Below are 72089 nucleotides of genomic sequence, written 5' to 3' on the forward strand. Positions count from 1 at the left end.
TGGTTTATTGAAATCAGTTTTTCCAACTATAAAAATAATTTTATTATATATTCTATTATAATATATTAAATATTATAATAATTCAATGTTTATAGAAATTAATTTCCTTTTTGAGCGTACGAAGACAGCCTAGAGAACATGAAATACTGGCTTATGATCAATTAGCCAAATAAGTTGGTTTTGATATCTTGGTTTATATTTTATTTCATCTGTTTGTGAGTTGAGTATCTACTTTATTATGATATTTATCTACTTTAATTTTATTTTATTATATTTCTATTCAATTTTCTAAATTATAAAAATGGTTACAACGACCGTCATAGTATTAACATCCCTGAAATGACACTCATTTCATCAATAACATTTTTTTTCATATACGTATTTAACTTTTGTTAAATATATTGAGGCTTAGTGAGTTACAGAGTAAGAGGTTTAAATGTCAAAAGCAAAAGACGACACGCGATTTCTTCTACGTTCATTTTATGATTGATCACTATAAGATGATTATCATCATAACTGTTATCATTTGTATGAACATTATCGCATTATTTTTATATTTATTCCACCATAATTTACGATCTGCGGGAAAAAACACTTTTACAGATTATAACAAAGTTTCAATTTAATCAAAATGAACTTTTTAACCAAATTTATTTTTCAAGTATTAATTTAATTATTTTCAACATACAAAACATGTTTCTACATTTCAAACAAATTTTTACTGCAATAGATACCAAAACGTTTCTACTTAATTTATGATTAATTTCATTCATTTGTTTAAAAATTATAATAAATAATATCAGTATAATATAATCAATAATCAATATAATAAAAATTATAATAAATAATAGCAATTCTTCTTAAAAAAATTTGAGTTGATCTATCACGCAACTATGTTTACGATGATCATCAAAGTAACATCTCACCAAACCCATCGTCGTCATCATCCTAACCATTATTTTTATCATCATCTTCATGATCGTACTCATCGACATCTTCATTCTGATTGATATCATCGTCATTATCTTCATCACTACCGTCATTCATCCAGTATCAGACTGTTCAGTTTTAAAACTCGCAAGGCAACTTATCATGTACAATATATTGGGATCGCTATTGCATTTGAACTTGCGCAATTCGATAATGGTAAAAGGGTAAAGGTCAGTTTCGCCCTTCTAAAACTAACAGGTACTAGCGACACACAAACAACGTATATGAATACGTCCTAAACGGATTGCGTTCAGATGATTTAGATCAGCTAAAAGCTCCTTTGGCTAAATTGAAAATAGGATCAAGAAATTTTGCTATTGTTGGATCGATGATTTGGAATAGTTTGCCACAACCCGGTTCACTCCCTGTTTCGTAAAGAATTGAAAGCTTATTTATTTTCTCTAGACATATTAAGATTTTTAGTTAATGGCGTTTTCGAGAAGATTTGAAAAAGCGCCAAACGAACACTCATAATAATAATAACAATAATAATGTGTACGAGAAATAAATTAATACATACATACATACAAACAAACAAACATCACCTTCACTTATTCATACATCTTTATTTAACATGCCAAATGTTACAATGCACGCGCCGGTACATGAATCACATACGATTGACGTGAACTAGCAAGCTGGAAATCAGTTTAAATAGCAAGGAGTTGAATGCGAGAAATTATACACTGGTGTCGGTATTGTCAGTGTTGGCATTGTCGGTATCAAGAATTTACTCAAAAACTATCAACAGACAGATTCGGTATCGTCATGCTATCCATGCTGTTTGTTCTGCTGTGTGTGGATGCTGCTTATTACAGTGCAGGTTTTTTTTTTATTATTATTATTATTCAACAAATTAATATTAAATTATTATAAATTCATTTTATTAGACATTTTTTTATCATTTAATTTCATATTTTGGCGAGTGAAAAAATATAATATGTTTCCATTATTATTATCATTATTATAATATTATTACTATTAAGATATAATCTATTATTTTATACTGTACACTGATGATGATAAGGTGATGATGATAATGATGATAATCTCGATAAAATGATAATGTTTCGACGACGATGATGACAAAGTCAACATCTTATGTCATCCCATCCATTTCCTCCTCAGATCTATGTCCACCTTGTCCAGCTATAAACGATATATGCCATATCATCAGTTCCTACAAAGATCCTAGCACTGAAAACTGTTTCTGTGGATATTGTGCGGGGGCTTGTCTTGATTCGGTGAGAGAAATTATTGCCACAGTGATTTTATCATTGTTAATATTATTGTCTATTTGTTTATCAACATCGTCGTCGTCATCATCATCATCATATGACGCGTCATTATTACGTCACGTTGTCATTATCATAATCGTCGTCGTCTTCACCATCTTCTTCATCGTCATCATTAGACTCCGTGTCCCAAAGGAAAGACATGCGAATATGTACACCTGCCTTGTCCATGGAATAAGACAGAGGATTGTCCGACAGCCACATGTGTTGAGTGTAAGTTATTTTGTTGTGGTTAGTTGAATTTAAATAAAAAATAATTAAAATTATACTGTAATGAATCAAAAATTTGTTGATCGAAAAGACAAAATTTAAAAAAAAACAATGAAAAAACAAATTATAGCAATGCTTAACATTTCATAATACAATAAATATTTCCTTGGAAGATTTATATTTAAAACAAGTTAATCAGGCAACTGAAAAAATGCCCCAAGAAGGTTTGATAAATTTGAAAAAATCTTCGCTCTCACATATCAAATCAGTTTAGCACCAGGCAGAGACGTAACAACGAGGTAACGGGCATTGGGTTTGAAACCTCTCCACAAATAATATTTAATTCAGATTTATGGTATAATTTAACAAAATTTCTTTATAATTTCTTTTTCAAAATATTGCATCCCCCAGCTTCAACGGAAACAGATTAAAAATTTGTATTAAAATTGTGAACTGGATATTTTATGTGAACTTAATTAGACCAAAGGGTTAATTACTTAATTAGACCAAATAAGAGCTGAGAATTAATCTAACGAGTTGAAATGAACGTTCTACCTTTCATCAGAAATCATTTAATCAATAAGTAAAAACAGATGTGTGTATAATTATTTTATTTATTTTCATTATTAGTTTGGAAAGAATGTTTGGAAAGTTTGGAAATATGTTTGATGATAATCATTCTAAATTTGCAACCAAGCTTTGAAAATGATTTTATAATTTTATAACAATTATTTCATTTTATTTAGTGAAATTTAAAAAAAAACATCCACATATTAAAATAACTTATTGTTAATAACTTTAAAAATTACGTTTAATAAATTAATGCGATATGATTATATCAATTCGGAAAAGTCCATTTTTTGTATCTTTAGGTTACTAAAACGATTGATTAAGCGCTAGGTTAGGTTTGTTATTCATTTTAAAATGGTTTGGTTACTGTGTTAAACTGTCACTGTTCTAAATAATACTTTTTGAAATTTAAATAAACTTCAAAAACCATTTTGATTATTTAGTTACAAAGTGCAAAGAGAGAACATGTGAGACAAATTGTCCCAAAACTGGGTACGCAAAGGATCCCAACGGATGTAGTACCTGTCTATGTGAAGATCCGTGCAAAGAAGTAAGAAAGGATCTTTGTCATATCGAACTAATTTAGAAATGTATTTTAATGTCTTTTTGTGAAATACCGATTAGGCTGGTTGGTTGTCTTTGTTTACTACGCTCGTTACATAACCATAACCACCACCATGATCATCATCAGAGTCGTCATCGTCATTGTCATTATCATCATCATAGCGATCCTAATTATTATCATCACAATCCACAGTTTTGCAGAAAGAACCAACAATGTGATTTATACTGGATTCCTGGCCATGAGCAAGGGTACCAGTGTTCCGATAAATGATTGTGCTTGCTAATGCTATCTCTGAATTCTGATTTTTTGTTGGAATAAACGTTTTGTTTATTCTAGACATTAAATGAATTGAACAATTAACATTTTTTGAAAATAAATATTGATAGAATTATCCGAGTTGTTGATAATAAATTAACATAACACAAAACAGCATAACACAACACAAATTATAATGCCTGAAAGACCAATTATCTGTTTAGAGACACTCCGGTTAAAATCCTGATTTTGCCAATTTGATTATACAAATTTTTGTTGATTCTGCTGACACTGCATCTTTATTTAAGCTGTTTCAGTGATTGACAACTTTGTTACTGAGGATGTTAAATTTCAATGGCTCAGTTCTTTCATTGAAAAGTTCCTGTTGTATATTTGTTATGAGGCAATTTAAAAAATCTTGTAGCCGATAATTCTTTTTTGTCCTTAAGAAGTTTGTAAGTTTGTATCAAACCTTTTCTTGTTCTTCCAAAACTATTTTCAGGTTTTACATTTATTAAGACTATTTTGGTATTGCAGGTGTCGTTGACTTGTAATCTACCTTGTAACTCTTTTTTTGGACTTCATGAAAATCGTTTTGCCCTTTTCAAGAACATCAAAACTGTAAGTAGTCCAATGGTGGTTTTCTGGTTTTTCTAAGTTTTTCTAACCTTGTTTTATCAACTTTTTTCTTGCTCGACACTATTTTTTATATGTCCCAAGCATTTAAAAGGCTTTTGTAGTACCTTCTTGACACTGTCTTGATGGCTCACAATTTTGAATAATGGAAACGCATTCATGTTCTGCAAAAAAACCCGCCAATAACATATAATGTGTGTGATGCGTGGTTTTGTGTGTATTTACAGTTAGTAGAAATACATAAATGTATTTCTACTAACTATCATTCAACAAATAATAGAAACAATTATAAACATTCACCAAAATAAATAAATAAATAAGCAACATTAAACAACCACATTATTTATCGAAACCGAAATGATATAAATATTGCATAAAAGTCACAAAAACATAACAAAACCAAAGAAAAAAAATAATTTTCTATAATGTGAAATGATAAGACTTCAGTAATCTTTTAAACGAAAGTAAACTGAAATCAAGATTTCTTAAATAAGATGGCCACACAGAAGGACCACAAACAGAAAAATTAGTCTGATAGTTGGTACCTTCAAAAGATTTGAGTTGTTTGATCATGCTAATTTTTGGTGAACATTTGCTGATCAGGTTTGAAGATACACAGTTCGTTAAACATTTAAACATGAGGACGAATATTTTGAACATTACTCTCTTTTCTATTGTCAACCAGTGTAACTCTTTGAGCAGAGGAGTAACATGATCAAACTTTGCAGCACCAAGAACTAATTTTGCTGCTTGATTCCGAATTGTCTGCAACATTTCTATTGATTTACTAGACAGACAATAAAAAATATTGTTGCAGTAATCTACCGGCGAATGAATGAAAACATATACCAAAGACTCCGAATGTTTTTTATCTAGTGATTTTTTGATGGTCTTCAATTTTTGCAACTGTCCAGTGCAAGCACTTGTCAGAGACTTTATATGACCATTCATAGTCATATTAGAATCAAACACGAACCCCAGATTTGCTGCTTTGGAACCATACTTTATATTCATGAAATCTATGATCTATCACAACTGATTTTACACTCATCTTAAAAAAATTTTGGTTAAAATTAAATTTTTCGTGACGTTTTGTTTAATTTGTTGATAATAAAGAAATACAAATAATCTGAAAATTGACTGAGAATTAAATAAAAATATGGCAATAAAATTTCTTGCCGGAGTTACATTCCCAACCTGTTTAATTTCATCAGTGGAATTAGTTTGTGGCCATCAAATAATTTCAATGAGTTGTAATATAATATAACCAATTAACCACTTATATTATCATGAATGAAATCAATCAAAACCGAATCCAAACACAAACTAACAATAAATTGAGAATTTTAAAAAAATCCATTATATTACAAATATAAACTTTTTCTACAAAAATCAATTTTATTAACTTGTTCAAGGATTCTTGTTGTTGATAATATTATAGACTAATAAACAACTTCTTTTGAAATAAGTTGTGTGTGTGTGCGTGTGTGTGTGTGTGTGTGTGTGTGTGTGAGTGAGTGAGTGAGTGAGTGAATGAGTGAATGCGAGCATGTCTTAACCTGTTTTATACTCATTTAGACAGGCATGTCAGACGTGATGCGTCGGTGAGCAAATAAATATTTTGATCGCTAGAGTGCTAGCATAATAAAAGTTTGTTCGTCAGAGTTTAATCTGTTAAAAAATTATTAACTTTAACCTAAACGCATGTTAATTTGAAAATATTATTATTTTAAAAAATAAAAATAATTAATACACATAGAAAATTAAAAAAATATCAGCAATTGAAACTGAAACTAAAACCTCAATCGAAACACCATTGGTTAACTTTCGACAGCTATTCTTAAATGCATTGAAACGTCTTGCAATCATACTAACCTGACACAGAAGATACCGTGATCAAGAAGGCGGTGCTTCCAGGACGAGGTCCAGCCATTGCACTGAGGCTGGATTGACTTCTGCGATTACCCCAAATGTGGGTAACTCGGGTGTACATTTTGTGGTAGCGAGGGACTGCGTTCGCGCTTTCCCTCTTCATAATTATATTAATATAATATTTTATAATTATAGTTATAATTTTCAAATAATTCTCCCTCTTTATAATTAATATAATATTTTATAATTATGGTTATAATTTTCAAATAATTCTCCCTCTTTATTATTTTATTAATGTAATATTTTATAATTATAGATATAATTTTCAAATAATTTTCCCTCTTTATTATTATATTAATATAATATTTTATAATTATAGTTATAATTTTCAAATAATTCTCCCTCTTTATAATTAATATAATATTTTATAATTATGGTTATAATTTTCAAATAATTCTCCCTCTTTATTATTTTATTAATGTAATATTTTATAATTATAGATATAATTTTCAAATAATTTTCCCTCTTTATTATTATATTAATATAATATTTTATAATTATAGTTATAATTTTCAAATAATTCTCCCTCTTTATAATTAATATAATATTTTATAATTATAGATATAATTTTCAAATAATTCTCCCTCTTTATAATTATATTAATGTAATATTTTATAATTATAGTTATAATTTTAAAATAATTCTAGGCTTGTATTTCGTCCGAAGTGTGGTTTTTTCGTTTGGTTGATTCGTATCGCTGGTACTTATTATGTGAGGGCTACGTGTGTTAAAGATGTTACTGGGTTGTTATAATTTAAAATTTCCGTCATGTTTTGGCTCCTCGCCCCGTCAGAGTTGTCTGAATCCGACTTTTGATGTGTTGTGTATGTTTATGTGTGTTTGTTTGTGTGTGTATGTGTGTGTGCGCGTGATTGTATTTGAAAAATTTCCTCGTCAAGTTTTGTCCTCCCCCGTCCGAGTTGTCGGAATCCGGCATTGGATTATCTATATCTGTATGTGTGTGTATGTGTGTTTGTGTTTGTGTGTGTGTGTATGTGTGTTTGTGTGAGTGTGTTTCTGCTATCTTTTAAATTTGGTTAAGACGGTTTTGTTTTTCAATTTGTTTGCATGGTGTCCAAGCAAACTGCAGAATAGATGAATTAAACATGAAACACACTCTTTCAACATTTTTATTACTTAATTACATTGATATCACAAACTACCTTGATTAACATTTAAATAACATATAAATAAAAAAACGAATAAAAAAAATTATTATCTTAGCTGATTTCTATCAATGTCATTGTTATTGTTATTATTATTATTTTTAAAATGATCTTTATCATCATCAGCAATATTGTATTGTTGCCTTTAAAAGACCTTCAATTTGAAGTTTTATAATTACAATCGTAATTCTTACTTTTCACGAAAATTATAGTAAATTATATTTCGAATTTGAATTGTCTAATTTTATTTTTCAAACTTATAGTCAGAGCCATCATTGTCTGTAAAATATGTCTATATTTTCATCTTCATCATTTTTTTTCCTCTGCCTTCTCTATCCTCTTCTTACTCATCTTCATAGTTCTCATCTTCGTCATCATTCTTACCTCCATCAGATTCCCTTTCCTTGTCAGCGCAGCCGTACCTAGGTTCAACTCCAGGTTGAACTGCCAAAATTTTACATGTCTCAGTCCCGCATTTCTGTTGGTTAAATTTTTTAATTTTGTTATTAAATAGTGATGACGGTGATGATGAAGACGATGGTGATGATGATGATGACGATGATGATGACGATGATGATGATGACGATGGTGATGAATAAGTGGTTTTAGGTTAATAATATGATAATGAAGAAGATGATGGTGATTGTGCTGATGATGATAACACGGCAAGGATTTGGTGATAATGACGATTATGAGGATGGCTACCGTGACGACGAAGTATGATTGACATAACAGTCATTCTATTTAGTTCGATGTTTGCAATTTGCATCAGACCGAAATCAGTCATTCAAATTAGTGTGATGTTGAAACTTTCAAATCAAAAGATGGTACCTCAAGGCAAGGGTTCGTGCAGAGGCACGTGTCGCAATTGTTGAGATCTTTGAGGAATCCACTTTTAGGACAGCTTGGTTTTGTTGCACACTCTTTAGTCACGCACTCTACGACTAAATAATGATATTAATAATAAAAATAATATTAATACTATTACAACTACTTCTACTACTAATGCTACTACTACTACTACTGCTGCTGCTACTACTACTGCTGTTGCTGCTGCTACTACAACAACAACAACTACTTCTACTACTACTACTGCTACTACTACTACAGCTACTACAACTACTACTACCTACTGGTAATAGTAGTAAATGTAGTAGTAGCAGTAGTAATAATAGTAATAGTATCACTAGCAGCAGTAGTAGGAGTAGAAGTAATAGTAGTAGTAGTAGTAGTAGTAGTAGTAGTAGTAGTAGTAGTAGTAGTAATAACATTGAAATAATATTAGCATAAATACCCCGGCTTTCTGTAGTAATCAAGCAAAAAACTTCAAGCGTATCGAGATTTGAATTTCAAGTTTTGAAAAACCTTTGGAATAAATTTATCATCGTAATGATTATTATTGTTATTATTATTATTACTACTACTACTACAAGTAGTAGTAGCCGCAGCAGCAAAAGTAGTGGTAGTGGTAGTAGTAGTAGCAGCAGCAGTAGTAGTAATAGTAGTAGTAGTTGTTGTTGATGTTTTATTCTTTTCATAATGATGATGATGATACCAATGTTGCTATTGATGATGATGATGTTGTTGTTGATGATGATGATGGATGATGATGATGGATGATGATGATGGATGATGATGATGATGATAGTAGTGTGGTTTTTGATGATGAACAAAGCATTCGTTCTGTCAATCCTTCAATCATTCATTCAATGATTTGATGTGCTCAGGTGAGTGTGAATGGATTGCAACATATAGATGGAATGATTGCAATAATGATGATAATGATGTTGAAAGTAATAGTGATGGTGGTGATGTATATGATGAAGATGATATTGATATCAACGATGATGTTGATGATGATGGTTCATATTCACTAATTATAAAATCTCAAAATCACAAGCCAACAAATAAAGATAATGCTAATTCTAGTAAAAAAACCTCACGTAACGCAACTTGTTAAGATTAAGGTGGAAGGTTAACATTATTAACGACGATGTAGTTGTTCAGAATGACATGATCTTTCATCGAAATAAAGTTAAAGGTCTGTCTAGGTCCAGAAAAATCAATAGCACACAAACTTCGCATAAGAATACTTGCCAAAAGACGCATCACACACGATGTATGTGATCCTTTTTTAATATTCGAACTAGGTCAGTGCGAAATGGCAACAGGCGACCTTAAGACCACCGCACCATCTAATAATTACACAAAAAACTTACAAAATCTAACTGGTATAATGCAAAAAATGATACCAAAAATGTAGGCAATCATAACCTTCAGCTCCAGCACCCAAAGCAGCAATCAGCAAGATCCACAACATTGTCCAAAACGACATTTTAACAGCAGGATAAGAATACATTTTTCTTGGAACGAGTTCAAAAGCAGAGCGTAGTCGGCATTGTTGGCGTTGTTGAATCAAAATTAAAGTTTATATAGGCTAATTTATATACAGCATTTATTGTCTTCTTTCTCTCTTTCTTTCTGTTCTTCCTCCTCGTTTTTTGATTCTTTTCTTTTTCTCTTTTTTATTTCTCTCTCTCTCCCCCTCTCTCTCTGCTTCGTTTTCTCTCTTTTTTTTATCATTCTTGTTCCCAATTTCTATTTTCCCTCTGTCTCTCTCTCTCTCTCCCTCTCTCTTTCTTTTGTTTCACATCTCATTCTATTTCTATTGCTGTTCCTCTTCTACTACTAAACTGAATGAATTTGCAAACAACTGCATGAACGAGCGAACGAACGAACGAAAAAACGAACGAACGAACAAACGAACGAAAGAAAAAGCAAATGAGTGAACGCACTGTTGAATATGAATGCAACATCGATTGTATGAATATTTGTGAAAGTTTAGTATTAAGTCAAGCGATTTGAAATTAGCATAGGTATAGGTATATATAAAATAACAATAATAATTATAATAATAATAATAATAACTATTATTATAACAACAACGGTTGCAACAACAACATCAACAATAATAATAATAACATAAATTGTATTAGTAGTAGTAAAAACGATGTTAATAATGCTAAACTTTAAAAAATTTTGATTTAAAATCCAAAAATTAAAAGCCAACCATTCTTCAAAAATAATTAATCTAAAATCAAAATTCTGATTATTTGGCGCTACATTCTGATATAAGAATTGTTTGGCACCATAATAAAAGATTGCCAAGAAGCAACGTCAAGGTATGGCCGATTTGTCATCAGCTCAGGAATCAAGTTTAAAATTTGACACCTCTCAAAATTTGCCAGTGCGTAAATCCGCCACTGCGTATCACCTTAAACCAGGGGTGGGCAAATTGTTTGCTGTGAGGGCCGCATTGAGAACTTATTTACCTTTGAAGGTTAAAGGTTAAAGGTTTCTCTCTCTCTTTTGCATTTGTTTCAGAGGTTTTAACGACAAACACACACAGCGTATATGAATACGCGTGCAAACCACGCATCATACACATTGCATATGATAGGCGGGGATCTCTTTGTATTCAAACACAGTCATAGCAATAGCAAGACCAGACGCCTTCAACCATTGAGCCATCACGCCGCATATGTACTTTATTAGCAAATTTTTCGACACGGGAGAGATTTTTTTTAAATCTGTGGCTCCTTTTTTGGTCATAATGTTTAGCTGACAATCTTTTTTGGCGAACAAGGCCTCACAGGCCGCATAAAATAGCTTCGCGGGCCGCATACGGTCCGCGGGCCGTAGTTTGCCCACCCCTGCCTTAAACCATCGTTTTATTTTTTCTTTAATAAATAGATAAAGTGGCACAGTTTTTTTTCAAAAAATTTTAATTAATTGAATTTTTTTACTAAACTTCGGAAGATTAATCTTCATAAAATTAATTTCATTAAACGTGCATCACACGAAGTGTCAGTAAAAATTTATTGTCGAAAGATCATCCTCCTAGGTTTGCAGATTCCAACGTACAGAGAATTCCCATTAGGTGTGTTGCTGCTGACCTTTGGCCTACAACGCGTTCCTTTTGGACACTTTACATTCTGTTGTCATTATAGAATATTATTGAATCACGTTAGCAGAAAAATCATTTTTGAAACACCGCTAATGGTCTTGGAATAATTTTCTGTGTTTTAAACGTCATAAATAATCAATTGTGAAATTTAAAAAAAATCAAATATGTAATTATTTATTTATTTAATCATCTGTGTTTGTTTATTTGATTGTTCGTTCGTTCAGTCGTTCATTCATTTATTCATTCGTTCGTTTGTTCGTTCAGTCGTTCATTCATTTATTCATTCGTTCGTTTGCTTGTTTTTTCGTTCGTTCGTTCGTCCATTCATTTCATTCATTGATACAACCTTGCAAGGATCGTAGCACTGACAGCAGCGAACTTCCCCGGCGGACAAGGCATGCACATTGGCTCAGAACAACCTTCATTTGAAATTTTAAAACTTTATTTTCCTGAAACATTTTTCAAAAGTATTTTAATCGTTTCCTCCATGCAAGTCATAACAGCCTCAATGTTACCTACATCTTATTTCATGTCTGGACGTTCGTTTTAAATAAAATTCTATTAATAATTTCTAATTGAAACAAAATAAGATGTGTTTTACGTTACATTTTATACTTCATTGGATGATTTGTGATAAACATTAAATAATTTGTTAGCATTCAATCGTCTCAAGTGTTTTTGATGCATGGTTAATAATATTTAATGATTCGTATACAATTAAGTAGAAATACCATTAATATTTTTTCCATTCAAACACCTCAACAATAAATATATTGAAATGAACACAAGAATCGAACCATAGCCTGCGGTCGGTTAGGTAGACAGAGATGAGAACTCCCAACATCAACACAAACTACAACACATCTGTCTTTCCTCATTGCTGAACAGTTGAATTCGAGATGATAATTTCAACCAATGTAGGTTAGGCTAAAATTTTTGTTTTAATATTAACCCATAGATAGAGGCTGTATTTATATAGGAAAAATCGGCTATGCAAATTAAGTAGGTTAATTGTTATTCTATCAATACACCTACGAACACCTACCGAGATGAAGATGTATTTATGATTATGAAGATGATAGCAATGAGTAAAAGGCGTTCGATCACAAGTATGCTTGTTAACGATCAAGTATTTATTAATATTTCTTAAAATTCAACGTTTTTGATAATAAATCAACTAGACGATATCTGGCATTGAATTTTATGATCGATTGTACATTTGTTTGGTATGTGGGTGTTTGATGGTATGTATGTGTGGTATGATTTGCGTGTATGTGTGTTTATTATTATATTTATGTGCTTTCAGATATCGGTGTGCGTATGTAAACTTTTTGTATATATGCTTTTAAATATTTGCTTCGATGTTTATTTATTTATTTACTTTAAAAATAAAAATAAAAATATTTAACTTGTGGACTAACTTGCATATCTCCCTGAAATAGTTTAATAGCGTTTTGGTACAATAACAACGCTTGAAAAACAATCATTGTCAGTTTGTCCTGTTTTTTTTGTAAAATAAATTAGTTTAATAAAATTTATATTTCTTGTACGTCAATAGGTGTCAATTGATTTCTCGCTCGTTTCTCCAAAGCATCTTCATACATCCGACCCAGCTGCAAAGTGCTAATAAGTATGCTAGCCATCAATCCTTTGAATTGATTTTGGATAAGATTGTGAAAAATATATGCGTGTAGGTGTGTATGTGTGTGTGTAGACAAAGAGAAAAGAGGGAAAAGTGAAAAAGCACAATGAAGTTTTAAATAATTTTTGCCCATTTTCACCAAATACGACACTAAAATTTAGTTTATTTTTTATTTGTAGGTTTAGTAACCAAATTTACATAAGATAACTGAAAACTAATAATTAAATTTATATTCAGTTTTTTAATAAGTTTATTCATTAATTTTTTAGTCAGTAATTTATTTTATTAAGTATGTAATGGTTGGATTCAATAGTAGTGGACAACATAGAATGCCCAGTTAGCATTTGAATTCAGAGATCTGCTGTATCCATTCGGATGTTTGTTGAGTTCGCACAGTTTTGAAGCTGCCTGGAAGTTGATAGAATCACATCCACCAAATTGACGACAGCAAAGGAAACATTCAATCACATCTCTCACTTTTAACGACTTTACTTTGAAGCCAGTTAAAAGGATATTAGCTTTTTTCTTCCAAACGAATGAATCTGTTAAAAGCGACAGCAAAGAATAATTTGGTTTGCGAAAAAAACTACAATATGTTCATAAAAACCTTATCTCAAATTTCTATTTTATTTCAGCAGCTATTTGAAAATTTAAAGTTATAATAAAACCTCTAGAAAGAGGCGAATACGCCTCGAGTTCGCAAATTGTGAACATTCCATCATGAGCGTCAACAGCCTGCTGAGCAATCAAAAAGCTGAACGAGGGCAGATTAGCATTGCACTTCATGAGCACCTTGGATCCAGTCGGAACCTCACCAGACCACTGGCCACAGAGAGGGTACTGATTTCTTACTGGTTGGTAGTTCAGTAAGTTGGAAAAACCGATGTAGAAATTGTCGTCTCTGTGACGTACTGGGTGTTAAATAGGTAGTCATGACTTAGTTTATATATTTGAGCAGATTTCAAAACACGCAATTCTAACTCGGAAAACTATTGCGAGAGGTAAATAAGATAAAATCCACGTAATGCATATCTTGCATGTTGACCATGAACCAGTTCGGCTCTCCCACTGTGCCAGAAACATGTCCGCAGTGGCAGTCATACATCTGATTGTCGTGAAATCCATCCACGATTAAACTTGCCTCGAACGAACCACATTGAGTTGATATACCTCTTTCAGTGAAAACGGAGCTTGATGTTGCTGGCTTGTGCTTCAAAATGTTTTTCTTTTGCACTATGCACGAAAATTTTCATTTTTAATGTAAATAAATTTAACAAACAGCTTAAACATTTTTTTACAATTCTCAGAGGGATCTATTGCAAACATGCAATGTACGTAATAATTGGATCAATGCAATGCATGGAGTGCATGCGACGGACAAGAACCTATTTGCGTTCAAACCCTGCCACTAAAACAGCAATGTCAAACGTCTTAACCAAACATTTACATTCAGAATCGACAACAAAATAATGATACCTCCAAAGGGAACTCCGTAGATTTCCAACTCACAGACAGATATGACTTCTCCATTTGGGCTGGAATATTGTTGCAGTATGACGTATCTAGCTGGAGGTGTTGAAGACGAACAATTCATTAGAACCACTTCTTTTGAAAAAACCTTATGTGCATATTGGCCACAGAGAGCGTACTGGCCCCTCACTGGCGGGTAAATATCCAGGGACCTGTTGCTTACTCCTACTATGAAATTGTTCAGGTTGTTCGGTTTGTCCAAACCAGCATTAGCTATTTGTGAAAAAATTTTTGTTTCGCATCATTTTCATTTAAATTTTTTTTAAATGTTCTTACTTAATCCTGCATAAAGGACAACGGATTTTACTAAAAACTTATTTCCCAAGTCCACTCCGATCCAATGAGGTTCGAACCCGGGCTCCGTCGTAGAGCAATGTGGGAAGTTATCGTCAACGCCGTTCTTACCATCGACGGCAAAAAATGACGTCAACATCATTGTAGAGTTGATGACATGTGCTGAGCTGTTGTACGTGTAGGCACCCAACGCAAGATTTTTTGGAAGTTTTAGACACTCTGTTTCATCGATATGAGTTTCGTTACTCTTATAAATTTTCAATAAGTTGTACGTCAAGCTAATCGTAAAATCGTATACTCAATATTTATAATCTTATATCTCTCTAGTTAAAAGCCTATGCACCCTTACCAATTCATTAATAACTGTGAACTTGTGAATTGTCCTAACAAAAGTTTTTGTGTGAAAACATTAAGATGGTGAACCATTATATTAGAATAAAAAATTTTGAGTGGATGATAACATTGTTATAACTCACCAATGTTCTCAGAGTAAATTGTAATCAAAATGATTAGAAACAAAGATTTTCGCACCATTGTTAAATTTTAAGCAACAATAAATTCTAAATCTTCGAATTATTTCAATATTGTAGAAAATTTTCAAACACAAAAGCAGTTAAATTCATTGCAAATGCGTTCCTAAAACATAAATTTTTATTTCCACAAAATATGCTGAGTAAATAATGAAAAATTCATTTTACTTCTTGAGACTCTCGTTTGTATAGCACACCTGAGTTGGTTTTGTTTAATTGCCGAGCAAATACTGGCCTATGTTGTTTATTCAGTGAAATTTTATTCTCAAATTTGAATTTCACATGTTGAGATAAATTTTTTCTTTAATTTTTTTCTCTGGAATAGAAGTCCAACTAAACTAGGAAATTATTTACTGTACTTGCGTGAGTTATATTAAGTGTGAAAGTGAGAGAGTGAGAAAGAGAGAAAAAAGAGAGAGAAAGAAAGAGGGAGTTAATGAGAGAAAAATAAGTAGAAATAAGGATCGTCTCATCATACAAGGAGAAGATTAATAAGAATATGGCCTAAAAAACGAATGTAATGTTGGTTTCATTGCTAATGAACTATTTAAAATTCCATAGGTTATTTTAAAAATGCAAGCTAAAATATGGAAACAATTTTTTTAATTTTAAATAACTCACATTGGTGGATGTGATTCCATCAACTCTGAAACTCAACAAATATCAAAATACTCTATTAACATAAATTAATTTCAAATTTTTTGTAAACTTGGTTTCGCATTCATTTTATTAACTTTGAAACTTAAACTTGTAAGAACTTTTGTTTTAAACAATAATATCAAACAGAAATGTCAAACAAAGTTATCAAATCAGGATGAAAGTTTTTGAAAATGTACTAACAAAATTAATTAAAAGAGTTAGAGCCTGTTCTAAAAACATTCATTACAAATCTACGATACAAATCGAGAAGTATCATTTTAATGCTTATAAAAAGATGGATGTAGGAAGAAATACAGAGTTCAGAGCAGATTTCAAAAACCGATCTTGTTGATTGTCTGGTTGGCAGGATATTAATTTTATTTCGTATAAAACTTGTGATAGATTAACAATAACGCAACAACGAAACTCTAATCTATCAGTCATCTTTTTAATGATTCATTTTAAGTTCGCCCTCTTAGCTCATAGCCTAAAAATTTCTATTGGTAGTATAACTTTTTTTAGGATGTAACTTTTGTTCCTTGAGCAGCATGAATAAATAAAAATGTGCATTTTCTTCTAATTTTCGGTTAATAATTCTCAGACGCAGCACTAAAAACGTAGGGTAGCATGGGGCAAAAAGCCACCTCTAACGTTTGGCGGTTGACCACACCCAACAACTCGAACATTTTTTAAAGTTTAATGTTGCCTTAGCTAGACTGGTATGTCCACTACCTAATTCTACAATTTAAATTATTCAAAAATACACTTTCTGTGTTTTATGAGGAAAACTATAGAGGTCTATCAAAAGAGCTTCTTGCCCCATACCTGGGGCAAAAGGCCCAAATTAAGAAATTAACAAAACAAGCTGTGATTACAATGGTTATAGCTTTAATAGAAACAAAATGCATGAAAAAAAATGCTTTATTATTTTTAATGAAATGACAAAATAAAATTTATTAAAATTTTAATGTTTTGTTTGTAATTTTAATCATCACACTCAATACAAATAAAAATGTCATTATAATCCTCTTCTAGTCCTTGGCAACCATTATGATGCCAAATGCCACATTTTTGGCATTTGATCCACTGACGCCCAGTTACATCTTTACAAAAAATTTGTGTGCAAGTCCCACATGGAGTTGTATCTTTGGTTCGTTTCACCGTTTTACTTTTTATATCTAATAAATCTTTAGAACGCTTTATCTTTCTACAATTTTGATCATCTTTTTCTTGTAGCAATTTTTTGTTTGGTGAGGACGTTTATTTAAGCCAACTAACCGTGATAAATTTATCGCTTCCGGCTTTCTAATAGATAGCGTTGGATGTCTTTTTAAAAAACCATACATCCAGTCTATCCCTGCCATTTTCATGTCAACCTTGAATGGATGGCTTAATTTCATTTTTTCGGCAAATTCAAAAGCCACTTTCCTGACGTCTGTTGTGGTCATTCCGAAGAGTGATTTTTCCATACTTTTAATAATTTCTACTAGTTCTAGTTCTTGGTCCTTTGTAAAAATTGAGTGAAAATGTCCCAGCCTAATTTTTCCAGGAAATTTGGTCATGGCCATCTGATGCCTTTTTAAAGTTCTTGCAGGGACCCCATATTTTTTGACAGCCGTTTTTAGTGGCATGCCATTCGTTACTGATTCAACAGCAATTTTCAATGATTCATCATTATAAGACGAACATCTGGTGGATTTTCTTATGTAATTTCTTACCATTTTCAATCTTCAAAAATTAAAATAATTTTAATTTAATTTTAAAAACTTATACAAAAACAAAAGTTTGAAAAAATTTTAAAAATATAATTTTAATTACAATTATTGGCTGCCTTAAGTGAAAATATCTAAAACTTGACAAATAGTTAAAACAATTAAAGTTAGCCTTCTTGCCCCAAAGTAAAAGAGGCGTTTTGCCCCAAAAGAGAGCGCGAAGAATAAATTAAATTTTAATTAACAAAAAATTGTTCTAACCAATTTGAAGTTGATTTTCTATATGTAAAAATGATTTCTCCTCACAACAAACTACTCCTAATCACAAAAAATTATGTTATTTTAACAAATTTTAAAAGAAATCGAAAAACAAAAATTATAACACGAGCGATATTTGACCTACAAATTCTTGAAACTTTTTTAATAAAATAACCAAAGCTCAATACCACGCGGTTTTTTATTATAAATAATGTGGGTGCGTTCTATTTTTCAAAAATTAATTTAAAAATTTTCGGACTTGAATTAATTCGGAGAAATTTGAAAAAGTGCTTTTTGCCCCACGTGGCGTTTTGCCCCACGCTACCCTACGTAATCGAGCAGGTTTGCAGAAAAATGTGCAAGCAAACATTATAATGTTAATATTTTAGTTATATGAGAAACATTGAAACGTCAAATTTGAACTTTGACGCGTATTTTCAACTTCTCATTGGTTATTTAATTATAATTAGAAAGTAAGTTTAACGACAACGAAAAAAAAATAAGTTTATGATTTCAATAGCAAACAATAATTATTGTTTGCTATTGAAATCATAAACTTATTTTTAAACAGTTATTCGTAGCATTTAAGAGAAAAGTCTAAAAAATTATTTGACCTTTGAACTCATTCGTTGAATCACAAAACACAAGTTCTTAACTGCAATAAGTGTTCAAATAGCAAACAAGAATTTTCTTAGCAAGTATGAAAAAAATCGAATAAACTTTGAACTGTTTTGGGGCCAAGGTTTAACGAATCGAAATAACAATACTAATGAAACCTATAAAAAAAAGACGTTTCTACTAATGAAATGATTTATAACACCCAAAACTGTATAAAAGAAAACTCTCTTAACATGAATCCAACACCTCAAATTAAGTATTCTCTTTTAAACTTATAACGTTAAACATTGATCAAGTTTATTATATAAACTATTTTAAATATTATTTTATTTAAATTGATCCTAGGACACCAAAAATGTTTATTGGAAGGAAATTATTTTTTCTGGCTTTTGTAGTCGTTTTAATCTCAGTGGTGCAAGTTAATAGTTACAGTATCTTCAACACAATGAACACGGTTGTTACATCAGTCGCGGAAACTGCAGATGCAGTGAAAAATGCAGCGACGGCTGTAAATAAAATGAAAATTTATGTCTGTCTTAGGGATTTATATTTACAGCACACGCAGACAAACCTCTATAAACCTAAACACATGTACACATACACAAACTTAAACTCACACTTACGCAAACATACAATCACAAAAACGCCACACGCACACTCACACACACACACATACACACACACACACATACACATACACACACACACGTGAAATAAATTATTAGAATTTATTCAAATGTCTCGACGTAATCATCACATAATATGAATTTTATACATCAACTAACTAATGAAAAGAATAATAATCACACCAATTCTGAACTTTAATTATAATTCAATCACGGTTGAATCATAATTTATTAAATAAATAAATTAATTAATTAATTAATTTCAAGACGGTTAACACAGTCGCCAACGCTGTCGGATATGCGTGAAATAGGTTTCTACTATCTCATTTTTTGGACTTACTATTTTTTGATTATTTTGCTATTATTATGAAAATAGTTGTAGTAGTAGTAATAGTAGTGAAAGAAGTAATAGTAACTGTGGTAGCATTAGTGGTTTTAACACTAGTAGTAGTGGTGGTATGGTAGTAGTCAGGGATCGTCCTCAAAAGCATGACATGAAAATCCATATGATTCTATTATACATTTAGTACCTCAGGTGTATAAATCAAAAATCGGATAGGGCCTAGAACTGAACCTTGTAGCACACCAGACAACATAACATTAACCTCAGACAATTTACCACCAAATGTAACATGTTGTAATCTACTTACCAGATACGACCCAAACCACTGTAGAACAGCACCAAAAATTCCAAAACTGCAATCTAGTCTTCTTAAAAGTACATTGTGATCTACGCAATCAAACGCTGACGACATATCGAAAAAAGACTAGCATTGCCACATTTTGTTCATCAATAGCTTTGTACACTTCTGAATGAACTTGCAAAAGGCTGCTCAGTAGAATGGTACTGTCTGAATCCAGACTGAAATTTCAGCATTACATTGTTGTTTTTCAAGTAACTGAGTGTTTGCCTGACAACCACAAATTTGATAATTTTGGATAGGAAAGACAGATTTGAAATTGGTCTGTAATTCCCAACATCATTTTCATCTAGATTATGTTTCTTTAGCAGAGGAATTATGAGAGCAAGCTTGCAGTCAGAAGAAAATTGGCCTTCATTCAAACAGGCTTGCCAAAAATGGTGCAAATAATTTTATAAACTTTTTTAACACGTAGGTAGGCATAACATCATGTTGACTCGACTCTGTATGTGAATTTTGTACTAACTGTACTACTTCCTCTTCAAAAACCATAGAAAACTTTGAAAACAAATTGTTGACGCCTGACTGAAATTTCAATAAGCTTGGTTGAGCACCATTGTTTACATTATTTTTCAGCTTTTCATTAAAATAGCACATAAATAGATCAGGTTATAGTTCACTCATATCCGAAAAAGTTTTATCGTTACGACCCTTAAAGAAAATGCTGCTCATAATCCTCCAGCTGTAGTAGTAGTAGAAGTAGTAGTAGTAGTAGTATTAGTAGTAGTAGTAGTAGTAGAGTAGTAGTAGTAGTAGTAGTAGTAGTAGTTGTTGTTGTTGCTGTTGTTGTTGTGTTTGCAGCAGCAGTAGCGGTAATAATTAGTAGTAACGGAAGTAGCAAGAGTAATAGTAGTATTTATATTAGTAGTCATAGTAGCAGTAGTAGCAGCATCTGTAGTAATAATATCAGTAGTAGTAAAAATCGCAGTATAGAAGTAATTGTGATATGAATAACTACCAAATTGAAATATTCATAAATTTTTCAGGGCTAAATAAAACAGTGCAGAAAATTCATCCGATACTATCTTAACAACTTTACCTCGAAAATTAGTTTTGTTTATATTTCATTAAAACCGTTTATTCGTTATTATATGTTATTTAAATAATTAAACAATAATTTTTAGATTGATATTAGTGTTTTATTTCCAAAATAAATTATTAAATAAAATTTTTTTTCAAATTTTAATTGTTAACTCGTGTTAAACACTATTTTGCTAAATCTGCTTTTGCTTTTTTTGGCCCTTTTCTATGAAACTCTCTACCTCTTTCTCTGACGACTTCTCCACCACTTACGAAGTTCAGAGCGGATCTCAAGACCCATCTGTTTCCGAAATTCATAGAGGAGCGCTGTTGAACATCGCGAAAAAAGCGCTTTATAAACTGATTGGTTTGATTGATTGATTGACTGACTGACTGATAAAAAACTATTTTCGTAGCATTGCATCCTGGTGATTATGTCTGATCGTTCTGATTTGCCTGGCGACGTCTTGACGATTCAACGTCGTAATAATTTAATTTTTAAAAATTACATTAAAAAATGATTTCGTTGGATTGTCAAAATTTAAAGAACAAAAAATAATAAATTAAAAAAAGAGTAGATTCTTGCATTTTTATGAAAATCTATTTGTCTGCGCATGTTTTTTTAATTTCACGTTTGGTTGGAAATAATATTGCATGTTCTTATTGGTTTTAAAATATTGTTCTACTGTTCACTCTTCACCTTCCACGATGGTTACTAAACGAACAACGGTTCCTGGGGAACTTCTCTCTGTTTCTGCAAACTCGCTCGCTAAACGTTAAATAACTTGATATTGTTTATGTAAATAAAATAATGAAAGATGACTTTAATTGGCGACTTACGTGTTTTGAGTTTTAGTTAGTGTTTAAAAGGTCATAAAGTTTATATTCAAAATCGAACTTCAAACGACTCACCTATTGTTGTTAATAATATTTTATTATTTTAATTGTAATTAAATGTATTTTTTTAACTAAGATAACTCTATCAACTTGACTCGTCTGTTCGCCTATTATATACCAGGAGACCTTACTCCCTAGAGCTTAACTAGTTGTCTAACTCCTACTAACCAGTCAATCAATATTGTATGTCAACTCATTCTTATTATACAAAGTATTATATGCTCTGATTAATTATACGTTATAATATCATATATTAAGCTGCTTTTTGTCTGTAAATTTGCTATAATCGGAGTTGGATAGAGGCTAAAATGTTTGCCGGAGTTGAAATATTTTGATGGGCAGTAGACTGATAATTTCCATCTTATTCTTGGTTATAAATAACAAGGAATAGCAATGGAAACATAACTAATAATAAAAAAGAAAGTTTATCAAATGCCAAACCTGCATCTTTCATGATAATTATTAACAAATAATTCCCATTAACTAAATGTTTTTTTGTCGGTGAGAATCTCAGTTTTAAATTTCTTAATCTCAGCGCTGTGGCAAATATAAAGAGGAAACCGAGATTATATCTTCCCGCCAGACCATCAAAGAAGAAAAAAATAAAGATTCTGTGTAAAAAAAGGTGAACCCCGAACAAAAAAGTTTAACCCTATACCCTAGCAAAATTATTTGAGTCTTTTTAAGTTAATGTGTACCCTTCCAGGCACTGACGCCGTGATTTTGTGTGCCGTGATTATTTGCACGATATGACTGACTGACCTTGACCGTGTAGTAATTTTTAATGATTAGTATTTGTTTATTTAAATTTTTCATATCTTTTAAGTATTGACAAAACTTTGTGGAAAGTATTAGTTAATAAAAACTTCACTTTGCAATAATTTATTGAAAATTTTAACTATGAAACATTAGATTCAAATATTTCAATTGTGAGTCTTTATTGAAAATTTTATTCTACAAATTTTTTACAAAAAAATTTGTCCCTATCCAGTAGGGGCAGAAGTCTCTGATGGTATTGTTGGTGCAGCTTTTGACACAACATTCGCACAGCATTGAATATCCATTTCTATACTTAAACATAGCGGATCTTACTTCTTTTCTTATGTCGACATCTGAAAAATAAATGAGGTGAAATTAAGCATAAGTTGAAATCTTGAAAATTTTGGAAAAATCGAGTATACCGTCTATACGCGATAGAATCTCTCTAGCCTCCTTCCTCCACTCGTTACACACACTTGCGATCCTCGGCATCAAATCTTCGCACAAAGGCCTATCAAATTCCAAAGTCAGCCAATTACATTCTTCGGCTCCGATTGATCCTGCAACCAACAAAATGAGCAGCAAACTTTTTGTTGAACAACTCATCATATGATCTAAATTACAACTGGCTTGTTGGTTGAGATACTTTCCCTTTCAAAACTGCTTTCATGGTAAAATGTTTTAATTCATTTGCATATAAAACCATAAAATTTAGCTGATGGATTTTATAATATGAAACCCATTTTATTTCCTATCGTTAGAAAACTTCAAGTGAAACCTCGACTGCGCACGGCAACAATGATTAGCGGACGAGCAATAAATTAGTCAGGGCCGGAACTAGGGTATTTTTCAGGGGGGGCAAAAATCAGTGTGCCGCTCCCCCCACGACGTTATTATGCTACTACCGTAAGGTGTATAAATTCATTTTTTAAAATTGCATATTACATGTTTCTTAATAAAATGTTTTATTTATGGACATATCAATATACATGTTAACACAGATACTTGACATAGAAAAAAACAACTATATTATAGTTATAAAACGTGAAAAATTGAAAAAACTTTGTATTACAAACAATGTCATTTGTCAACTGATCAAGTAATTGTTTTGTATATTATATTATATTATATTAGAAACAAATCTTTCTAGCTTTTTTAGCTGCAAATGTATTGATTATATCATCAAAATTGATAAGAGATGCTCGTTTGTGTTCAATTGAAATTATGCTTAAATTGGAAAGTCTCCCCTGTCCCATTGTACTTCTCATGTAGTTTTTGATGATTTTGAGTTTACTGAAACTTCGTTCTCCAGATGACACTGTGACAGGCAACGTGAGAAAGATTCTCAATGCAGTAGTGATGTTAGGGTAGCCTTCTTCTAATTTATTTTTATAAATGAGACTTAGCATTTCTTTTGATGTGGCTTTTTTTAAACTTTTGTCATCTGTCAAAGCGTGATGCTTAAAACTTTCTATTTCAAACATGAATTCATCAATGTTGAGATCAGCTGAGTATATATTTGCCAAATTTTTGGCTTTAATTTTTAGATCTGCTGTCTGCATTTCTTCAATTTTAACACCACTCAAAAACCCAAACATACTGTTTACATTATTCAAAGATTCAAATCTGTCACTAAGTTCTGTAATCACTCAATGATTTCTAACATAGTCACTTGGTACATATTTTCAACACTTGTCAGAGCTTCATCATTGCACAATTCATCAGCCATTTTTCTTTTCATTCTTGGTCTCTTTTCTGAAATGCAGATGTTAGATTATTCATTTTTGCTAACAATTTACCCTCAGCAATGGCCTCAGATGGTGCAGACTCTCTGCAAGACTTCATAAGTGTCAAAAGACCTTTGAGGTTTCGGGCAGCCAAATCAACTGTTAAATCTTTTTTTTGTAAAAATTCGTTTACATGGTTAATCTTTTCTAACAATGCATGCCAAAATCTAACCATCACGATAAATTCAAGTTTTTAAATATTTTTCAAAAGAGAGCTGGCCTCATTCACAGTTTGAGGAGTTGAGAAATCATAGTTTTTAAGATCTTCTAGAGTCTGCAGAACTTTACTATAATGTTTATATACAGCTTCGACTGCATCTAATCTTACAGACCATCTTGTTTTGCTTTCAGGTTTTAATGTTATCGGCACATTTTCTTTGAAAACTTCCCAACGTGAAGTTGAAAGTGCAAAAAAAGAATTCAAGCTGTTCAAAGTTCCAAAAAAATTCTGAGCCTGGACAGTAGCACTAGCTGCATTAGCACTAACCAAATTGAGAGAGTGTGCAGCACATGGAACAAAATATGCCAGATGGTTTTTCTGCAATAATCTGGACTGGACTCTTTTATATTTTCCAGCCATATTTGCTCCATTGTCATAGGATTGCCCCCTACAATTCTCCAAGTTAAGTCCATCTGCATCTAATTTTTTCAAAATTTCTTGACTGAGACCTTCACCTGTTTTGACACTAACTCTAAAAAAATCAATAAAACTTTCTTCTATTTCAGTTGTATCTTTTTTGACGTAACGAGCTACTTGTGTCATTTGTTCGCTGTGACTGATATCCGGAGTGCAGTCAAATAATAAGGAAAAATATTTTGCATCCAAAATGTCTTGTATTATTCCTTGCTTTATGTTATTAGCAATAATTTCTAAAAACTCATCTTGTATTTTATGGAAAAAATAGGATATTTGTCCTTTCTTATGCCGCTCAATGTGTTGTTGAAGAGGAACATTATAATGCAAAATAAGTTCAACTGTATTCAAGAACTTTCCATTAGATGGGTTGCTGAAATCACAATTTTCTTTAGTTCCTCAAAATGGACTTCCTTGTTTTGCCAAGAATAGAACAGCATCTACAATACAGCACAATACCGCTTTCCAATGCAACTCTTCTTGTTGGATCTGATCTTGGAGTTCTGCATCAACAAGATTCTAATGTTTTCCAAGAGCAAAAGCAAAGTTTGTGGTTAGATGAATTTTCATGTTCAGGCAACTTTTCATTAAGTTTTTTCCAATTGGTAAGTCCTTTTTCTTTAGCTAAAGAAGACATTTGATTTGAAGCTAAGTGTGGAAACAGTCTGCAGGGAATACAATAGAGAGCTTTATTACTTTCACTATAGACTAACCATGATCTTTTCATTTTTTCTCCATTTTTGAGAACTTTATAAAACCAGTCTTTGGTTAAATTGCGTCCTTCTCGGCTACTGTTACTCAAATTTGGTTCAGTTAAATTTTCAAATCTCATTTTTGTTATGAAACATCTTTCTGAATCAGAAAAACTTTGTGGCCATGAACCAGGATCACTGAAATCAAAAAGGAACTTAGATGTCTTTTGAAGACTAGTTGTGGGGTCTTGTTGAGGTAATAATTTTTCTACAGTTTCATTTGTTGGATTGAAGTTGAGCCAAAATACTTTCTCCTTGATCTCTTCTTTAGCTTCCATGTCATCTAAATACGAAATATTTAAAAAAATTATTTTATTCAAAAGGATGCATAATTAATACATATTGTGCATAATGTTCCATTATTCAATTAATAAAATTTGAAATAATAAAAATATTTACCTGATTTTTCTTTTGAGCCCTCTTTATCACTATTCACTATAATACTAACATTAACATTAGATTTGTTGAATAACGTTTCTAATTTTGGCGTTAGTGACAGCACATCGCTTTCTTTTTTTCGTTTTTCTTTAGCAATTCTTCTGTATTCAGCTCCACTAAGTTTTTTTCTGCCATCCATTTTTATTTTCTAACATGAAAACGACTAAACTAACCTACTATACAATACGATATTTTTCGCGGCGTGATTTTAAATCAAATAAGGGAAAGATTGCAAATAAGAAATAAGATAAAGATTCTGCTCATAATATTTGCGTTTATATTTTAATCTTTACATAGAAAAAAAAACAAACCAAAAAAAATTTAAAAAAAATTAAAAATGAGTAATATAAAAAAATCAAATTTACTTTGATCCATCATCCATATTATAACAAATGCGAATAAATTTTTCAAATTTTTAAAAAATGTCTAAAATTTGCCGCCCCTAAAATTTGCCGCCTGGGGCGCTTGCCTCCTTTGCCCCCTTTGCCCCCCTTGCCCCCCTAGTTCGGGGCCTGAAATTAGTCTCCGCCCTGAAATGGGAGAAGCAGCAAAAACATTAATTTCTTAACAATTCGAACACAACTGAAGAAAGTGAAACTGAATCAGCTTCTGTTCATTGTTTTTATTTGTAGGTAGAATAATATGGCAAAATTGCAGTTTCAAATTTGTTGACATTTAGATTTTCTAATCAACAAATTGCGTGAAAATCTGAAGGTATATTGATGTGCAGGCAAGTGGAGAGGTCCGGTGAAGAGCTCTATCCTAAGTGTTCAGCCCATTTGTTTATCAATTTTCAATACATCAATATCAGTTTTTAAAAGTTTAATAGAAAAAATAATATCCTCACTTGTAAAAAAATCGCAAGTATTAGAAACAAACGTCTTCTAGTGAACTCTTATTATTCATAAAAAATTGAGCAATTCATAAATTCATATATATACATATACACACACACACACACACACACACACACACACACACACACACACACACACACACACACACACACACATATATATATATATATATATATATATATATATATATATATATATACAAACTCTTTTTGGTTTAAAAAAAAATTACATGATCACCAACAAACTGTTTCTATTAATAAAACTAAAAAAATATTATGAATGATCAATTAAAACTTTTCTACTTCTAAAAATTTACTAATAAATTTAAAAGGATATAAATAGAAGTTGACTTATTTTTTATCTTATACAACTTTATTTGTCATGAATCAACTCATATATAAATGAAAATGTTGACAGCAAGTAAATGCAAACTATTATCCACAACTTTTGCCAAGAAAACCATCGACAAACACAAAACAAATAACATCAAAGAAATCACTGAAAACAGGGCTTGTAGCATTTTTGGATGCATGAAAGCTAAATCCAATGAAGTAATCTTAAAGAAAAAAAGTATTTGAAAGATGGACTAAATACATTAACGATCTTTTTGATGATATCCGTGGTGAAAAGCCTCCTATTAAAAAAGACGTAGAAGGACCAAAAATACTTTGATCTGAAGTTCGTGCCGCTCTTTCCAAAATGAAATCAAATGGAGCGCTAGGTCCAGATGAGACAGTTGTTGAAGAAATTTGTGGCGAAATTTCTGAAGATCTATCCAAGTCAATATTTATTGCATTGCTTAAAAAATCAAATGCAATGGAATGTGAACTACACCAAACAATCAGCTTGATGAGTCATCTCACAAAACTTCTCTTGAAAATTCTGATGATGAGAACACAAAGCAAAATCAGATCTAAAATTTCAAATGTCCAATTTGGTTTTGTCGAGGATTGTGGCACAAGAAACGCTATCTTCATGCTACGAATAATCAGTAAACGAGCGATTGAAATGAAGAAAGACTTGTTTATATGTTTCGTCGATTACACCAAAGCTTTTGATAGCGTGAAACACGTGGTGCTTATGGAAATATTGACAAATTTGGACATCGATCGAAAAGACACGAGAGTTATCAAAAACCTCTATTGGGACCAAAGAGCAGCGATGAAGATTGGTAAAAAGATAACTAGTATTGTCGAAATAAAAAAAATTGTTATGCAAGACTTTGTATTCTTTCCAAGCCTGTACAATCTCTATAGTAAGATCATTATGAGAAAGATAAAAGATCTACCTGGAATATCTATTGGAGGCGTGAATATAAACAATGTAAGATATGCTGATGATAGAGCTCTTATAGCAAATTCAATGGAAAAACTGCAAACAATTGTTTCCAAACTGGTTTTTTAAAGTAAAATGAAAGGCTTGCATATTAACATCAACAAACAGAGTGCATGGTTATCAATAAAATCAAAACCACCCCGATCTGCTCCATAACCATTAATGGTAAACAGGTAAAACAAGTTGACAGCTTCAATTTTATCTTGGAAGTCTGATTACTTCAAGCGTAAATGTGATATGGATATCAAAAGAAGGATAGCTATGGTGAAAGATGCATATTCTAAAAGGAAAAACATCCTCACCGACATTAAATTCAGAATATCAACAAAATTAAAACTGTTAGGGCGTTACATTTTTCGCTAAATTGGCTCTAAGTCCTGGACAATTTCTAATGAAATAGAAAAAAGATTAACGCTGCTGAAACGTGGTTTTTGAGAAAAATTATAAAAATTAGTTAGACTTCGAATGAGGATGTATTAAAACAGTTCGGTTATGAAGAGAGATAATTTGACGGGGGCAGTTAAAGTTTTTTGGTCACATCATGCAGAAGGAAAGAATGGAAAATCTAAAAACTACTGGTAAGATTGCAGAAAAAAGAGATCGCGGTCAACAACGAACAACATTTGTGAAGTCCTTGTATCACTTGTTAAATATCACCGCATTTCAACTACTACAAAGTGTTGAAGATCGGGTTTTGCGGAGGTCGATTGTCGCCAATGTTCTGAAAGGATAAAGCACGGGATAAAAGTGGTTGGTACCGCCTTGAGTGATTCAACAAAATATTATCTTCTTTTTAGCGCGCTTAAAAAGAAAGAATGATTTTAAAAAATTTATTAAAAGTTTATTTTAAAACGAAATTGTAGAAGTTTCTTACTCAATACAATTAGAATGATATTTAAAGAAATGTCATTCATGAATTCAGCGGAATAGTTTTCAACGTTGATTTGTTTTGAAGTGTTCAATTATTTTGTTTGCATATAATTAGTTTATTATATTTATCTAATTTGATTGTGGATAATTTGTTTTCAAAAATTTACTTATTTTGCTTGCAGTTAATTTGTTTCATTGTACTCAATTTTTGTTTACCGTAAAATTTTCCCAGAATAGTGACAAAATAAATAATAATTTAAATTGGTAGTTTCATTGGAAAAAAATGATGTAACTACAACAAGGTTGAGATCCTCGATAAACTAACATCCTGGTTACGTTCATGGTATGTGTAGAAATGTAAACCTAAAAGACCTTTTGATTTTTTAACGACTGTTTCGTTCTAATTCATTTTTAACAATATTCACCAACATGTCGAAAAATTGTAGTTGGATGAGCTGATAAATTATCTTGTCAGTATTTCTGCAGCCAGTGTATAAAATGGTCATCAATTGTATTTTTACATACTTCATGTTAATTAATGTACTTTTCTATTACAAATTCCTGAACCCTGTATATATACGTATAAGCATTGGACAATAAATGGACATTGATTTTGTGGAAACTATGATAGTTATGATCTTTTTGCTCATATTTAGTATCCAGTGAGTTTTTCCAAGTAAAATTAAAGTAATTTTAATTCGTTGACACTAAACGTTTTCTGATAATTTTATTTCAAATAGTTAAAATCTTGAAACTCTATTGTAATAAAAATATTGTAAAAAGAATAATTATTAAATTACTCAAAACTGATAATTATTAAAATATAATGAGTCCAAAAACTTGCAGTTATCTGCTATATGATTATATGAATGTATAATCGATCACTCATTCATTCATACATTCTTGCATGCGTTCAATCATTCATTCGTTTGTTTATTTATTCATTTATTTATTCATTCATTCATTCATTTACTTATTTTTCCTCGTATTTTGTGATTCATTTATCTATCCATCCGTTGTTTATTTTATCGTACAATAAGCAATCTATTATAAAAAGTAATTTGTTTTTAGTTAAAAATTTTTCGTAAATGTTCATTTGAATTCGGAGTAAAAACTAATCGATCCTCAAAGTTACTATATATATATATATATATATATATATATATATATATATATATATATATATATATATATATATATTGTTGTGTTGTTTAGGCTCAGTGAAGCTGAAACTAACTCTGCTGATGCTCGCAATGATGATAAAAAAATTGTTATGAATTTGCTTTCAGTCATTACAAATGATGAAATCAAGGAAAGTGATATTAAGAAAATGTACAGAATTGGCAAAAAAGGTGACAACCCACGTCCGATGTTGATCGAGGTTAAAGAAAAGTCTATGAAAAACATGATAATGGAAAATCGTGTGAGGGTGAAACAATTGAGTGATGAATTAAAAAATGTCAGCATAAGCCATGATTTCACTAAAGAACAGCGTGAGAAATATAAAAAACTGGTAGCTGAAGCAAAAGATAAACAGAAACAGGAGTCGGGGGAATTTTTGTACAGGGTGAGGGGAGATCCGTCAAATTTGAGAATAATAAAAACACAGAAATATCCAATAAAAAACTAAAGCATACTAGCTCTGATTATGCGTCTATGGTTTTCAACTCTTCTGGTAATGTCAATAAAATTAAGGTGGGTCTGTTAAACATTAGATCTTTGGGTCCAAATGTTGATGATGTTCATGGGCTGCTCAATGATGGCTTGGATGTTTTGATGCTTACAGAAACTTGGCATAAATCATCTGATAATATTTGTCTTAGTTTGGCAAAACCACGTGATTTTAGTTTTTTGGAACAAGTTAGGTTAAATGATCCTGGGCATGGTGGTTTGGTAACGTATTTCAGAAACCACTTTAAATGTGTAAAAATTCTATTGCCAGTGATAATTACATTTGAAGCGATATGTTTTAAATTGACGTTACGGAAAACTTCAGTAATTTTTTTGGTGATTTATAGGCCAGGTTCTGCTCCTCCTGCTAAATTATTTTTTGAAGAATTAATTTTAGTTTTAGAAAAAATCACTCTTTTATGTCGCAGTATTGTAGTTGCAGGTGACTTCAACATACACGTAGAAACTTCGTCAGATATATATGCAACAGCCCTTGCTAATATTTTCTCTAGTTTTGATCTTGTCAATAGAATTAATCAGTCTACCCATGTGCTTGGTGGTACCCTGGATTTGATTGTCACATCGGATGGTTTTTTGTTAGAAGATATATTGGTGTACCCATCTGGTATCTATTCAGATCATGGTTTAGTAACTGGTCAATTTTTAATCAATCCGACTTCAATCATTTTCAAGAAATCGTGGATCAGATCCAGGAAACGAGTGGATAAAAAACGTCTGACTGAGCTTTTGAGGTGCTCACCTATCTCGAAACATTATGGTCAGGATGATGATGTCGAATTGGGTTTTAAAATATTCAATGAAGAGCTTTTAAAAATTGCTGACGATGTTGCTCCACTTCATGAAGTTCGATGGAAACATGTCCCAACTGCCCCATGGTTTGACAGTGACTGCAAAAAGGCTAAGCAAATGTGTCGAAAAAAAAAAGAAGTTTCAGAAATACTGGTTGTTATAATGATAAAGTTGATTGGGTACTGGCAATGAAACAAAAGAATGTTTGTTACTCAGTGAAACGAAGGAGTTTTTGGTTCGCGAAAACATGTCAATTTAAAAATAATTCCAAATACTTATGGCAAACGATTAATAAATTATTAGGAAAAGAGACAAGTGTTGAAAATGAAGTTGGTTCAATGCACAGCGCCGATGATTTTAAAAAATTTTTTGCTGACAAGTTGAAAGTGACCGAAAAGTCAACTGAATGTTTTAATTTTCCAGTTATTTCTACTAATACTAATATTATGTTTCTACTCGAATCGTTTCCAGTGCTGACTGAAGAACAGATATCTAAAGTTGTTAATTCGTCACCTACGAAGTCAGGCTCACTTTTCCCAATACCGACGCATGTATTCAAAGAATATGCTGACTGTTTTATTGTTTACTTAACGGACTTAATCAACATGTGCTTAACGAAGGATGTAATGCCACAGGTTTGCAAGCATTCAATTGTCACGCCATTTCTAAAGAAGATAGGATTAGATAAATCAGATCTGATAAACTATAGGCCGGTGTCAAATTTGTCTTTCGTTTCTAAAATTATTGAACGTTCCGTTGAGTTAGTTTTAAATAATCATATAAATAAAAATGGTATTTGGCCTTCGCATCAATCTGGATACAGAAGGTTTCATTCGACAGAAACAGCTCTATCAGATATATTATCTCATGTTTATTCAGCAGTTAATATACAAAAAGTAACTTTGTTGACATTCCTGGACATGAGTTCGGCGTTCGATACTGCGAATCATAAAATCCTGCTGGACAGACTGAAATATTGTTATGGTTTAAATAAGATTGCGTTAGCGTGGTTCGAATCATTTCTTACTGGTCGGACTCAGCAGATTTTTTACTCAGGTGGTCTCTCGGAACCAATGAAACTTACGTCAGGGGTTAGGGTTAGGGTTTTAAAATTTAAAAACGGAAATTATTCATTTTAGTTATATACCTGCAAAAAAAATCGTTTCAAAAATAATCACACACGACAGCATTTGAATTTTCAAAAGCGGTGCAAAAAAATTTAGTGTGAATGATATAAACGTTACATTTTACATTTTACGTTTACATATATACGTTACATTTTTATGGTATATCATTCACTTTTATTTTATTATAAAATCTCAGATCAACTTAACAAAAATAAATGTTTTTTGTTAATTTTCTGGTATTTATTTCCCATTAAAAACAAACAATCAACAATATTTATTATCTGCAACTAAATGCTTATTTAACATTCCACTTTCAAACTCCATCAGCTGCAGCTTCGTTCATGGAAGGCATGATCAGAAGATTCTACTTTACAGCACTCTTTCTTGCGGTCACTCTCTTTTTCACTCAGAGCAATGTATGTAGCTTTGCAAGATTTTAAAGGTCACGCCAGACGGCTTTCAGGAATAAGACATCTCTCCGTTGAAAATGTTGATTTTTCCGTTAGCAGCCCACCTAGTGTGTTTCTAACATCTCCCTGATGTTCACTGCACACTCTTGCAGGCATATCCATCTTTCCTTCAACCAATCTCGCTATGAACGTTTGGTTAGATTTTTCCAACATAACTAAAAAGGGATTCAAAGTACATGTTGCTGAGAGGTATCAAATGAAGAAACATGGACAGTTTAAAAAATTTTGGGAATCTTTGTTGATCAGTTACTGGGTTCTTTAAATTAGAGATCTCACACCAGGTTTGATCAATTTTTTCTGTAAATAGGCACTTTTTGTCTGTCAAAAGCTGGAAGTCTGTGAATTCTTCTAAAAAACTGGTCATCGCCAGAAGGATAGATGATGTTAAAAAATCGTATTGTTTGGGTTTCAATATAGCAGCACTATTAAGTCAAAATTATTTGAGTAAACACTTTTCAAGTTAATGTGTACTATCCAAGCCGCTAACGCCAAGATTTTGTGTGCCGTGATTATTTGCACGATATGATTGACCGCGGCCATGTAGTAAATTTTAAATATTAGTATTTGTTCATTTAAAATTTTTCAAACTTTTAAGTATTGACGAAATCTTGTCGAAAGTATTAGTTAATAAAAACTTCACTTTGCAATAATTTATTGAAAATTTTAACTATGAAACATTAGATTCAAATATTTCAGTTGATTGTCTTTATTGCAAATTTTATTCTATAAATTTCTTACAACAAAGTTATTTTTCCCTATCCAGTAGGGGCAGAAGCCTCTGATGGTATTGTTGGTGCAGCTTTTGACACAACATTCGCACACCAGATTCATTGAATATCCATTTCTATAGACGTGCATAGCCGATGTTACTTCTTTTCTTATTTCATCGTCTGAAAAATAAATGAGGTGGAATTATGCTTAAGTTTAAAGTTTGAAAATTTCGGAAAAACCAAGTATACCGTCTATACGCGATAGAATCTCTCTAGCCTCCTTCCTCCACTCGTTACACACACTTGCGATCCTCGGCATCAAATCTTCGCACAAAGGCCTATCAAATTCCAAAGTCAGCCAATTGCATTCCTCGGCTCCGATTGATCCTGCAATCAACAAGATGAGCAGTAAACTTTTTCTTGAACTACTCATAATCGTGTCTTCAATTACAACTGGCTTGTTTGTTGAGATAAATTCTCTTACAAAACTGCTTTTATAGTAAAATTTTCCAATTCATTTGCAGATGAAACCATAAAATTTAACTGATGGATTTTATTGTATAAAAACAGATTTTATTTTCTATCGTTAAAAAATTTCAAGTGAAATCTCGACTGCGCAGTGCAATGCTGATTAGCGGATGAGCAATAAATTAGCCTCAGCCAGGAAATGAGAGAAGCAGCAAAAACATTAATTTCCTAACAATTCGAACACAACTGAAAGTGATGCTGAATCAGCTTCTGTTCATTGTTTTTAGTCGTAGCAGTTTCAAAATATTGATATTTAGATTTTCTAATCAACGAACTTAATGTTTGTGTGAAAATATAAAGGTATATGAATGTGCAGGCAAATGGAAAGGTCCTGTAAAGAGCTCTATTCTAAGTGTTCTTGAGCAGAAACAAGCGTGTTTTTCAAAACGATTAAATTATGAATTGACTGGTTAAGTGGCTGTTTGTTTGGTTGACTGGATTGATGGTTTGTCGGTCGGTTGGTTGGCTAGTTGGTCGGTTCAAGTTGGATGGATATTTTTGTTTAAACACAGCTAACCGGTCAATCATTTAAAAACCAGGATAAAGGACAGTCCATATTTCACAATTTTTTAGCGTTTTTGTGTCTGTTCCGCTCAATTCGGGACGATTGGCAATGATGAAATATCCATATTCTGTTTTACTTGATACAAGCTGAGATGGTGCAATCAATCATACACGCGTATTCTTATGCAATGTTTTATTTGTAATTTGATGAAAGCCATGTATGGCACATCGTACATCCCACATGGTCTAGTGGTTAGGATTCCAGCCTTTCACGTTGGCGGCCCGGGTTCAATTCCCGGTGTGGGAATGATTTTTTTCTATATAGTGTAATTGTATGTAGAAAAATAAAATAAATTTGTGATGAGTTTCACTTTAGATGTAGTTAATTGTAAATGTGAGATGGTGATCAAATTTTATACAATATTTTATAGAGTATCAATATATAAATCAATAGCATGGTCATATTGCTTAGCAATGCATAACACTCAAATGTAACAAAACAACATATCAGAAATAAACTGCAAACACAGACAACATTTGCATCATCGTTAACAACCAACAAGCTATATCTATCTTATTTAACAAACAATGCATATCATATTCAGACGTGATAGCTATAAAACAACGTTTCACATTTTCTCTTCTAATAGATTTTATCCAAGTTTGATTGTATGTAAGAATTATATTTTAATTCTATGGTTTGGGACAGTGTTAGTTGAAAAGTGAAATAATTTGGCAAAACTAAATTTCGATTTACAATGTTACCGGGTACTTTTATTTTGGAGAATGTATTGAGAAATGATTTAAGCTATATTTCTAGTTACAGTTATTAAATTATTATTATCAGAAAAATTATTATATAAATAAAGATAACAATTATTATTGTTATTATTATATCTATTATTGCAAAGAATTTCATGTTTCACGACGTGCATCTGTGTTTTGGCGTGCAATTCTCGCATGGTAAAATTTTGTTTGACTATTTAAGAAGTAACCAGTTGGATAAACACACAGAAGGATGCGTCAGAAGATCCTAAAAATATTTGAAATTTTTTAGACTCGCAGTGGAGATTATATATTAGAACATCGTTTTAATCTATTTTAATAAACATGAATATCCGGTTAAATGAATTTATTCGATTTTCATTTTAACTATTTAATTCTTCCATAAAACTTAATTCAAAGGTTGAATTTTAAGAAAAAATTTCTGATATGAAATCTCGAAGTGAAATATCAACTGCGCAGTGCAACACTGATTAGCGGACGAACAACAAATTAGTCTCTGCCCTGAAATGTGAGAAGCAGCAAAAACATTAATTTCCTAACAATTCGAACACAACTGAAGAAAGTGAAGCTGAATCAGCTTTTGTTCATTGTTTTTATTCGTAGGTAGAATAATATGACAAAATTCAGTTTCAAAATGTTGACATTTAGATTTTCGAATCAACAAATTTAATGTTTGCGCTAAAATCTGAAGGTATATGAATGTGCAGGCAAGCGTAGAGGTCCGGTTAAGAGCTCTATCCTTAGTGTTCTTTAGCAGAGACAAGCGTGTTTTTATTTTTTCAAAATGATTAAACGATGAATTGACTAGTTGATTGACTGTTTAGTTGACTGTATTACCGTACATTCCACATGGTCTAGTGGTTAGGATTCCAGCCTTTCACGTTGGCGGCCCCGGGTTCAATTTCCGGTGTGGGAAAATGAATTTTTTTTAATGTAACATAATTGTATGTAGAAAAATAAAATAAATTTGTGATGAGCACTAATTCTGCTTTTATACATAAAAATTTTGTAATAAATAATTTTTATTTTATATTCCTGGAATTATCTCTGATTGAAAAACTCAATCAGCTTCTACCTGCTCCCATAATTAAAAACATTAAAAATTTTGTAACAAATCTCACTATCGCAAATAAACTTTCTTTATGATTTTTTTATTCAAATCGAATTCTGAATGATCAACATAATCAACTAAATGCTCCAAGAAATAAGAAGTTAACAAGACTGTGCAAGTGAGTAAAATAGCCTGGCACGCCGGTGATCCTAACGCACCAGCAGATGAAAAAGATTACTGCATACAAAGCAACTTCTATGGATATGGTGGCTGGGATGATTATTATTGCAGCCAAAGTCTTTGTGTCTTATGTGAGTTTGATATGAACATTTGAAATGCAAAATGAAGAATTTATGCATTTGAAATTATGCTAATTGTACAGTGTGACATAGTTTTTTTAAAATGAAATCTCGTTTGAGATGAGCTGGCTATTACAGCTAATTAAAGCAAGCATGGTTGTTTTTCTGCTAACATTTTTATTTTAAAATATTCAAAATGATTTGTGAAATTGTTGAAGTGATTTAAAAACGTTAAAAGAAAAATATTTTGAAAACCCTTTTAGATTATAAAAACAGTAGTTTATTATTCATGTTTCTTCTTATTGTTGTATTTAATAAATTGATAATTTAAAAAAAAGTAATTAATGACGTCATGTTTATTACTACTACTATTATTGAGTTGAAGCACGTTGGTCGTGCCTGATGAAATTAAATGCAATACGAAAGCATCAATTGTGAGAATATTGTAAGTACAATATGTGTTCATTGCGTTAGAAAGTTTATTCTTTGTTGTTCATCACACCATTAAAACTTTATATCATTATTTTTGCAGTTTGAAATTTTGTATTACAAACAAACTAACAAGCATCAGTGAACATTCGGCGAAATAAATCGCATTGGATGAGTTGGGATTGCACTCACATTGTTATTATATACTATAGTAGCTGTACTTTACTAACGTATAAATCATTTGGCTGAAAAATTTCTTATTTATATGTAGAACTGAAGGACAAACTCTGGCGGACATCTCTCTAGTAATCTTTTTCGTAAAATGTCTGTTTTGTCCTGAGTTCCTTTGCACTAAAAGATTATAAAATAGTTGCACAGTTTATTAATTTTTCTTGTTTACCATGTTTCAAATAACTTAATTGTAATGTTTTTTATATCTACACTTTTTGTATAACAGTAATGACATATTTTTAACAATTTAAAATCATAAAAACAATTGTTTCTAATTCTTTGCTGGATTGTATTTACCTAAATAAATTTTATTTTTAGCTCATCGTTTTTATGCGATCATCACATCACAAAGCCAGATAGGTACAAGTTATCATCATTAACGTACTCGACTCATATTAACAAGAAAAAAATTTATCTACGAATTGCAAGAACATTTTACATTTTTAGAAGATCTTCAATAATTTTGAAAATTTCTAGACTCGCATTGGAGACTATATATTAGAACATCGTTTTAATCTATTTTAATAAACAAGAAAATTAAATTTAAGTTAATTTATTCGATTTTCATATAAAGAAATCAAACATATTGAAAGATTTCATTATTTTAATGAGCCTTAGTTTATTGTCACTCTCACTATTTCTCATTTGTAGCAAGTTAATTTATTTCGCGCTATTTGTTTCTAACGAGGTTAATGAATTGCATTGGACATTTCTACCGATTCTACCGTTTGAATTGTGACCAAGTTTCAAATACAAGTTTTTCTGGACGAAAGTAAATTATTTCAAAACGTTTGGACGCTGAAAGTACTTCAATTAGGTAAAATATTCAATTCAAGATAAATTAATGAATATCAATTCACTTTAGCAACTGCAGCTAGAGTGAATTGACATGTACGAAAAATTGTTTTAACCAGCCTTGAGTGATAAACATTTTAACATTTTAATTCTTTCTTTAAATTTTATTCAAAGGTTGAATAAACTCAAAAAATAAAATTCAAATATGTAAATTAACGTATTCTAATTTATAACTCAATTCCATGGTAACTTACGCATGTCCGGTTATGTTTATTGTGTTTAGTATTTTTGTTCGGAGCCCGACGTAGTTATTTTACAGTGCAAATATGTTAATTAACATTCAGACGAAAGTGAATGGCCGCTTGTTTATTTCATTGCTTGCATAAAGGATATTTACATTCAATTTTTACTATTTTTTAAAACGTTTTGTAAAGTTTTAATTACAATCTCGTTGATAGCAAGTATTATTGAAAAGTACTATTTAAGAATATTTATCAACTAAGCTTTTCTAAAGTTCTCAAACCGCTCTCCAAATTATGTAATTATTATTATTATATTATATAATATAATTATATTTATTATATATACAATAATTAATATTCATTTTTAAATTAAGGTTCGTAAGGATATTGTTGTTGTTTTCGCTTTTTTCAGTTAGTTATCCTAGTTACGAATAAGCCATCAATTTACGGTAGAAAGAAGGTGCATAATTACGAATCGTCATATGTCTGTATATAGGATGAACAAGAATAGATCTTCTTTGTAACAATCTTGTTGAAAATTACTTTCAAAGTTGCAGGATAAGTGTTTTAGCTTTTTGTAACAATATTTTGATGCTTATGATAAATTCTTCGACTTAATAACATTCCATTAGTGAATGTTTTTCAGTACAGAGCTATCCAAATATCCGCGACAATGATGAAATGTGATACCCACAGATGCGTCATTCTAATCGTAATGGGATCCGTTGTGAAGCAATTCGAAAACTGAAAGAAAAGGCTCGCATCATATTAAATGTTATAAAAAGGAGACTTGAAACCAAATCTAATTTATAAAATAATAAGCATCAATAATTAGAGTAATAATTTTGAAAGCATCATTGATATTAATAATATACATATCAATAATTTTATATTGATAAAATTTTTTAATTAGAAATTTTTAATTGTGCCCAATTCGATAATAAACCAACTCAAACCACGAAAGATGACCGAGAAGAATTCTTCGGTTGATGAAAAATCTTTCAACGGTAAAAAAATTTCAATTTTATTTACTGCTTGACATTACTTAATTTTTATAAATTCATGTGAATAAACAATAATTTAATGTCTAAGTCTAATTAGCCCTAGCCTATCTGCCACAAATTACAAAAATTGAGTGAATTTTAAAATAATTATCATGAATTTAAAACACAGCATAATCTGTCAACATTTATTACAAAAATACGATGCAACACTCTATGTTATTATTATTAACTCTTAATCGTTCACTTGTCAATCTTTTTTTATCATAAGTCCTCAATAGTTTTCTGACGAATGGAATATTTAAAGTTAAGAGTGGAACGCACAATCGCAGGCAACCGCGATTACTAGCAAACTCTAATAGACCACTTTTGTTTTTCATTTACATTAATGTGACATTTGCAGAAACTTTATTTGCATATGGTACCAAGTTCTTTTATGTCATTCAATGCATAAGAAGAATGTAAGTGGCTGTAGAAGACATGGCACATGTCTGCGATTGGTTCTCCGAATCTGTGGTTTTGACTGTAAAAATTACCAAACGTTTGGTTTTAAAAAATGGGCACTTTATGTCCTGAAAAAAAAACTAATTTAATTTTTTTAACAGATTGTTATGATGTCATTGACGATGATAATGGTTTTTTGGGCAAAGGTGGATTTGGTACGGTTAAGAGCTGTCTTTCAAAGAAAACATCCAAAGTATTTGCATGCAAACGAATTTTATCGGCAAAGGTTAACAGAGGAAAAATTCTAAAAGAAATTGAAATCCTCAAAATGTGCACTAACCAGGAAAATATTGTTGAAATGGTTGACTACTTTGAAGATAAAGACGGTTTCGACTTGGTATTTGAGAAAATGGGTGGGAGCAGTATGATGAAGAGACTTGAGAAATATGGAACAATAAATGGAGGCGAAGCAAAGGTCATTTTGAAATCTGTAGCTAATGCATTGAAATTTCTGCACAGTAAAAACATTGCTCATCGAGATGTTAAACCATCAAACATTCTTTGTTCGTCAGATGACATTATTTATCCTCTGAAGTTATGCGATTTCGGTTGCTCAGAAGTGGGCGAGAGATTTACAAATGTGGTTAGTTATGAAAATTCTCTCTGTATTTTGTTTAGTGAAGATTTAGCAGTTTTAAGCAGTTTTAATAAATGTACTTCTGAGTGGAACTATTTGGGAAATTATTTAAATAAACTAATATCGACCAACAACCAAATTTAACTGCTATTTAATTAAAACTGTTCGATTAATTGAAAACGGTAAAAAATTAAGTGAATAATTTAAAAACACGTTTTAACCAAAAACCTCAAATCAGGAGGGATCATTTTATTACTTCGCACCAGAGGTGGCAGCACTAATGCTTCGTGTAACTGACACCGGGTACTACACAACACAAAGCGACATGTGGAGTCTCGGTGCCACTATGTACAAATTGATGACCAATGAATTTCCCATCGACAAGGCATTTTGTGCAAATTGTAGCTCCACTAAAAATAGGAAATCCTGCTGTCTGGTAGTTGTTATTCAATTTTTGTTAAAATGTATTGTCGTTTCATGATTTAGTTGTCGTTTCTGTGATTCAGAGGTTTGTATTTTACAACACAGTTTTGTAGATTTTAAAATTCAATTCATAAGCATAGACTTTGTTTATTATTTTTTATCTATCTATAATAATAATTTTTCTTTTAACTTATCCAAACATACATTCAATTTATATACACAAAAACATTTCGATCTTACAAATGAAATTTTATTAAATAAATCAATTAATTAATAATTATAATTATTTAATGACAAAAATACTTACCTGTCCTTCAGGAGCCCATAATTCAAAGAATCTATCTTGGAAATTACATAATGAACGAAACGAAACTGCTCTCGATATCGGAAGAGGCCACGAACATCATTGAAAATTTAATGGTTGCCGATCCAAGAATTCGCTACACGGCAGATCAAGTTCTAAAAAATCCTTGGGTGTCCACAGCTTATTAACATAATAAACTAAACGCTTGAATTAAAAGTGTTCTTGCTGAAAGTATTTATTTTAACTCGTACAAACTTTTTACGTTCCATCTGTTATCATAACGTTAACATTTCAGTTTATTTTATCTGCATAGGCTCGTTTTTTAAATTTTAAATATTTGTGTTAATGTTTTTTTTAAAAACTTTTTCAATTTAAATTTTAATACTTTTGTGATATCTGTGTTATACTAATTTATGCTGTATCTTATCACCGCTGCATTTTATACATACGTACTTCATACAATCTTGATATAGCTTAGCTTTTTTTTATAATTTTATTGCACTTGTTATCGTAATTATTACAATATATTTGTGATATTACATTTTGATCTTCATAACAATCTAAATATCACAAATATAATTATTGATAACATTTTAATATCATCCAGTTTAAAATATTGTACTTGTTAAAACTATTCTAACTATTTTTATCGATGTTGATTTTTTGGCTAGCATTTAATTTTCTATTATTGTAACAGCAGTGAAACAGCAACTGAAGTAATTAACTTCAAGCATTTAAATATATTTGCTTTAATGATATGATTATAATAAGACGATATCTAGCATAATAATTCATCATGTTACTGGAATTATGTATGTTAACGTCATTTTTTTGTGACTCTACTAATGGGTTAGTGGAAAAATAAAGTTGTCTAAGATCAGTTTTTTTATTTTATTAAATAAATTTAACAAAAATAAATTTTTTGATATTCTATTGTAAAGAACGAAAGGCATTCAGTTATAACAAAACACATGTTATCTGAATATTTAAATTGTCATTTCCTAAAACAAATATAACAAGAGATAGAGCAACATTTAAAAAGTTAGTCTGATATTAGTATTTTTGCCTTCATAGAGTTGGAAATTATTATTGCTTTGTTAGACAAACTTTAAAAGCCCAAACTTTAAACTGCGCTGTAATTGTTGCGAATCAATTAGAAATGCATTCGGCAATGGTTTTCAATTCAACTGAACAAGTTACAGACTTGTCACACATAAATTTTAGCCACACGCCCACCAAACAATACAACAGCATCGAAAGAAACATGTAGTCTTGCGCTGTATTATCCAACCGCGCCTATATGCCACCTGCACGTGTTGGAAGTAGATAACGTGGCTGGAAGTAGATAACGTGGCTGGAAGTAGATAACTTGGCTGGAAGTAGATCACGTGGCTGGAAGTAGATAACTTGGCTGGAAGTAGATCACGTGATTGGAAGTAGATCACGTGGTTGGAAGTAAATCACGTGGTTGGAAGTAGATCACGTGATAGGAAGTAGATCACGTGATATGAAGTAGATCACGTGATTGGAAGTAAATCACGTGGTTGGAAGTAGATCACGTGATTGGAAGTAGATCACGTGATAGGAAGTAAATCACGTGGTTGGAAGTAGATCACGTGATAGGAAGTAGATCACGTGATATGAAGTAGATCACGTGATAGGAAGTAGATCACGTGATAGGAAGTAGATCACGTGATATGAAGTAGATCACGTGATTGGAAGTAAATCACGTGGTTGGAAGTAGATCACGTGATTGGAAGTAGATCACGTGATAGGAAGTAGATCACGTGATTGGAAGTAAATCACGTGGTTGGAAGTAGATCACGTGATTGGAAGTAGATCACGTGATAGGAAGTAGATCACGTGATTGGAAGTAGATCGCGTGATTGGAAGTAGATCACGTGATTGGAAGTAGATCACGTGGTTGGAAGTAGATCACGTGATCGGAAGTAGATCACGTGGTTGGAAGTAGATCGCGTGATTGGAAGTAGATCGCGTGATTGGAAGTAGATCACGTGATTGGAAGAGACGAACTTTGGATTAAACTTCAGTTAGCAACACGTGTTGGAAAAGCTTTCTAATTTTCTATTTGAATTTTCCAGTTTTTTTCAAAAAATTTTAATCAAATCAAATCATTATTATTTAATCAGATAAAAAGTATGAATGATTCGGAAAAATAAAAAAAAGAAAATTAATTCTTATGGGCTCGACCACAGTGTAACTTAAAATAGCTTTTCGATGTTCTGGTAATGTAAAAAGAAAAAATTAGATTTAAATAAAATTGTTAATGGAAGGAAAATGTATCAATGTTAATGAAACTAAATTATTATCCCTTAAAAGCAGAAATTTATGTAAATAAATATTTTTTCGGTTCATTTTTAAAAAGACACAAATAGTTACAATCTTTAATTTCTTGTGGAATTGTTTCCAATATTCTTGGGCCGGTGAGTTTCAAACTAATGCAGTGCAGAGCACATAACTAGAACAAATATAACGGCCTTCGCTCACTTTTAACGGTGGAACCAGGAGCTTTTTTCCGGAGGAGATTTGGAGGTTGATTTTTTATCGTTCGAGTCAAAAGTTACGATCGTATATTTACTAATTTCGGAATATGGCTTTTATTTAAAATTTAATTTTTTTAAATTGTTATTTAATGTGGTAATTAATTACTTTTATTTGGTATAAATTTAAAAAAATAAAATCGACATTACCGAAAATAATTAAAAGTTGAAAAAATTGAAGTTCTTTGCATATACCTGCTTCAACCAATAAGAAAGTGTTGTATATTGAGGCTTCTCCTTGGTGCAGAGTACTTTAATTCTGGCAGGTGGAGCATAGAAAAGTGACGTGTGGCGTTTAGTTCTTGCTTGAATGAAAGTTCCAAAAGTGAAAATTTCTTTAGAAAATGCCGGTAAATTTAGAAATAAATGTTGTTACATAGTAGATGTACAAGTTTTTAATGTTGAGTATTTTCATATCAAGATAATATTCACTTGTGTAACTGTGAGGATGAAAATTTTGTAAGATTCTTATTAAATCGGTTTTGGCATTTACTTTAAAAGTTTAAAATTAAGTTTTAGAAGATGAATGTCAGGACTGTTTCCACAAATTACGTGACAGTAGGTAGATGAGGTGAGGAAAAATTATAGAATAATACAGATTGATTATTATTATCGTAGGTTTATTTAATTTATTTTTAATTTTGCTTATAACACCTAAACTAAAGTTTAGCATATTCTTTTTTTTTAGAGAAAGTATCTATGTGAATATCCCATGAATGATTGTGCTTGATTGTTACTCCATGGAATTAAGTTCTGGCTGAGTGAGAAATAGAAATATTGTTCATTTTTATGTCTAGGTCAGGTATAATATTTGTTAATATTTTTTGACCAAATATTATGTAATTACATTTGGAATAATTTATTGTTAATTTAATTTTGGTTAACTAGATTGATATATTTTTCAATAGGTTTTTAGTTGGAAAAAAATGTTAGTGTCATCTGCATATAGAAGTTGATTTGCATAAGTAAGTTGCTTGTTGAAGGTCATTCATGAAAAATTGAAAATTATGAACAGAAGAAGACCCAAAATTGATACTTGGAGCATGCCTGAGCTAATGTTAAGTTTTGTTGCCACATACTGGTCTGTGTTCTCCAAATAACTTTTGAACCATGCACTCGCTTTTCCTCTTATTACAGGTGAATGTAATTTTTTAATCAGTTTATTATGGTTGATGACGTCAAAGGCCTTTGAGAGATCTATAAATACACCTACGGTTAGTGTTTTTTCAATAAGATTATTCATAACATTTTGTGCTATTCTTTGTTGTGTCATTGAAAATATTAGTTATTCCTCTGGGCTTTCAATGATCTTGTCATCAACTTTAACTTATTAATATTATTAGTATTTTGACTTCTATTGATTATATCATTAATTATATCACATTTTTGTTTAGAGCAACCTTTTGCCATTCAAATTTGTGTTGACAAATCTTTTTGGCCTTTCCCTTTAATGATGTAAAATAATTTCTAAATTTTCCAATGTTAACAGTATTTGGTGTGGCAACTGCTATTTTATACAGTTGATTCTGTTTATTTGATAATTTAATTATTCCATCAGATACCCATGCTTTTTCTATTTTTTTGTTTCTGCGACTGCAATAGTGCGTGTTAGTCAAGAGTTTTATTGAGTTTATTAAAGAATTATATTATTCTCGTTTTTTGAGGAATGCCAATTTTGAAATGAAAAGGTTTTTAAATAAAGAAAATGTATGTTTTATTGATTATCCTTCTTAAAATTAGGTCATCTTTGAGAGCAGTTTTAAAATTCTTTATAATTTCACAAACTGGAAAATGGTCAGAAGATGGTCTGAGACTATAAATCTACTTTCACAATGTTGGGAAAGATTCGTGAATATGTTGTCGATTAATGAAGTGGTAAATTAAAGGCGAAAAACAAAATGAGAATAATAAATTTTAGAAATCTTTAGTTATTTGAATCTTTATCCAATAAATTAACGTTAAAGTCACCCACTATAACAGTTTTTATTGGCGGGTTTGATGGCGTGTAAAATCAAGTTGATTTTATTTTTAAAAAACTCAAATTTATAATTGGGTGGGCGTTATATTGCAAAAACTTTTAGCGCACCTCTAGATGAAGTATGTCCCGATTCAATGTTCACACAGAGAACGTCGACATTTTCATCATCAAATGCACTGTTATCGTTTACAACATATTTGATGTCATGCTTTTTTTATACAAAATGGTAATTATTTAACTTAATTAAATCAACGGTTTCATTGTTCAACCACGTTTCTGGTATAGTTATAATTTTAAAAAATTCGAATTGTTTTAATAAAATTTCCAGATTTAACAATTTATGAAACAAACTTCGAGCTATCAGATTAATAATATGTAAGTGATCTTTTTTAATATTTTTCTTCAATTTTATCACTTTAGATAAATTCTTTAATCGTGTAATATTTTGATTATTCTATATTATGTTACATGTCTTCAAAATCCTCTTCTATGAAGCTTTATTATTTACAAATTATTTATCTATTAATTATGGATCCACTTAGAGGCTGAATCTCTCGAAAATCTCTCACGCAAGCATTTATATTAAACATCACAGTAAATGATTGGATGTATTAGAAAATAAAAATCATTCACATTAGAAAATCGTTGTTTTATGACAACGCAATCACAAAAGCAAAATATTGAGCGAATGATCAAAATCACGATTAAATTGTTAAAATAATAACTAAAAATAATACGAACAATGAAAATAAAAATACTGATACATTTATCGGTTATGAAGCTAAAATAATATTTCATACAGTAAGGACTGTATTGAACACACCTCTTTGGTCTACTGTGACCCCTACCCCTGTACATTGAGTACTGTTGTTGCACGTGGGTTGGGCGTGTGTTACAGTTTGATGCACAACTGTTGCATAATGATTTTTTCCTTCTACACATGTTCTCGGACCTCTTCCTCTGTTTGAGTTGGTTAGTCCGTACATGTTGTTTTTCGAATGTTTTTTCTTTTAACATTCACTATGATCAGCCGGTCTTGTATAATTGAATTGTTCAATGCCAAAGCCAGCTCCACTGAACGATCATTCGAGACTTCGATGTACGCAAATCCTTTCGGATTCCCACTACATTTATCAGATAAAATTGTTGCTCTGACGATAAATCCGCAACGATCAAAATGTTTTTTTATTTCTTCTGTAGTTGCCTATCCGTATCGACCTTTTGTCGATTTCTAATTTTTTTGTCACTGTGACTTCAGTTGTCATAGTCACGATTTTGGATGATGTAGTTATAATAACTTACTTTGTTTCTAAACCGTATTTTAGCATTCGTATATCAAATTTGGGCATTCATATATCAACTTTATAATTAACTTTATAATATCCTAACATTAACTTCGTGATTTCCTTATTCAGCTTAATTTATAGTTGTTATTATTTGCGTTAATTTTAAATAGGATTTTTTAACAGAAGTTTTTTAATTATCTAATTTATTATAGCTTGGTTGTTTGAACAGTAATGTTGTCCTATTATTATTGCATAACCAATTAAACATACAAGTTGCTAAAAATTAGCTAAAAATTATTCATAAAGATAAAGATCAGAAACTAATTAAGGAAAGAATTAAGTTAATATTAGGATAACACAAGATTAATTGGTTAATCCGCTAAAGAACAAAAAATCCTATAACGTAAATCAGATTCAATTAGTATAGGCTAATTTCTATGAAAAATGTTTAATTAGACCGCAAACGTCGTTGTCACAACAAAAGATGCAAAGATTTGATTCCGCTCTAAGAAATAATTTAGTCCAGCTGGTTTTTTTTAACCGATAGACTAATTAACGATTTTTAATGCAATATTTTGCCATGACTTGTTTTTGTTTTGTTTGTGTTAAAAGAATTATCTAATGGGAAACTTAGAAGTAAGAGAAAAAAAATCATTTAAATGTTTTAAATCGAGGTCGTAAAAAATATACTGTTAATTCAGACAAAAAAGAAAAATTTTTGTGTACACAAGCAATTTTTCGATGTTGCAGATATTATACTTTGGAATCACGTTGTGCAAAAATTTTTTTAATTAGATAAAAATTATGTCAATGAGTGTCGGACTTAAATGGGAAAAGAGGCGATTTTTAGTGATTGGGAAGCAAAGAAAAGTAACTTTACCGTAAGACCATGCACGCTCCAATATATTGTTAGAAAAAATAGTAATTTCATTCAAAGTTACATCAAATCTTACATTCATATCATCTCAAACATCCTGAATAATCATTATAGATTATCATTGTGTTTATAAAATCATTATTGTATCGTTTAGTTCAACGAGGAAGTATGAAATAAGGAAAAACATTTTTAATATTTATTTTTGAAAAAAGAAAATAAAAATTCATTATTATGCATTAAATCATGAAGATTTTACAGAAAATCCAACCATGTTAGTTCATCTTTGTCAGTTTCATTTGATGCCCTGAACCGTTTATTTTCAGGCTCAGCAACAATATCTTCCACAAAATTCCCTTTTACATTTTTTACTATTTCTTTCCTTTCTTTGTTGTTCCTTTTTCAAAAATTTCTTCTGTTTCAATCCTTTTTTGAATTCTTGCCGATTTGAAAACTACCAGCTCGCCGTTGCTATTGATCATAACACCTGGTAAGCTGGGGTCGGTCACTACTTCAAGTTCCGACCTCGGTATCCCCGTAGCTCCCTTTATTATTTTTTTTTATTGCATTCTATTGTGCAGTCTTCCTTCCAATGTCCACCCATTCCACAATTGTAACATATATATTTATCTGGAGGCTATCCCTCGCGGTTTCTTCTTTTTCCTATTAATATTTTTCTTTTGCTGTTGCCACAAGGAAACCTATACGCTATGACGGATTTATTTCTATCTATCAGCGTTTCATTTTCTAGTTCTTCTTTTGTAGCCTCGTTTTTCAAAACGAGTTGAAAATCTTCAAATCTTCCCAAACCAGTTGCTTCAATTATTTTGTCTTTAAGACATTTAACACTGATGCAAGGACCGCTAAATGATACTGTTCTCCATTCCAACATGCTCACAAATTTGTAGTGAATGTAGGAAGCCATTATAATGATTTTATAAGTTAAAGGATTGTACAAGTTAAAAATTTAATTTGTTAAAAGTTGTTGAAATTTTTTGAGAAGCTTAAGCGTTGTTTAATCCCAGATTAGAAATAATCACAAGTTTTGTGCTGAAAAGGGCGCGGACAGTTTCTTAAATACTTTCGTAACCATTGTAATTTTTCTAATTGTTCTTTGTTTCAAAGTGACTTCTCCCTCTGTTAGATCAACCGATTGAATAGGTTTCTTTTATTATAACTTCAATAACATACTAATATGCAAATTAGATACTTTTACTCAATCCATTATTTATCTTTATAGGTTGCAAGCTAAGGATAAGTTTCATCGTTTCAAAAGAAAAATTATTTCAGTTGCAGATTCTTACGGAGAATCGAGATATAAAACGTTCAAGATTGATAGATAAGAAATTGATCAATTTTTAATTTGATAATTTTAAATCAATGAAGATCATTTAATGTTGAGTGTTTTTGGTCATATTTAACACCACCAATTTCAAAAGAGCGAGTCATAAACATTTTAATAATTTAATTGGTGTAACGCCATCTGGAAAATTTAGACCTTTAAGTTTGAAAACCTCCAAAAAGTACGAAATAAAGCGAAACGAAAATGCTCTAACAATCTTGAAATATATTGCATCACAAAATTTTATTTATAAAATTTTCCAATACGAGCTCACAAAATAAAATTAAATTAAAGAATTAAAAAATTAAATTATATAAAAAAGTTCATTCCCTGAAATATAAAAACGTTTATCACGTAATAACGCAACATATCAAAATGGAATGTAAAAATATCGTCGTAGAAAAACTGACATCACGAAATAAAAAATCTATAAACATTAAAAGTTTTATCACACAGATAAAATAATAAAATGAATTAATTTCACCATTAATTAAAAAATATTTAATTAATAAGAAAAAAACATTATCACACATCTATCAACAAAAATATATACACGAATGCATCGGAAGAATTACATTTGGTTTCCTCGTCCGTCGACAATTTCAGAATACACTCGCGTGTTTTTATCGTTGTCCCTCCTATTGCTGAACCATTTTCTGATTTGGGATTGAGAGATCCCACAGTGACCGGTGAGAGATTCTATAGTTTCGCGATCCGGATACGAAAATGATATGTGACTCTGGTAGAACTCTTCGAGTAAAGCTGTTCTGTCGTTAGAGAAATACACTCGATTTTGTTGTGACGTGATGTTCTCTTGTGAGCCTTTGACACATCCATTTGTAGTTGATGTTGTGCTTGAAGGGGTCGGTTGGGTTGCAGTAGAGTAAGCTGTTGTCAGTTGTTGGTTGGGTTGGAAATAAGTTGCAGCTTGATGAGATAGTGTGGGACAATATGTCGGCTGGTGCATTAATGTGAAATAAGATGTAGTTGGATAGATGGGGGTAAAATAATACTTTGATGGTTGGATAAGTGTAGAATAACACGGTAATGCTTGGTTGGGTGTTGAAAACGAGTTGAACGAGTAGTTGTTGATTCTTTGATTGGTGTGGAATGAATGGGTTGCTGGGTAGATGCTGAAAGAATATTGAAGTTTAGACTGTCCTGATTTATTAAATTTTGACTGTCTCTGATTTCCCTCCAATTATTTTCCATCTCTTTTTTGACCGCTTGTCTACGCGGCTACAAAATATTTACTGATATTTCGACCATCACAACGCGCGCTGTTTCGTTGTCATCTCGTTAACGTCCATCTGTTTGTTTGTGGTGTTTTTGTTATTCATAAATATATGCCTGGCGAGTAAAGTTATAAAAGTAAAATTTTAACTAATGTATTTTTATTTTTTGTAGTAATAATTTTTATTTCTAATAAGAAATAAGAGATGATTAACAAATTAAATAAGTTTATTTGAATTTTTTATTCTTGTTTTTTTATAATAAACTTCTCAAAAATCAATTTATATTAAATTACTTTTATTAACTTATCTACGAGTTTTGCTCCACCAGTAGAGAAATTTTAAAAATTAAAAAACATTATAAATTATTGAAATTTTTTATTGTGTATAATATAATTTTATGTAAGTGTTATATAGGTTTAAAAAAATGTTACAACGGGTATAAATTTAAGAAAAAGTATCCTGTAAATTACAAATCAATAAAGCATAATTAATTAAATTTTCTTCATGTTCGTGATGTCAACAAAGATCTCTGGACTACATAGATTCAGATTCTAGAGCAACACACAGCATTCCCATTTTTTATTGTCATAAAACTAAACTTCACTTTTAAAAATTTATTGGCGCATTTTCTTGATTCATTCACCAAAATCCGACCTATGATAAAATTAAAGATATTCAAACTCTCAAGTTCACATTAGCTGAATATGATTGCACCATGTGCAACACCTTGTCCAACGGAACAACAAAGGAACATTTCTTTTTTCCAATAATTATCGCATGCTAGTAAATATGCGTACGAAGATTTTTTCAAATGTGGCAACAAATGTTTACGACAGACATGGATCATGCTAGATATTTGTTCATAATTTAAGGCTTCCAAGTCTCTGTTTACATTAAGCAATCTTATCATATTCGTTGGTCTGTTCTCATTTTCGTTCTCATCATTTTGCAGTTTCAATAGGAACGATATTATTTATTTTTGCGGTTAGCCCCTTAGGTTTCAGACATTTTAGTCTGAGGTCATTGACATGTGAATCCTTCTTGCCGCTGTTTACAGAATCTTCGTAACAAATTTCTGATAATTTTACAAAAACCGCCTCCCTTTAGTATCAACACAATTGTTGATCGATGTGCTTTATCATAGTCATAAAGTGAAGATCACAAATTGTCAACACTTTATCAAAATTTCCTGATAAACATCCATCTAAATCTGAACCCTGCCGGAGTATTTTCATCTTGTAGGGCGATGACATATGGAAGCAGGTAGGCTGGAACTGCAGTTCACACGATGTCCAACACCACCTTTAGCGGGATAGGGATAAATTCCACAGAGGGGAAATTTACCTCTTATTGCGTGGCTAGCAAGAAGTTTGAAATAGTTGGCGTTGGTCAATCCGATGATGAAGTTGTCCGTGAGTACAGCTGGCTCGTTAAATTATGGGGTAGTTAGTCAGTTCATTGATGGCTAACACATTTTTAATATGTATATACGTCAACTCATTAAACAGGAATTCATATCTAATCCAGAGAACAACGTAGTCAACTTTGTAGGCCATGATCTGATCATATCAACAACAACCCAAAAATCGGCAAGAGGTCCCAAATCAACATGGAAACAGTGATGACGATATCAACGTTCCCATCAACAGTCATCGAAAATCCCATAGTTTGATGAACTTTGCGTAGCTGGTTTGAACAGCTGAAGGTTTTTCAATGCAAAATCTATATATTGAACAATGAAACTTACTGACTTGGCTGATTATTGATCTCTTTCAGTTTTTTTTTCATGGAAATAATTACACGAACAATTAATTTATTTTTTCTAAATACAAGCATGGTTGCAAATAGCATCGTTTGCAAATGATAGAAAATGGGAAATTTCAAAGGAATAGGTTATATTTAAATGAACGTAACGCATATACATATATACATGGATAGCCAAAAATTATAACTAGCGACCTTTAGTTCTAGGTGCTTTGCGATCTTGCTTGTATTTTTTGTCGGAAAATTTTTGGAATAAACCCATCAAAATTATAACTGTTGATTTCAAGTCACAATTAAAAACACGTAATTTAAAATTATTTTATTAAATTAAATTTTATTAAATTGAATTTAAATTATTTGATTCGAAAATGTTATCCAGCACAATATTTACATGCTCGTTACTGAATTTTTTTTAATTTTGTTGTTTTATTAATTTATGTACACGTGGCATTGAAAGACACGATCAGTGATGGGAAAAAGGCTTTAAAGTAACGCTATACAGTGCAATTCAATCGTCACCTGATGACTCTTACTCAGACTACGAACAGATGTGTTCCGTAGTCATCGTCTTACGTCTTAATCCACGCTTAGCAGTTACTATAATCAAATCTAGGCAGCAAAAACTTCACTTACAAAAAAACAGAAAACTAGGTAGTAGAAAATATTTAAACTGCCTAATCTCTTGAATTGTTCAAAACGAGACCTCGAGAGATGTAGGACATGTTGTTTAAACGTGAGGCTGTCCTCAAACACCAACCCAGGGTTTTTCACATTAATTCTGGGTGTCAGAGTGCCACCAAAAACCAACGTAGGCAAACTGTTCAACCCTAACATTAATGATAACGCTAATGATAGCAACACTAATAGTATTAAAATTTTGTTTTTACTTCATGTTTTTTCTTAAAAAAAAACAACATCCAAACAAATTGTAAAAATAGAATTTTTTTTCAGATTTCATGACTAGATGAATAATTGATAAGGTTTATTCGGTGCAATTTAACTTTGAAATGTTTTCTGTTTTAAAATTTAAATTTTTTTTCAAATTTCATGACTAGATGAGGTTCATTTAGTGTAATTAAATGAAATTATTTTTTTTATTTAACAAAAATAACATCATTATTTAGTTGAAAATATTAAAAGTATAATTTGTATTTTACTTTGATTGGCAAAATTGTATTTTTTTATATTATTATATTGTCCTCTCTTCACCATGCTACAACGGTTACTGAACGAACGACATAGTTTATCCTTGGGGAAATCCTTTCTGCTTCTTTGAACTCACCTGGCTCAACGTTAAATAACTAAAAATTGTTCATGTATATGAAATAATAATATGTGACTTTAATTAGTGGCTTACGTGTGTTGAGTATTAGGGTTTAAAACGTTGTAAAGTCTAGTAATTTAAATCAAACGAGAAATGTTCCACCCATTATTGTTACTATTATATTTATTATCTTAATTATAATTAAATATATTTTACAAACAAAAAAAACGTGACAAAATGATCACCGCCTATCACGTGCTTCGTGCATGATGCGTCGTTTGGCACGTATCCATACACAATGTTTGTGGCGGGTTGTTGATTCCTCTGAATCTAGGAAGTGTATAATGGACTTTTAAGTTTTTTTAAACAGCAATTATGTTTTTATGCTAATAAAAATTATTCATAAAGAAGTAATTTAGCCAAAACCTCTCCCGAATTCCATTAATCAAATTTACATTACATCACCATTGTCAAATTCTTATATTATATGCATAGTTATTATTTTAATTTTTGGTTTAACAAATCATATAAAATTTATTAAAAAAATTTCTGATTTAGTATATGAATTCATAAATTTATTTATATATATATATTTGTTTACACTAATTTACACCCTAAAATAAGTCAAATTAGTCTGCTTAGAAATGAAAAATGTATTCAACTGGATTCATCTTTCGTTAAACTAGGTATTTTTTAGTTCAAATTTTGTTTTAGTTAACACCTAATGGAAGGGAGCTTCAGCAAAAACATCAATAATTTTGAGTACTCACATACCTTGGATTCGATTTCATACGAATCTACCACTTAGCACGTGTTCGAATTTAACGGATCCGTCCCATTCCTAACGACAACTACCTCCGTGCATGTTTCTGCACGTATTTGTTAGTTTTAGCGAGTGGCGCACGAACAAATGTTTTACATTGTCTATTCAATTATTCATCGTTTCAAAGCATTATAACTTTTTTTATATTTCTAAAATTCTCACACGTCGTATATCTCTCTATGTGGTAAATATCGTGATGTGCATTCATCATACGATGTTTTAAATATGTAATATTCGTTTATTCAGTACTTGCCGCTTATATACTAATTTGGCCTGAGTGTTTTTCTGTATATTTTGAGTTGCACAAATAAAATTTGTTTTAAGCTTTCTAAATCAATTAAATATCTTTTTTAAAACTCTCCAAAATTGAAAATGTCTTGTTTTATGAATTTCCTCAACGATTGGTTTCTAATTAGAGTGATTGTTTCATTGGTTATTGCAGACTTGGGTGACCAAATACATCAGCAGCAGACAACATTTATGAAGTTTGCACCTGCATACAGTTACATGATTATCCAGAAGCAGACGAACCTGGTCTGTTTCGATGAAGAGATGACTATCATGAAGAAGATTCGAGCCAGAGATCAGAAGGAGTGCACCTTCAAATGCTTGGTTACTTCATTATCATTTGATTTTCGTTCAAGACATTTAAACAATACCCTTTATTAAAGTAAAAAAAAACAAATTTGTTTTTATCAACATTATAAAATATACGGGCTTTTGACAAAAAAAAATTCAAAACGTTCTAATCTTTTTTTGTGATAGTAATTAGAATTTTTAGCGTTAAAATGTGGTGTGGCCTCACCTCTCTGGCTCATATTTATTTTAAAAAATATTTTAATAGAAAATCCAGAAATATGAAAGGGTCATATCGCATTTGCCAATTCAACTTTATAAAATTCCTAAGTTGAGTTAGAGAATTTCGAATAACTCATCAACCGTGCACTCATTTGTTTTTGATATTTTTTAAAATAATATTTTAGTTTCTGCAACGATGTCCTCACCTATAATTATTTTAATCATTTTGAGGCTGCAACAAGCAACAATTTGAGAGGATTGAATTACATTCAATCCAGTGGATCATGTTCATGTGTTCCTAAAGCAAACATCCGCTACAACGTTACTGCAGTTGGTTTGATGGCTGCTGGTGACTGCAGAGGATTTGTTAATCATGGTTTGTATGTGGGAAATACTCTTCATCTATCGCAAGCTAATTCCTTATAACTGTGATGTTGTTTGTTGTATAATGTAATAATTCCGTTCAGAGTTCCGGTTTTCAAACTGAAAAATCCACAATTTTTATGACTATTTTGGTAATATAACCAGCGTTTTTAACAGATTTGTCATATAATAGTGCTTTGTTGCAGCGATGGTAAACCCAAATTTATGTTGTTGTTTTGTTGAATTCAAATTTAACTTTAGCAATACCATCCCTCGTGGAAAATTTCATTCCCAAGGTCTGCTTAACTAAGCTTCTAAAATAACTAAATTATCAATAAAAATATAAACGACACTACCTACGCAGACTGTCCCGTCAATTTTGATTACGTTGTGGAGTATCACAAGTGCTACAAAATGCTCGATCAGGTAATGAACTGGTACAATGGCAGGTCAACTTGTAACAATATTTCATCGTCACATCCGATCGTCATTGATGATGAACTGGAAAATAATGCCTCTCTGCTTTATGTCGATAAGGCCACTCAATGTAAATTTTGCACAAGATTATTCGAATATTTTTGTGTTCGTTTAAATATTGATGTTTTTCAAATGTAATTGCATTATTTTCTTTTTAAATGTTTTTTATTCTATTAAGTTAAGTGAAGATAAATAAGAACATAATTTATATTAGTTTTTTTTATGAAAACATTAATTTTAAACCAAAGTATTCACTCAAAATATTGATAAAAATTTGTCATTTGCATCGGCCGATTAATTTTCGTCCAGTTTTTTTACTTTACCACTTTGTACCTAATGAGTCAAGATTGTTTGTTTTGATACATTGTACGGTGAACTTTAGCAGAGATTTGCTTCCACAGTGGCTTTCAATTTGTTGTTATCTACCTGATTATTGAGTCGACCACAACGTCCCGCAAGACAGGTCGTAATCTCCCGGAATACATTTTTTAAACTTCGTCATCATTGTAGCCATTTGAATGCCAAACCCACTTTTGGCTGTAACTCTACGATGGAACACGTACTTTATCAACACAGAAATTTCGCAGATTTCGCTTATTAAAAAAAAACTGTCACAAAGTTTTCAAACCAAAATGTGTTTTAAAAATGAAAATATATTCTTATCAAAGAAAACAAATTTTAGCAAATTATGTGAAGTTTAATCTATTTCAAATTCAACAACTCAATATAAGTATTCTGCTTTTTTGAAAACATGACAAAAATATTGTACACAATGAAATGTTTACAAATTTCCAGGTATTAATTTGAGCCCAGGATGGTACGCATTCCACACGAGTGGGATTAAAACGTACGTCAACGGAATAAGGACTTTCCTGTGGTCACCGTACCAAGGCATGTATGAATACACTATAAAATTGTTAATTATTCACTATTTGTTGATCAAGTTGTATTGGAATGGAAATGTTTAGTTTATTTTGAAATTATGCTTTGTTAGATTTTTAATATTTCAACAACTAGTTATGTATTATTGTTTCCACATTTCCAACAAAGGCAAAGCTGCTCTTTTATTTCGTTTCATATTTATTAATAGGTGATGTCTTTTGTTTTATTTAAGCTATAGCACACATATGTTTCTTGTTCTATTGATAGTTTTGCATTCTGAACTGACTGCATTTGAACCAGGTCAGCGGGCACTAACATCGTCGCAAGCTTTACATTTCTAACATTGGGCGTGAATGTTCAGTTTTTGTTGTAGAGATGTAAAGATGTTTAATGGCAACTATGTAAGAATAATGAAGCACCCTTCATTTGTTGCAGACAGTGCATTAAAATTCATTAACAGACTATTATTAAATTTCAAATTGCAAGTGAATAATGTATATTAATAATTAATTGAACATACAAACAAACAGGTATCAATGAGACCATGCTATATCCAGGATTGTGGCACGTTGGCGAGCCAAACTCAGGTAACAATGGTATCAATTACTGCATAGTGAGCAATATAAATTACTACTTCGGCTGGGATGACGCGCCCTGTAAATCGGTTGTGTGCATCCTTTGTGAATTTGATATGCTGGTTTGAAACTATGTATTTGAATCAACAATTTTATTTACCATTAATAAATTAATTAATTATTAATAATTAATTATATTTAATTTGGACCTAAGAAAACGTTTGAAAGATTTTAGTGAAAACTTAATTAAATTTTGAAAAGAAAATTACAAAATAAAACATAAAACGTCGATGTATTTAATTAAACATAAGATTGTTTAGCTAGAGCCAAGTTGTAACTTTAAATTTATTTCTTAGTAACACGAAAATTGGCACATTGTCCATAGTATGCTTTTAACTTTTGCTGTTTTGTTTTGCTGATTACACTGTTATCTGCATGGATATATATATATATATCCATGGTTATCTGTCATTTTCACACACTTCATTTTTATTATACCAAGCAAGCAATTGATAAATTTTGCAAATTTTCCCAAACAAAACAAAACTGATATTACAATTGTTATTTTAACTTTTATTTAATAAAAAAAAATTTTACTTGAGCAAGTAAATTGATTTAGAAGATACTAATTAGCAATACTATTTTCTAATTTAATATCTGAAAATTTAAAATGTAATAACGAAATAAAATTCACTTAATTCCAACAGAAATTTAGAGTGGATTTTTCAGAGTTATCCATAGAAACATGTATATCGGTAGATGTGTAATATGGTTAACAAACCTATCGTTAAAAAAATTAGTTGAAAAAAAGTAATAATAAATAGTAATAACAATAGCAGTGAAGTTTAGTGGTTGTAAGGTTTTATACTTACATCTTTGAAATGAATAAAAATATCAGAAATAGTTGGTTTTCAGACTGCATGTCGTTGAACTAACCAGAATGATTCATGTGTTGCCTCATTATGTTGCTATTAGAAGAAATATCTGACATCAGATAACATTTTCATTACCATTTAAATATAACGATATGTCCGAATATGACCAACTTTTCAAAATATAAAACAAACGTTTATAACTTGGTTATATCAGTCAATTTTATTTATTTATTCATGTGAATTATAAATCAACATGAAAAGCATACAAAAAAGTGTAAATACTGTATCTACAACTTAACTTGTGCGTTTAAAAGATATCCAATCACAAGGATGCTTAACTAATCTCGATGCTAATGCTATAGTATCTTTATATCTAGTATCTTAATGCTCAACTTCAAGTCACTCAGCTGGAGAGATCACATTATTCTACGAACAAGAAGTATTAATGATAAAGAAGCTATGAAAATTACTGTTCTGTATTGAAAAAGCTGGATGTAGTAATGTTAGATAAATAAATGACTGTCAATGTAGACTCCAAGAAATTATTAACACAGTGGAAATTCATAGTGGTAGCGTAAAATATATTTTTATCTAAAATTATTTGCTTGTCAGATGTTTGTTCTCTACTGCAACATTTTGATGATAATAATAATAATAATATATTATTATTATTATATAATAATAACTTGAACCTATTCATTTTTAAAACTACATGGCCAAATTATTTTTATGTAAAATTAATTAATACTGTTATTAGCTCGACATATAGTATTTAGTATTTTGCGAGAGAAACAATACATAACTAAATATATCTTTCACTCCTATGCACTTGTAACGTCATCGAGCTTAGGAGGATCGTACATTTCGTTAAAACTCAATTTTTATTAAACTTCATTTTATTTGTCATTTCTTATTATTTTGAATTTTATTTTGTCGATTGAATAAATAAAATATGTTCACATTATTAGTAGAAGGGGCAGTAGTAGTGGTAGTAGTAGTAGAAGCTGTAGTAGTAGTTGTTGTAGTTTCGGTTATAGTAGTAGTAGTTGTAACATTGTAATTTTTGTTACTGTTAACTCGTGTTTGTTGTTTTATTTAGGTACATTTATGTTTCTCTTTCTGGCTTGGGATGATGTTGTTGTTGCGATGAATATATATGCGGGTCTTAGATGATGATGTTATCTCTATTCTATCTTAATTTTGTTTTCTCTGTTGTGTATACTGGTAATGTTTATATTATTGTTGTAGTTGTTGTTGTTATTTTTAACGTAGTTGAAATGTTTGTTGCCAATTAAACTGTCACTGCATACATGCTGTAGTTAGATAACACGTCATATTTATCATCCTTCCACGGTTCTCACTCTCTCTGTCTCTCTTCTCATTCTCTCTTTTTTCCATATACATTTAACATTATGGGTTTAATATGTCCATTGGTTGGTTTGTTTTAATGGTACACGCGTTTCAAATTATAATCACATTCAAAGTTTTTTTCTGTAGAGAACGGTTTTCAAATTAAAAAAAATCAATTTAAATGATTTACAATTCATTTAAAAACATTTTGGAGTGAATTAATTTTAAATTTGCAATATTAGTTCCCTTCAAAAACACAACACGCCATGGAGAATTATGACTACTCCCTAAACTTCACCGCCTTCCCAAATTGCAGCACCACAGAGTTCGTCCCAGACCCCAGTTCAGAAGTCTTCAACCCTGCAACCAAAAAATTTTTTCTTGTCATCTACATCATCCTGTTTATCATCTGCCTTGTTGCTAGTCTATTTCTTTTCTACGCCATTGCTGTCACGAAGAAGACTACGATTAATATTTTCATCACAAATCACAGCATAGCTGGTTTGGTGATGGTTTTCATGTCATTTCTTTACTATTCCGTGTCCGTTGAGAGCAGGTGGAACTGGACCGGAGGTTGGCTCGTTTGTAAGACTGGAAACTTCGCACATGTTGGTGGAAAATATTTTAGTTTATATTTTTGAAATTGGAAATGTTCCAACTTATTTTAATGAAAATTATTTTTTTACCTTATTATTTTTTCTACCTAAAAATCAAGTCTATCGTCGAGGACATAATTTTAATTTACAATTAATTTTAATTTAATTTCTAATTAAATAGTAAAATCTCAAAAAAATTTATTTATTTAAAATTATTCTTCCACCATGAATTCTGAATTCTTCTACCAAAAAGTCGAGCCTCTCAATGGTGATTTCCTTCAGCATGGTGGCGATGAGTGTCTACAAGTGCAAGGCAGTCATGAACCCCACAATCGAATACAAACCAAATAAGAAGTATGTTTTACTGATTTGTCTCATGACCTGGTGTCTCGCGATGTTCGTCGCGCAACCGTTCTATTCTATGAGTGTGTTAGTCTTTCTTTTAGGAGTTTTTAATTTTTTTTTGCTGGGTTCAATTGCAAATTCTTTCCGATGAATTGGGTTTTATTTGTGGGGTCAATTCATCGTCATCATCATACTATCACCATTATCATCACTAACATTATCATCATCACACTCAACATCATCAGCATTAATATAACAATCGCCATATCATTCAACATCACCATTACACCACCACCATCGTCATCATCAACCTCAGATTCTACAAAAACGAGCATACGTGTCAAAATTATTGCTACCTAGAAGGACCACATTTTTTAGGCAGCAAAGTTGTCAGCGTGTATTTGGTTGTTGCAGGCCTGTTTGAGTACTTCATTCCTGTGGCTGTCCTGGCTATCACGCACGGCTTGATGTGGTGGAAACTCAATCAGGAGAGCAGTGTGGTGGCAGTTGGCGGCGGTTACGACGTGGTTGGCGAGGAAGATGGTGGAGACGAGCTGAAAGACAGACAGGTTTAGAATGAAATTTCTATTGATGGTGGTTTTTAAAAACTTGATGGAATAATGTCGCCAATGAGTAATAGTTAAGAGGCTTAAAAATATCACCTTTGATTTGATTTGATTTGATTGATTTAATTTTCAAAAGAACTACTTTTGAAAAACGGTTTTGACAAGGCCACTGCTATAACGGTATCTCCAAACAAAACATACATACCCTTTAAAATGAACAATGTCAAATGAAACCGGTAAAAAGACAGCAAATAAAATAAACACACGCAGCACGCATTCATTAAAACAACATTAACAAAACAACATTTAAAACTACGTTAACATCAAAAAAACAACAGAACCTACGCCCAACAACAACAACAACACGAAACATCAACAAAACATGTAAAAAAAATTATTATTAACAATTTAACATCAACATTTCTACTCGACAGCAAGCCAGAATGCTAACGACGGCCTCCCTCATTTACATCATCCTCTTCCTCCCCTGGTATATCTTAAGCACTATCGCACTATTCTTCGTCGACCTAAACATTAACATCTTTCTTCACTTCACTACAATCTCCCACATGTTCGAAATATTTAGCGTCTTTTGTTTTCCGGTGGCCTACTTCATAATGGCCCCAAAGTTCAACGAGGTCATGAAGGGCACGTGGGTTTGGTCGAAGTTTTGCAAAAATGTCTGGTTGGTGTTGTCATTCTTGTTATCATCTGTTATTATTATTTATGTTGTTGTTGTTGTTGTTCTTGTTGCTAGTGTTATTGTTACAGTTACTATTAATATAAATAATAATAATATTATTATTGTTATTAATAATAATATAATTATTTTCTAATATTTATGAATAATTTCATTATTATTTTTTAATTATTTACAGAAACATCGGCTTACTTGTGCTGGCGGTTGCGGGCAAAGAGGGAAAAATGCTTACAAACTATATAAAAAAAGTAATAAAAATTATAAAAATGATAACATTATTGTGATTATTATCAACAGTAATATTAATAATTATTAATATTATCATCTAGATATTATTATTACTATTATTATTATTATCATAATTATTATTATTATTGCTGTTGTGTGGATGATTGATACAAATAGAAATATAAATATATCCCATAGTGTCTCATCACCTATCGTGATATACTGGTATCATAAATACTTTTTTGATGATAGAAGTAGTTGTTATTGATGTTGCTGATGGTGATGATGATAGTGATGTTATAGTTGTTGTTGTAGTTGTTTTGGCTTTGCTGTTGTTGTAGTTGTTGCAGTAGTGTAATAGTTGTTGTTGTTGCGCAGACGGCGATGATGCGGTTGTTGCTGTCGTCGTTATTTTAATGTTGTTGATGTATTTGATGTCACTGCAGTCATTATGTTTGAAGTTCAGACGCATTTGTTTTCAATTAACCAGAGTTGGAATACACACATTTCATGCTGGCACTTACTGAATTATTCTTCGGAATTTTACAAACACCAACACGCACACACACACACGCACACTTGCTTTCTCTCTCTCTCTCTCTCTCTCTCTTCTCTCTCTCACTCACACACGAATGACAAACAGTATTTATTTGACATGTTTGTAATTTTCAAGATATGTATGTATGTATTGTGTGATTGTGCGGGTGTGTGTGTATTTGTGCGTGTGTGATTGTGCGTGTGTGTGTCAGTATTTCATACAAGTTCAGTGAGTTAATTTTGTTATATATATCTAGATTGATCTGAATTGTATTGTGATTATATTGTTGCTAACGGTAAATTTTTGTGGAACAAAATTTTGTGGAACAAAATTTTTTCTGCCGATCAAATGTTTTTGTCTCATTTTAGCTTTATCTTCAGGAATTTTGAATAGTTTTTTCAACATTTTAGTTTAAGCCATGATGAACAAACAAAAAATGAACGACAGATTATAGAAATTCTTCTATCAAATCAAATGAATTAAATATAATATGGCTGTTCAAGTTATCGAAAATGTTTATGAAAATTTAGAATTAATGAAAAGCTCTCTCACCAGAGCTCAAACTCGTTCCGAACATGATGAAATGTTGAGTGAATATTTCTAATGTGATTAATGATGTGCACGACACAGAAGGCGAGCTGCAATGATTTACACGGCGTCTTAACCTTATTGCAAAATCAATCTTCGTATTTAAAATCTAAGAATTTAAAAACTAAAAAAAATGAAAATATGCTAGCATTATGCAAATAATTGAAAATTAACAATATATTTACAGTAACAGTCGTAGATCCAAGATCAATCAATCAATTAGCTTGTAAAGCGCTATTTCCGCGATGTTCAACAGCGCTCCTCAATGAATTTTGCAACAGATGGGTCTTGAGATCCGCTCTGAACTTCGTAAGTGTTGGAGAAGTCGTCAGAGAAGGAGGTAGAAAGTTCCAGAGAAAAGGACCAGAAAAACAAAAGCAGATTTGAATATACAATGAATAAGCAAATAATATTCAATTGAAATATGTTATAGAATATTTCTTTAGAGCAATTTTTGCAGTTTTTTACAATCCATATGAATGACTACATGTTTTGATGTTTTTAGATGTTCATTATATTTTGAAAACAATTCATATGTACATTTTGAAATATTTATTTTATAAATGATGATCAATTGTAATTCAATTTTTTAATCCCTAATGCCAAGACATAGAGCAAATAGGCATAGAGTACTTCATTATTCATGTTCTGGAGATTTAAGATCATATTTCACTTTAATATAATTAATTTCCTCTGCATTCTTTTTCTTCTATAAATCAGATTTTTGTACTGCTTGTTTGGCTGGTAATGCAAGACCACCAAATATCGGTTGCAGACGTTGAAGCCAGAGGGATGGTCACATGCATTCTTGGCGTCAAATATATCTTCGTGTATGACGAATGCACTTCCTCTGGTTTCCGCTGTGTTTCCGACTCTTATTTGTCTTGATGGCTCCATATTTTCCGAATATATCATACATTTTTTCAGTTGTCAACCTGTAAGGAAGATTTTTCACAAGGAAAATTCTATTCACCTCTTGGGATAGGCGAACGTTATTCTTTTTGTTGAAAGCCATTCATATTCATTAATTTCTTCAATGATGCACCGAAAATAGATCGATTTCAAATAAAAAAGATACAATAAAATAAACAGTCAAACTCAGGCTAAATTAACGCAGTATCAACGTTTCAAAGTTACGAAAGTCTTCTCAATGCTTAGAAGGCTTGACCAAAGATACTTGAAATTTCAAAGTTCAAGTTTGAATCTTTTCGATCGTAAGAAAACATTTTTAAGCATTTTATTTCAGTTTTTACATAAAAAATTATAAAAATTTAATCTTAATAATTAATCACCGTAGTGCTTGAATTACAAATTTTCAACATCGCTTTTATGTGAAACTTTTGAATTAGACCGAAATGAAACTGACATTAGCAAAAAGATATTGTAGAGCTGTGATGTATTATTTGACGCTTGTACTCGAGTACTAATCAAGTATTATTTTAAAGTACTTGCACTTGAAGTACATATAATCAGGCAGGTTGGCACTTTATTCCAACTCTGCCTCGACTCCTAAAAAGACCAGCCCACGTTGCACACATTGAAAAGTTGTTTCTCAGGAATGATGCAGGGTTTTTAACAGCGGAGTAGCGATTTTGATTGCGGCCAGACATTTAAAGCTAAAATAGAATCGATACCGCTACTTTAGAGACGAAATTTTTTTCTCATTTAATCTTCCAAAATGAATAAATCTTCAATTAAATGTTGTGGTTTTGTTTTTATATTTGTTTATTGCTTTTTATCTTTATACTTAAGTGGTATGGTTTTCATTGGGTCCGTAATAAATCCGTCGTTTTAATTTGAGCCCGTGGTTGTGTTCAATTTTTATACGATGTTTTAACTCTAACACGTGATTTGTTCAACTTTAGCACGTGGTTTTAATTTTAGCACGTGTTTTTAACTTCAACTTCATTTTAATATTTGGACTGTAAACAGATTGTCAGTGCGACCAGCAAAGATATTGCTGTCGTTATCAATCAGTAAATCTTGGAACGTCTGTTTTATTAATTGAAATGTTGCTTAAAAAGTTTAATTGCAAAATCTCCAGATTATATTGAATAGCAATATTTTGCATATTCCAATCATATTTTTACCCAAACCATTGTATTCACTTTTTTTTCCAATCATATTCCAATCATATTTTTACCCAAACCATTGTATTCACTTTTTTTTCCAATCATATTCCAATCATATTTTTACCCAAACCATTGTATTCACTTTTTTTTCCAATCATATTCCAATCATATTTTTACCCAAACCATTGTATTCACTTTTTTTTCCATCAATTTGATATAACGATAACGCTAAATTTTTGTGGAATAAAATTTTATAACAGTGTTGATACTTATGTGAATTACACTTGCACCACATTGAAAGGCCGACCGCACCACTCGACACTTCCTACAACATTACAACTGCACATTACATCAATGTTAAATAAATCATCTTAAAGCTAAAAACTGATATTTGTTTGGTGTTATATAATTTTTCAAAAAACAACAAAAGAAAAATATAATTATAGAATGAACAGTTTCCTTGATTAAAAAATATATTATTAATTAATTAAAGCATTATTTCAAAAAGTTAATAAAAATAATTAGTTAATTAATAAAAATAGTTAATGAAGTTGATGGCTTGACTATCTCACTTTTTCAGTTGTTTTAGCTGGTAATACGTGACCACTAAATAGCGGTTGCACACATTAACGCCTAAGAGGTTTTCACAAGCAGTTTTGGCATCAAGTATATCTTCGTATATGACAAACGCCGATCCTCTTGTGCCAGCCGTTTCTCCAATTCTTATCTGTCTGATGGCTCCAAATTTGCCAAAAATTTCGTGTAAATCATCCACCGTTGTAGGGAAGGGTTTTTACTAACAGAATTCTATTCACCTCTGGAGATAGTCGAGCGTTCTTTTTGTTGAAAGCCATAAGAAGAAATTTTTTGAAAGATTTGCAGAAAATAAACAAATAAGTAACGAACTCGCGTTAAATTAACACCGAATCGACGTTGTAGAGGTACAAGATTCTCCGCAATATATAGAAGGCCTGACCAAAGATACGTGAATTTTTTTACGATCTTCTTTTGGTTGTATATAATAACAGAATTTATATTGTTTTTTGTGAGAGCCACTCTGTCATTATGACAAATACATGAAATAAAATTAAGTGTGACTTTGAATGACTGTCCTGTAGAAGTTGTAACAGTCATTTCATCAGGCATTTTCCAATGTTCAATAACTCTTGAACCGAAAAATCTTCCCTTTATTGCTCCTACCGCTTCTTTTAAAAAGTTTTAAAAAGTTTTTTTTGTGAGCTTTTGTGCTACAATCCCTAAATAATAATTTCAATTTTTTTTCAGATAATTTCCTATTAAACTATCTACGCCAGTAACAATTTAAAACATAGAAGCAATTGGCATCAATGTTTTCCAAAAATCAACCTGATTGATGAAAATTCTTACAAAGTCATGAGTTTAACAAAAAGGGCAACGATTATAAAATTACTAACAAATTAAATTTTTTAGCAAGAGATGGTGTAAATGATAAAATTGTTGCAATCATTTGGTGAACGGAATTGGTGGTTTTAGCAACAAAAAAGTTGAAGGGATTCGACCACTATAGAAGTTTAAGTGATAACAAGATACCTCCAAAAGTTCTCATTTGTTGTTCAGTGTTATTAGATTATTTGTAATACACTATTTCTTTTAAACAGACAAAAAATCTTCTACGATGAATTGTCTGAAAAATGAAAAATAATGAAGGTCAAGGTCTAACTGATGATTTGAATTTTATACATGTTACAGATCTAGTCGTCCCTTCATAGCTAGCTGGTTTGTGAAGAAAAGAAGTCTATAAAAATACTAAAAAGTTTGAACTGAAAATATTTCTTAATCCGGTTCTATCTTTAACTAAAATTTGACAACTCCGGTTGCTGTGCACTGACAATATAGATGGTTTGTTGTTTTATAAATAAAGTTTTTCATTGATAGACAGCTCTTGGCAGCCAAATTGGAGAAAATTTTTTGAAGATATTTTAATTTTAATAATAATATTAACAATAATAGAAAAATAATAATTATTGCAGTTATTTACGGCAAATTTAGTAAAAAATAAAACATTTGTTAGCTATTTTAACAGTTTTCAAACATTTTAGCGTTCTTTTAACTTTTCACGGTTTTGTAATTTCTCGTTCAAGTCGCGAGCTGCTAACAATATCCTCACATACGACCAACCAACCAACCGTATAGTAGAATTTTATGTTTTTTTTTCTGCTACGTTTATCAAGCGTGAAATGATCATCATTATCTTTTTGGTACGTATTTTTTGTGTACAAGGTGCAAATATTTTATTGTTAATAATATATATGTTGAATTAATTTATGTTAAACATATATGTTAACAAAATACTTTTTGAATTAGTTTATGTTAGACTAATATTGATAAAAGTATGTAATTAGAAGTTCTTCATCATATAAATTCGCTTATATGCTAAATAAATTTTCAAATTTAATTTTTCAATTTCAATTTTTAAGAATTTATAAAATAAAAAAAATGAAAATATGCTATTGGTTGATTAAATATTTGCGTTTGAATGTGTTTAAAACAAATTTAAAAAAAATAAATACAGATAATAAAGAATGCACCAACTTGAAACACTACACTTCGCTTCGGTCGTTGAATAACTAAACAGTTAAAAATAACAAGATTGTACTTAAAATGTTAAAACTGAATTTTGCATCTTTTTTGATGAAAAAAAATAGATATTTTTATTTCACAAATCAAGCTGCTATGCATACTTACTTGTAATTGGTGGATTTCTTGCTGTCATAAATTCTACGAAATCCCAAAGACTAGGTTATGCAAATAATTAAACATTAATAATATAATAACAGCAACAGTCGCGGATTCAAGATGGGTTTGGTGCGGGAAAGCGTCCTCCACCAAACGATAAAATTTATGAAAAAAATATTTAGGAATCTGTGAAAAGTTTTTACTTTTTACGTCGAAATATAGAATTCAATAATTTACCAGTAACACAGAAGCAAATAACAAGAAAAGTTATATTAAAAATATTGACATTCAACTACAAAAACGACATTTTGAAATAAAAGAACTAGGAAGTATTCTCTAATTGCTTAGCTTTTTTATATACAGCTGCAAAGTTTAAGTCCATTTGCAATACTATTTTTAAACTATCAAGACTGTAAAAAAATTTATAAAAGCAACAATTACGTATTAACAAATATTTTCAATTGTTGCTACAGAATGAAACTAAGTTTTATTTTCTAATCATGCAGAGATAGGCAGTTATTAACTACAATTAGTTAACTAGTAGTTATCTATGTGTAGTTTTAGTAACTACTTTTTTCCAGTGGTTATTAACTACTATTTAACTATTTTTAAATAAGATAAACTACATTTTTAACTGTTTGGACATTTTTTTACAAAATAAATTATCATATATTATATTTTAAAATTCTATAAAGTACATCCCTACTTTGTGGTGGCTGTCTTTCAAATCTGGTCATGCTGTTCCTTCTCAAATTTTCTTTTGCCTTTTTAAAGTGATTTCAAACATAATTTAAAGTTGTAATATGAATAGTCAAATAATTAAATTGTGTTTTGCAGGCATGGTTACAAAGAAAGACAACGAAAAATTTCGGGAAATATCTCTACTAATTCGTAATTGTTATGTCTAGCCAAATTGTTTCAACTTTTTAAACAAGTAAAAGTAAGTTATAATTATTTAAATAATTGTTATGACTACTTTTTCTTTGTTGGCAGTACAGTTTTTGTAGTTACATGTTTTAAAATTGATTTGTACAGATTGCATGCTGCTCAGATGCTAGTAGAAAGTAGACTAAGTAGAGTAGAGGTTAGTTGTGCAGTGAAGCAAAGTTTACAAGTGAATTTTAAAATTGTGGAAAAAATCGTACTGTAGCTGTAGTAACAGTTAAAGTAAAAGCAAAATATTGAACTTTTATTTATAGGAACAGCAAAGCTTATGCCTTATTTATGGCTATGTGTTAAAAAGCACAATTCAGCAAAAAACGTTAGTAGAGACTATTCCAACAAAAATTGAAACAAATTCATATAAATGAGTCATTATATGCATCCAAAAATCTATTTCACAAAAAAAATTCGCCAAAATAGTGCAGAAAATAATACTTGAAAAGATGATTAAAATTTAAATTCTTAAAATTGTATATTTGCAAATGAACTCAATAGCTACTTGACTAATTCCTGTAGGAATATTGAAAGTTTGTTTTCGTGTGTAACTAAACTCAGCATTGCCTAGCTCGGAAGCAGTTGAGCACCTCTTCAGTGTGGCAGGATAAGTTTTCAGTGATAAACGCTGCTGGGTGTCTGATAACCATATTATTGATAAAATGATTCTTTCAAAAAATGACTTAGAAGCACTTAATAAATTTTAGAATATTTTATTTTGGGAATATAACTGTTTATTTAGTTGTAAAAAACATTTTGCAAATGAATCTGGTGAATGAAAATATTTCAAAGTAGTGAAATAGTAGTTAACAACTAGGCAGTAATTGAGAATTAGTTGAAAAATACTGGAAATAAAAAATAGTTTAAAAATTGTTTTCTTTTTAGATACAGTTTTACGATGGTAAAAACAAAATGAGTGCACAATTGCACATACTCATTCTCTATAGTCTGCATATTTTCTTTTCAAACGAAAAGTCATGGATTTCTTATATTTTTAATTACACTAATTTGCAAACAAAGTCTGAAAAATAGGTAAATTGAGTGACGAACTATGTTATGTTTGAGTGACGAATTATGTTAATTAAATTATGATCTAGCAATAACAACAAGCCAAAAACAACTTTTTAAACAAAAACAACTCATAAAAATATCAAAATTCAACATAGATTATCAAAATCGTTAATGAAAGGATATTTTTTGTTGAATTATCAAATTTGTTTGAAATTGCAATAATTTTAGACAATCGTTTTAACTTTTAAAGCAATTACAATAAAGTAGAAAATTTTCTATTTAAATGGAACAAGTTGAAAAAATTTCAACAAGTTTCATTTAAATAATGTCCACAAATTTTTACGAATTTTTATAGAAATTTAAATAAAGAAATCAACTTACCATTTTAAATTAACTTTTAAGAGTTTATTACATTAAATAATAAAATTTTCAAAAGTATATAAAAATAACAAAATTTTCAAGATTCAGTTGACATGTTAACGATGCCGATCCAATGAATGGTCGACAATTTCTTACCAGCTCAGAACATATAAATTTGGCAATTATCGTCATCAATATTTAGGCCAACTTTAGCATGAACATTTTTCTTTCTCGTGCTTTATCTTTTTATGACATTGGTGACAAGTTGGCGCTCTTTCATTTATCTTTTTATGTTATGCAATGTTATGTATGTTCAGTCCATATTTAGTTCTTCTGTTAAATATAATCATATGTAGGTAGATTGTCAGTAAAGCATTTAAAATTTCGGCAACTAAGAAACTACCACAAATATTTAGTCATTAATACATTTAGCCACAGTATTTTTATTCACATTTTAAGACGTGAAAAAATTGAGCCAAAACAATAAAGATGAAAATAAATTTTTCTGAAAAGTTTCTTCATCTTTTTCTCATGTCTAATTCTTGTCCTTTCAGGACATTGGCGACCATCTACCTCAACAGAACCCGATTTTCAACATTTGATAGTAGGTGAAATGTGGCGATGTTCAACAAGTGACACAATGACATCACGAATGTAATTCGTTGTTGGCCGCGATCCTGCAATCTAACCAGTAGTTGTTAAATATTCAAAACCTTCCTTCCGCATGATGTAACCGAAAACTTTAACTGCCTAAGCTGGATTATTTGTATTAACTTTCTCTATTTTTAACAGGAGTGTTCACTACATCCGACCCTGCTTTGTTGACCTTAATTTGTATGCATTTTTTTCCATTTTCAAAAATCAGTTTGTAAACAAGAAGATGAAAATTTTGCACCAAAATATTTATGATTGATAACAACATTTTGATTTTCATCATTTGGAAAATCATCACTAACAAAATCTTCATCTTCAGCATTTGCAACACAATTACCATCATTATAATTGTTGTTGTCAATATACTCTTTCTTCGTCATAATCGT

The 72089-nt window shown here is 30.9% G+C and overlaps 9 protein-coding genes across 9 annotated transcripts; 3 read left to right on the forward strand and 6 right to left on the reverse strand.

Moving 5' to 3' along the window:
- Positions 1-7962: 7962 nt before the first annotated feature.
- On the reverse strand, positions 7963-9954 carry HELRODRAFT_180006 (hypothetical protein; the record flags this gene model as incomplete). The annotated part of the gene is made up of 3 exons (XM_009028775.1): positions 7963-8097; positions 8451-8563; positions 9894-9954. The coding sequence occupies 3 exons, from the start codon at positions 9952-9954 to the stop codon at positions 7963-7965; spliced, it is 309 nt and encodes a 102-aa protein (XP_009027023.1).
- Positions 9955-13534: 3580 nt separating this feature from the next.
- On the reverse strand, positions 13535-16907 carry HELRODRAFT_180007 (hypothetical protein; the record flags this gene model as incomplete). The annotated part of the gene is made up of 6 exons (XM_009028776.1): positions 13535-13770; positions 13897-14139; positions 14210-14461; positions 14705-14971; positions 15035-15330; positions 16873-16907. 6 exons carry the CDS (start codon positions 16905-16907, stop codon positions 13535-13537), a joined length of 1329 nt encoding a protein of 442 aa, XP_009027024.1.
- A 345-nt stretch (positions 16908-17252) lies between these two features.
- HELRODRAFT_180008 (hypothetical protein) lies at positions 17253-17942 on the reverse strand (the record flags this gene model as incomplete). Its single annotated transcript, XM_009028777.1, has 2 exons — positions 17253-17307; positions 17500-17942. The coding sequence occupies 2 exons, from the start codon at positions 17940-17942 to the stop codon at positions 17253-17255; spliced, it is 498 nt and encodes a 165-aa protein (XP_009027025.1).
- Positions 17943-30085: 12143 nt separating this feature from the next.
- HELRODRAFT_180009 (hypothetical protein) lies at positions 30086-33825 on the forward strand (the record flags this gene model as incomplete). The annotated part of the gene is made up of 5 exons (XM_009028778.1): positions 30086-30147; positions 30701-31052; positions 31118-31934; positions 32270-32374; positions 33656-33825. The coding sequence occupies 5 exons, from the start codon at positions 30086-30088 to the stop codon at positions 33823-33825; spliced, it is 1506 nt and encodes a 501-aa protein (XP_009027026.1).
- A 461-nt stretch (positions 33826-34286) lies between these two features.
- HELRODRAFT_180010 (hypothetical protein) lies at positions 34287-34706 on the reverse strand (the record flags this gene model as incomplete). The annotated part of the gene is made up of 2 exons (XM_009028779.1): positions 34287-34453; positions 34523-34706. The coding sequence occupies 2 exons, from the start codon at positions 34704-34706 to the stop codon at positions 34287-34289; spliced, it is 351 nt and encodes a 116-aa protein (XP_009027027.1).
- Positions 34707-38772: 4066 nt separating this feature from the next.
- HELRODRAFT_193759 (hypothetical protein) lies at positions 38773-42827 on the forward strand. Its single transcript, XM_009028780.1, has 5 exons — positions 38773-38918; positions 40052-40145; positions 40745-41226; positions 41459-41656; positions 41962-42827. Exons 2-5 carry the CDS (start codon positions 40103-40105, stop codon positions 42133-42135), a joined length of 897 nt encoding a protein of 298 aa, XP_009027028.1. The 5' UTR covers positions 38773-38918; positions 40052-40102; the 3' UTR covers positions 42136-42827.
- A 4632-nt stretch (positions 42828-47459) lies between these two features.
- On the reverse strand, positions 47460-47690 carry HELRODRAFT_87515 (hypothetical protein; the record flags this gene model as incomplete). The annotated part of the gene is made up of 1 exon (XM_009028725.1): positions 47460-47690. A coding segment is annotated over one exon (231 nt), but the record flags the coding sequence as incomplete, so codon positions are not given.
- A 2932-nt stretch (positions 47691-50622) lies between these two features.
- HELRODRAFT_128632 (hypothetical protein) lies at positions 50623-50790 on the reverse strand (the record flags this gene model as incomplete). Its single annotated transcript, XM_009028781.1, has 1 exon — positions 50623-50790. A coding segment is annotated over one exon (168 nt), but the record flags the coding sequence as incomplete, so codon positions are not given.
- A 9694-nt stretch (positions 50791-60484) lies between these two features.
- HELRODRAFT_193760 (hypothetical protein) lies at positions 60485-63021 on the forward strand. Its single transcript, XM_009028782.1, has 5 exons — positions 60485-61002; positions 61244-61419; positions 61652-61904; positions 62336-62586; positions 62780-63021. Coding segments are annotated over exons 1-5 (1023 nt in total). The 5' UTR covers positions 60485-60660; the 3' UTR covers positions 62781-63021.
- Positions 63022-72089: the final 9068 nt, after the last annotated feature.

Source organism: Helobdella robusta (genome assembly GCF_000326865.2).
Source record: "Helobdella robusta unplaced genomic scaffold HELROscaffold_58, whole genome shotgun sequence".
Lineage (NCBI taxonomy): Eukaryota > Metazoa > Annelida > Clitellata > Rhynchobdellida > Glossiphoniidae > Helobdella > Helobdella robusta.

Excerpts from the sequence above, each read along its gene's own strand:
- HELRODRAFT_193759 (XM_009028780.1), top strand. The coding sequence starts at position 40,103 with ATGACCGAGAAGAATTCTTCGGTTGATGAAAAATCTTTCAACG. Across the intron at positions 40,146-40,744 it reads TGATGAAAAATCTTTCAACG|ATTGTTATGATGTCATTGAC; the intron begins GTAAAAAAATTT and ends TTTTTTTAACAG. Across the intron at positions 41,657-41,961 it reads ATAGGAAATCCTGCTGTCTG|GAGCCCATAATTCAAAGAAT; the intron begins GTAGTTGTTATT and ends CCTGTCCTTCAG.
- HELRODRAFT_193760 (XM_009028782.1), top strand. The coding sequence starts at position 60,661 with ATGGAGAATTATGACTACTCCCTAAACTTCACCGCCTTCCCAAATTGC. Across the intron at positions 61,003-61,243 it reads AGACTGGAAACTTCGCACAT|TCGAGCCTCTCAATGGTGAT; the intron begins GTTGGTGGAAAA and ends TCTACCAAAAAG. Across the intron at positions 61,905-62,335 it reads ACGAGCTGAAAGACAGACAG|CAAGCCAGAATGCTAACGAC; the intron begins GTTTAGAATGAA and ends TCTACTCGACAG.